The sequence below is a fragment of the Triticum aestivum genome, chromosome 6A, assembly GCF_018294505.1.
Source record: "Triticum aestivum cultivar Chinese Spring chromosome 6A, IWGSC CS RefSeq v2.1, whole genome shotgun sequence".
NCBI classification, from domain to species: domain Eukaryota; kingdom Viridiplantae; phylum Streptophyta; class Magnoliopsida; order Poales; family Poaceae; genus Triticum; species Triticum aestivum.
The window spans coordinates 24293082-24365170 of NC_057809.1; the positions used below are offsets into that span (position 1 = coordinate 24293082).

Here is a 72089-nt window from a genome sequence, read left to right on the forward strand (position 1 = left end):
TTGTCAGTTGGTGCAGTTCTAAACAAAGCGTCGTAGCGGGATCTACATGTGAAGCGGAGTACATAGCTGCTTCGGAAGCAGCAAATGAAGGAGTCTGGATGAAGGAGTTCATATCCGATCTAGGTGTCATACCTAGTGCATCGGGTCCAATGGAAATCTTCTGTGACAATACTGGTGCAATTGCCTTGGCAAAGGAATCCAGATTTCACAAAAGAACCAAACACATCAAGAGACGCTTCAACTCCATCCGGGATTTAGTCCAGGTGGGAGACATAGAGATTTGCAAGATACATACGGATCTGAATGTTGCAGACCCGTTGACTAAGCCTCTTCCACGAGCAAAACATGATCAGCACCAAGGCTCCATGGGTGTTAGAATCATTACTGTGTAATCTAGATTATTGACTCTAGTGCAAGTGGGAGACTGAAGGAAATATGCCCTAGAGGCAATAATAAAGTTATTATTTATTTCCTTATATCATGATAAATGTTTATTATTCATGCTAGAATTGTATTAACCGGAAACATAATACATGTGTGAATACATAGACCAACAGAGTGTCACTAGTATGCCTCTACTTGACTAGCTCGTTAATCAAAGATGGTTATGTTTCCTAACCATGAACAAAGAGTTGTTATTTGATTAACGAGGTCACATCATTAGTTGAATGATCTGATTGACATGACCCATTCCATTAGCTTAGCACCCGATCGTTTAGTATGTTGCTATTGCTTTCTTCATGACTTATACATGTTCCTATAACTATGAGATTATGCAACTCCCGTTTACCGGAGGAACACTTTGGGTACTACCAAACGTCACAACGTAACTGGGTGATTATAAAGGAGTATTACAGGTGTCTCCAATGGTAGATGTTGGGTTGGCGTATTTCGAGATTAGGGTTTGTCACTCCGATTGTCGGAGAGGTATCTCTGGGCCCTCTCGGTAATGCACATCACATAAGCCTTGCAAGCACTGCAATTAAGAAGTTAGTTGCGAGATGATGTATTACGGAACGAGTAAAGAGACTTGCCAGTAACGAGATTGAACTAGGTATTGGATACCGACGATCGAATCTCGGGCAAGTAACATACCGATGACAAAGGGAACAACATATGTTGTTATGCGGTCTGACCGATAAAGATCTTCGTAGAATATGTAGGAGCCAATATGGGCATCCAGGTCCCGCTATTGGTTATTGACCGGAGACGTGTCTCGGTCATGTCTACATTGTTCTCGAACCGTAGGGTCCGCACGCTTAACGTTACGATGACAGTTATTATGAGTTTATGCATTTGATGTACCGAAGGTTGTTCGGAGTCCCGGATGAGATCACGGACATGACGAGGAGTCTCGAAATGGTCGAGACGTAAAGATTGATATATTGGAAGCCTATGTTTGGACACCGGAAGTGTTCCGGGTGAAATCGGGATTTTACCGGATTACCGGGAGGGTTACCGGAACCCCCCGAGAGGCAAATGGGCCTATTGGGCCTTAGTGGAAAAGAGAGAAGGGGCAGCCCACAGGCTAGCCGGCCGAACCCCCCTTCCCTAGTCCTATTAGGACTAGGAGAAGGGGCCGGCCCCCCTCTCTTCTCTTTCTCCCGAAGAGTCCTATTAGGAATAGGATTTGGGGGAAGGAGTCCTACTCCCGGTAGGAGTGGGACTCCTCCCTGCGCCTCCCTCCTAGCCGGCCGACCCCTTGCCCCTGTTCCTTTATATACGGGGGCAGGGGGCACCCCATAGACACACAACTTGATCCTTGAGATCGTTCCTTAGCCGTGTGCGGTGCCCCCTGCCACCAAATTCCACCTCGATCATACCGTTGTAGTGCTTAGGCGAAGCCCTGCGTCGGTAGTACATCAAGATCGTCACCACGCCGTCGTGCTGACGGAACTCCTCCCCGAAGCTTTGCTGGATCGGAGCCCGGGGATCGTCATCGAGCTGAACGTGTGCTAAGAACTCGGAGGTGCCGGAGTAACGGTGCTTGGATCGGTCGGATCGGAAGAAGACGTACGACTACTTCCACTGTGTTGTGTGATCGCTTCCGCAGTCGGTCTGCGTTGGTACGTAGACAACACTCTCCCCTCTCGTTGCTGTGCATCACCATGATCTTGCGTGTGCGTAGGAAAATTTTTGAAATTACTTCGTTCCCCAACAGGTATATGGTGGGTTTATGGTACCGACGAAAGTTGTGCGGTACTAGAGAGGCTAGCAATGGTGGAAGGGTGAGAGTGCGTATAATCCATGGACTCAACATTAGTCATAAAGAACTCACATACTTATTGCAAAAGTCTATTAGCTATCGAAACAAAGTACTACGCGCATGCTCCTAGGGGGATAGATTGGTAGGAAAAGACCATCGCTCGTCCCCGACCACCACTCATAAGGAAGACAATCAATAAATAAATCATGCTCCGACTTCGTTACATAACGGTTCACTATATGTGCATGCTACGGGAATCACAAACCTCAACACAAGTATTTCTACTAATCCACAACTACCCACTAGCATGACTCTAATATCACCATATTTATATCGCAAAACTATCGCAAGGAATCAAACATATCATATTCAGTGATCTACAAGTTTTATGTAGGATTTTATGACTAACCATGTGAATGACCAGTTCCTGTCATCCCTCTAAATAGATATAAGTGAAGCAAGAGAGTTTAATTCTTTCTACAAAAGATATGCCCATGCTCTAACAAATATAAGTGAAGCAAAAGAGCATTCTGCAAATGGCGGTTTTCTATATAAAGAGAAACAGGCAATCCAAACTTCAAATGATATAAGTGAATCACATGAAGCATTCTATAAAGCCATACTCAAAAGATATAAGTGAAGTGCATAGAGGATTATATAAATCAACCAAGGACTATCTCATACCAGCATGGTGCATAAAAGAAAAATGAAAACTAAATGCAAAAGATGCTCCAAGATTGCACATATCGCATGAACGAAACGAATCCGAAAACATACCGTTACTTGTTGAAGAAAGAGGGGATGCCTTCCGGGGCATCCCCAAGCTTAGATGCTTGAGTCTCCTTGAATATTTACTTGGGGTGCCTCGGGCATCCCCAAGCTTGAGCTCTTGCCTCTCTTCCTTCTTCTCACATCGAAACCTTCTCGATCATCGAATACTTCATCCACACAAAACTTCAACAGAAAACTCGGTAAGATCCGTTAGTATAATAAAGCAAATCACTACTCTAAGTACTGTTGCAAATCAATTCATACTTTGTTTTTGCATTGTTTCTACTATAGTATAACTTTTTCATGACTTAATCCACTGATATAAATTGATAGTTTCATCAAAACGAGCAAACTATGCATCAAAAACAGAATCTGTCTAAAACAGAACAGTCTGTAATAATCTGAACATTCACCATACTTCTGATACTTGAAAAATTCTGCCAAAATTAGAAAAAATATAACATTTGTATAGAAAGACAGTGCAAAAATAATCAGAACCATTTGACGTTCCAGCAAACAATGTAAAATCGCGCACTACAGCCAAAGTTTCTGTCCTGCACCATACAAACCAACAAGCAAAGTAAACATCCTAAAGGCAAACCTTGGCACATTATTTTTATAATACAATGGAATTGTACAAGGGGATAATTATTTTTGTTGAAAAGTTTCTGTAATCAAGATTCACAAAGTTGTCGTGAGCATGAACAAAGTTCAAGGAGCTCTCCCACTTCAACAATGCTTGTCTTTCTCACTTTCACTTTCCTTTTTGAAAAAGTTTTGGGTTCCCCTCTTTATTTTATTTTGTTTTTAAACTATATAAAAGCACTCAAAAGAAATAAATGACTCTCTAAAAATTCCGGGTTGTCTCCCTGGCAGCGCTTTCTTTAAAGCCATTAAGCTAGGCATATAGTGCTCAAGTAGTGAATCCACCCGGATCCCAAGGGATATCAAACCCAATTTTAATTAGCAATGATTTGTAATTTAGTAGTCATCACAAAGTAACATGTATCATGTAACAACGAAGTCTAACTCTCTTCCTATGCATCGGCATGTCATAAAAGAACAATTCATGCACACATAGTAAAGGCCAATGCATAGTATAAACAGTTTCTTACAATTTTATCATGTGGGAAACATAGAGAGGTGGAGATATAGTTCCTCTCTCATAATAATTGCAAGTAGGAGCAGCAAGCACATGCATATTATATTCATCAAAATCATCATGTGCAACGGTATAAGGCAACCCATCAATATAATCCTTAATAAGGGTAAACTTCTCCGATATAGTGTAGTTGGGAGAATTCAAAAAGATAATAGGACTATCATGCATGGGTGCAATAGCAACAATTTCATGTTTAACATAAGGAACTATAGCAAGTTCATCTCCATAAGCATACTTCATATTGGCATCTTGGCCACAAGCATAGCAAGCATCATCAAAAAGGGATATTTCAAAAGAATCAACGGGATCATAGCAAATATCATAGCATTCATCCTTCGATAAGCACGAAGGGAAATTAAACAATGTATGACTTGAAGAGTTACTCTCATTAGAAGGTGGGCACGGGTGATAAATCCACTCTTCCTCCTTTTGTTCTTCGCTCTCCTCCTCATCTTTTTCATCCAATGAGCTCACAGTTTCATCAACTTCTTCTTCCATAGATTCCTGCAAAATATTAGTCTCTTCTTGGACAGCGGAGACTTTCTCAATAAGTGCATTAATATCGGAATTGTATTCATAATTCTCATAGCAATATTTAATGATAGCTAAATTTTCAGGTCTATAAACTGAATCATCAAAATCTTCAAACTCTTTAAACATAGATTCAATTTCATAAGCACCCATAAAAGCAAAAAATTCTTCTATTTGTTCCACATCATAGTAATCATATATACCATTAGTATAAGAAGCTAAGGTTTTATTATCATTAAATTCACATGAAAAGGGAAGGTGTGGAGTCTTCATCCTAGAGCAACAAGTATAATCATATCTCAAGCATAGTTGCCTAGCATACCAATACAATATATGAATTTGATCCCATAATAGTTTCCCTTTTTGTGTCAAGCGGTAATCCCTAAAGTATTCACATTGATCCAACGTTACTCCCATTACATAATTGAATGGGGTTTTCTTAGGATTATTAAAGTAGTACATAATATCTTTCACATAACCAGCATCGAGGGTTTTAGGAGGTTCCCCATCTCCATGAGTAGCAAGTACACCTAATTTTTTTGGTATTTCGTGTTCCATATCCATAACTAAAGATAAAGAACAACTAAGAACAGCAAATAAAAATTACTTAGTTATAAAGCAAACAAGCACATGCAAGAATATTCACCCCACGCTATTGCTCCCCGGCAGCGGCGCCAGAAAAAGGTCTTGATAACCCACAAGTATAGGGGATCGCAACAGTTTTCGATAAGTAAGAGTGTGAAACCAACGAGGAGCTAAAGGCAGAACAAATATTCCCTCAAGTTCTATCGACCACCGATACAACTCTACGCACGCTTGACGTTCGCTTTACCTAGAACAAGCATGAAACTAGAAGTACTTTGTAGGTGTTTTTGGATAGGTTTGCAAGATAATAAAGATTGCGTACATAAAAAGTAGGGGTTGTTTAGATAAAGACACAACTAAGTTAGTTTAGTAAAGAGCTTTTTGTTACGAGAAAGTTATTTATCCCTAGGCAATTGATAACTAGACCAGTAATCATTATTGCAATTTTATGTATGCCATGCTGTGTACCCTATGCCCCGACCACGACAGAAGATAGAGAAAAGATGAGTGTCGTCCCCTATGCCTCGGCCATAGGGTCTATTATGTATGCCATGCTGTGTACCAGACCTGATGTAAACCTTGCCGTAAGTTTGGTAGGAAGGTACCAAAGTAATCCCGACATGGAACACTGGACATCGGTCAAGAATATCCTGAAGTACCTGAAAAGGACTAAGGATATGTTTCTCGTTTATGGAGGTGACGAAGAGCTCGTCGTAAAGGGTTACGTCGATGCTAGTTTTGCCACAGATCTGGATGACTCCAAGTCACAAACCGGATATGTGTATATTTTGAATGGTGGGGCAGTCAGCTGGTGCAGTTGCAAGCAAAGTGTCGTGGCGGGATCTACATGTGAAGCGGAGTACATGGCAGCCTCGGAGGCAGCACATGAAGCAATCTGGATGAAAGAGTTCATTACCGACCTAGGAATTACTCCCAATGCGTCGGGCCCGATGACTCTCTTCTGTGACAACACTGGAGCTATTGCCCTTGCCAACGAGCCCAGGTTTCACAAGAATACCAGGCATATCAAGCGTCGCTTCAACTCCATTCGTGAAAATGTTCAAGATGGAGACATAGAGATTTGTAAAGTGCATACGGACCTGAATGTCGCAGATCCGTTGACTAAACCTCTTCCACGTGCAAAACATGATCAACACCAGAACTCTAGGGGTGTTCGATTCATCACAATGTAACTAGGTTATTGACTCTAGTGCAAGTGGGAGATTGTTGGAAATATGCCCTAGAGGCAATAATAAAATGGTTATTATTATATTTCCTTGTTCATGATAATTGTCTATTGTTCATGCTATAATTGTGTTATCCGGAAATCGTAATACATGTGTGAATACATAGAACACAACATGTCCCTAGTGAGCCTCTAGTTTACTAGCTCGTTGATCAATAGATGGTTACGGTTTCCTAAACATGGGCATTGGATGTCATTGATAACGGGATCACATCATTAGGAGAATGATGTGATGGACAAGACCCAATCCTAAGCATAGCACAAGATCGTGTAGTTCGTCTGCTAAAGCTTTTCTAATGTCAAGTATCTTTTTCCTTAGACCATGAGATTGTGCAACCCCCGGATACCGTAGGAGTACTTTGGGTGTGCCAAACGTCACAATGTAACTGGGTGGCTATAAAGGTACACTGCGGGTATCCCCGAAAGTATCTGTTGGGTTGGCACGAATCGAGACTGGGATTTGTCACTCCGTATGACGGAGAGGTATCTCTGGGCCCACTCAGTAGGACATCATCATAATGAGCTCAATGTGATCAAGGAGTTGATCACATGATGATGTGTTACGGAACGAGTAAAGAGACTTGCCGTAACGAGATTGAACAAGGTATCGGTATACCGACGATCGAATCTCAGGCAAGTGCTATACCGGTAGACAAAGGGAATCGTATACGGGATTGATTGAATCCTTGACATCGTGGTTCATCCAATGAGATCATCATGGAGCATGTGGGAGCCAACATGGGTATCCAGATCCCGCTATTGGCTATTGACCGGAGAGATGTCTCAGTCATGTCTGCATGCCTCCCGAACCTGTAGGGTCTGCGCACTTAAGGTTCGATGATGCTAGGGTTATAGGGAATAGATGTATGTGGTTACCGAATATTGTTCGGAGTCCCGGATGAGATCCCGGACGTCACGAGGAGTTCCGAAATGATCCGGAGGTAATGATTTATATATGGGAAGTCCAGTTTCAGTCACCGGAAAGGTTTCGGGGTTTATCGGTATTGTACCGGGACCACCGAAGGGGTTCCGGGGGTCCACCTTCCCCGAAGGACCTAATGGGTTGTAGTTTCGTGGGAACCAGCCCCTTAGTGGGCTGGTGCGCCCCCCAAGGGCCCAAGGCGCCTAGGGATGGAAACCCTAGGGGGTCGCTGCCCCCCGGGGGGCGGGCGCCCCCCTAGTTGGAAACCCTAAGGGGGCCTGTGCCCCCCAGGGCCCCCCTCTAGATGGATCTAGGGGGCTGACCCCCTCTCCCCTTCCCCCTATAAATAGTGGGGGGGGGGGTGGGAGGGAAACCGCACCCCTTCTCCTGGCGCAACCCTATCGTCTCTCGCAGTGCTTGGCGAAGCCCTGCTGGAGTGCCACGCTCCTCCACCACCACCACGTCGTCGTGCTGCAGCTGGACGGAGTCTTCCCCAACCTCTTCCTCTCTCCTTGCTGGATCAAGGCGCGGGAGACATCACCGGGCTGCACGTGTATTGAACGCGGAGGCACCGTTGTTCGGTGCTTAGATCGGAATCGGCCGCGATCTGAATTGCTTCGTGTACGACTCCACCGACCGCGTTCTTGCAACGCTTCCGCATCGCGATCTTCAAAGGTATGAAGATGCACTCCCCTCTCGTTGCTAGTAAACTCCATAGATTGATCTTGGTGATGCGTAGAAATTTTTTAATTTCCACAACGATCCCCAACACTTTTTATACTATTTTTGGGACTAACATATTGATCCAGTGCCCAGTGCCAGGTCCTGTTTGTTGCATGTTTTTTGTTTTGCAGAATATCCATATCAAACGGAGACCAAACGGGATAAAAACTGACGGAGATTTTTTTGGAATATCTTTGATTTTTGGAAAGAAAAATCCACGCGAGACGATTGCCGAAGGGGCCACGAGGCAGTGGGCGCGCCCCTGATCCTCGTGGCCACCCCGTAAGGCGGTTGATGCCCTTCTTTCACCGCAAGAAAGCTAATATCCGGATAGAGATCGTGTTAAAATTTCAGCCCGATCGGAGTTACGGATCTCCGGGAATATAAGAAACGGTGAAAGGGAAGAATCTGAGAACGCAGAAACAGAGAGAGACAAAGAGACAGATCCAATCTCGGATGGGCTCTCACCCCTCCCACGCCATGGAGGCCAAGGACCAGAGGGGAAACCCTTCTCCCATCTAGGGAGGAGGTCAAGGAAGAAGAAGACGAAGGGGCCCCCCTCTTCCCTTCTCTTCCGGTGGCGCCAGAACGCTGCCGTGGCCATCATCATCACCGCAATCTTCACCAACAACTTGACCGCCATCATCACCAACTCTTCCCCCCTCTATGCAGCGGTGTAACATCTCTTTTACCCGCTGTAATCTCTATTTAAACATCGTGCTCAACGCTATATATTATTTCCCAATGATGTATGGCTATCATATGATGTTTGAGTAGATCCGTTTTGTCCTATGGGCTATTTGATGATCAAGATTGGTTTGAGTTGCATGTTTTATTATTGGTGCTGTCCTGTAGTGCTCTCCGTGTCGCCCAAGCGTGAGAGATCCCTGCTGTAGGGTGTTGCAATGCGTTCATGATTCGCTTATAGTAGGTTGCGTGAGTGACTGAAACACAAACCCGAGTAAGGGGGTTGTTGCGTATGGCATAAAGAGGACTTGATGCTTTAATGCTATTGTTGGATTTTACCTTAATGATCTTTAGTAGTTGCGGATGCTTGCTAGAGTTCCAATCATAAGTGCATATGATCCAAGTAGAGAAAGTATGTTAGCTTATGCCTCTCCCTCAAATAAAATTGCAATAATGATTACCGGTCTAGTTATCGATTGCCTAGGGACAAATAACTTTCTCGTAACAAAAAGCTCTTTACTAAAACTAACTTAGTTGTGTCTTTATCTAAATAGCCCCTAGTTTTTATTTACGCATTATCTTGCAAACCTATCCAAAAACACCTACAAAGTACTTCTAGTTTCATACTTATTCTAGGTAAAGCGAATGTCAAGCGTGCGTAGAGTTGTATCGGTGGTCGATAGAACTTGAGGGAATATTTGTTCTGCCTTTAGCTCCTCGTTGGGTTCGACACTCTTACTTGTCAAAAACTGTTGCGATCCCCTATACTTGTGGGTTATCAGTCTACATTGTCGATACTATTGTGATAAATATATATGCAACACAAGCACAAAACGCCGTGACACAAACCCATGAACCTGAGAAACTTGATTAACTAATAGAAGGACCGCCCTTACCATGCAAAACAAAGACTGCCCCTAAACAATAAAAAAGGGGAAATTAGCATGTGACAGTCAGTTGGCAGTTCTCATCGAAGACAGTGTCGACGGGGTTCGTAGCGACCTGGTTCATGGTCGTGTCGCCGATGAGCCATGGCGTCGGTGAAGGTGACGCAGGGCGGACTGGTCGTTGGTCGCGATATCCGTGGTGGCCAAGATCCTGATCCTTGGCGAGGTGTTTGCAGCCGTGGCGGATCTGGCCGCCGCCATGGTCGGCGCCTGACCTGGTCGATCTCCCTCTTCTCTTCTCTTCTGATGAGGTAGGAGCAGAGGGTGGGAGATGAGGTCGGTGGCTTTGGGAGAGATGATAGGAGGGGCGGAGGCCGGTGTCAAGGTGGTGTGAGGGCGCATGACGGGAGGGGTAGCGTGTAAGGTAGCGGCGGCAGCGTACCTAGGTTTCCCGAGAGTAGTTGCTCGCCCTTTTCTCTCATGTAAATTTCTTCGTGGGCTTTCTAGGGCGGCTAGGCCCAATGAACCAGAGTGCTCAAAAATTGCCACCGGAGTAGCTGCCTAGCCCACTTAGCGAGAAAACATCGAATAAAACAGCGAATTCGACGGCCAAAAATGACTAAAAGTGGCGATCTAACGATTAGAAATGCTGATGGTCTGAGAGGGCCGGGAGGATGCTCAGTTTTAATATATCTAAATGGTATCAATCTTGAATGTTTTATAAGCAATCATATGTCATTTTTGGGACAAACCTATTAACTTAATGCCAAGTGTCAGTTGCTATTTTTTTGCTTGTTTTTTGTTTTCCAGGAATTCAGTACCAAACGAAGTCTAGAAATGCGCGCCCAAGTGCCTTGTGGGCCCCTCGTTCCTCCTTTTAACCTAATTCCGACTCTATAAATTCTCTAAAATCGGGAAACCAACACAGGGCCACCCAAAATACTTTTTCTGCAGCCACAAGTTCCTGTTCTCGCGAGATCCCATCTGGAGGCCTTTTCCGGCACCCTGCCGGAGGGGGAATCGATCACGGAGGGTTTCTACATCAACCTTGTTGCCCCTCGATATGTGTGAGTAGTTTACCATAGACCTACGGGTCCATAGCTAGTAGCTAGATGATTTCTTCTCTCTTTTTGATCTTCAATACAATGTTCTCGTCGATGTTCTTGGAGACCTATTCGATCTAATCCTTTTTTGCGGTGTATTTGTTGGGATCCGATGAATTATAGGTTTATGATCAGATTATCTATGAATATTTTTTGAGTCTTCTCTAGACTCTTTTATGCATGATTATTATAGCTTTGTATTTTCTCTCTGATCTATCCATTTGATTTGGCCAACTAGATTGATTTATCTTGCAATGGGAGAGGTGCTTTGTGATAGATTCGATTTTGCAGTGCTTAATCCCAGTGACACAAAGGAATATGACACGTATTTGCATCGTTGCCATTAAGAATAAAACAATGGTGTTTATTCATATTGATTGGATTTACTTTGTCTACATCACGTCATCTTTCTTAAGGCGTTACTCCGTTCTTTATGAACTTAATACTCTAGATGCATGCTAGATAGCGGTCGATGTCGAGTAATAGTAGTAGATGCAGGCAGGAGTCGGTCTACCTGTCTTGGACGTGATGTCTATATACATGATCATTGCCTTGAATATCGTCATAATTATTCGCTTTTCTATCAATTGCCCAACAGTAATTTTGTTACCCACCTTATGCTTTATGTTCAAGAGAGAAGTCTCTAGTGAAAACTATGGGCCCCGGGTCTATCTTTATCATATATTAAAATCTAAAAATACCTTGCTGCAATTTATTTATTTTATTTGTCTTTTTATTTATCTAATTATCACTACGAGATTTGACCCTTGCAATTAACCGTCAAGGGATTGACAACCCCTTGCTTGCGTTGGGTACACGTATTTGTTACTTTGTGTGTAGAGTTATAATATAAGTCATGTACCCCTTTGTATTTATCCCGTTGTATAAGGGGTTTCCTGCATATGTTCCACATCTGTACATGTATATATATCGGCCTATGGCCTCATGGGAATACAAGTTGCATATTTCCTAACATGGTATTAGAGCCCTAGGGTTTTTTTTTCGCACGCCGCAACTCGTGCTCCATCCCGTCGTGCACGGCCATTTCCGTTTCCTTCTCTCCGGACGGCCGCTGCTGCTTCCTCTCCTATTCTGCTCCAGTGGAATCTTACCCATCCATCCACGCCAGGTCCTGATCCGCCGCCCCGGCCTAAAGCATCCACGCCCGACGGCCTCCTCAACACGCGCTGGGGCGCTTCTTCTTCTTCTGGACGCCACAGCCGCCACGTGGTCTGCAAGGTCGGGCAGACTAATCCGGCCGCTCGCTGTTGGCCCGTGACGGCCCGCCTGAACCTGACGTGTGCATGTACAAGTCTCATCCCAATGTGTGCTTGTCCACATGCGGCTGCTGCACCATCTTCCTCCCGTGAAGGCCCTTGACGTGGTGCACTAGCCTCCCCCACTTGATTCTGCTCCGCCGCCGCCTACTGATTCCGATCTGATTTGCTCGGCCGCTGTGTTGGCTGTTTGACTGGTTGCCTTCCGATAAAAAAAAGAAAAAAAGGAAAAAAAGGAAGCATAATGTCGTCGGGTACAATTTCCTCTCCACACTGTCCGCTGATTTTGGAAGGCGTACCCCACTGATCCTGTCTCGCATATGCGCTTTTCCTCGGTGCTTGGTGCTCGTCAGCCTGTCGTCCGCTACGGTATCTTCCGCCTGTTGTGTTGGTCACTCCTCAGCGACTCTTCTCCTGACCTCTGCACATGGTGACCGTCGCTCTACGTCGACTCCTCTCGCGACTTTCATTGGTAGTGCTGGTGCATATGGTTCGGTCGACTCCACCTCGCACAGGCGTCTTCCATTGACGCTTGGCGCTTGTCTACATACGGCCTCGTCTCCTCCACCGTCCTGTGTGGATACTACTGGTCATGCTACACCGCCACATCTAGCGGCTTCCACAGGTGGTGGTGGCCGCTTCTCTCCCGGTGCTCCGGTGCTACTGTGTCGACTACTTCAGCTGTGTACTTCACTGAGGAGGAGATTGCGCGACTTCGCGCCCTGCTGGTTGCCTCAAACTCTCTATTGTCGGGCGCATCTACGTCGACCTCTTCAGTTGCGCCCCTGACCGAGCAAGAGATTGTGCGAGTTCGATGCCTGCTAGCTCCATCCTCCGGTTCTCCATCGACAGGTTCTGCTGCTGACTCTTCTGGCATTGTGAGACCACCTTCTACACAAGCAGGTACATCTCCGTGGATTCTTGATACTGGAGCATCTTTTCATATGACTCATGATTCATCCACTCTGTCCTCTACTCGACCTCTCGATTCTCCTGTTCATGTTCTTACTGCTGATGGTACCTCTCTCCCGGTTATTGGCCGAGGCATTCTTAGCACTTCTTCTTTTCATGTTCCTGATGTTGCTCATGTTCCCCGACTTATCATGCAGCTCATTTCTGGTGGACAAATTGTTGACTCTGGTTGTCGTGTCATTCTCGACCTTGACTCTTGTTCCGTTCTGGACCGCCATACTGGTACTCTCCTTGGTGCCGGTCCTCGACATCATGACTCTCAGGGTCTCTGGGAGCTTGACTGGCTTCATCTTCCGTCCGCTGCTGCTGCCGCCAGTCTCTCCTCCTCTGTTGCCTTGTCTACCAGCTCTTTTCAGCAGTGGCATCATCGCCTTGGTCACTTATGTGGCTCTCGTCTCTCATCCTTAGTTCGACGTGGTCTTCTTGGATCCGTCTTCGGCGGTGTGTCTTTAGACTGTCAGGGCGGTCGGCTTGGTAAACAGGTCCAGTTACCTTATCCTCACAGTGACACTGTGTCTCAGCGTCCTTTTGACCTTGTTCACTCTGATGTCTGGGGTCCAGCTCCCTTTGCCTCGAAGGGAGGTCATCGCTACTATATTATCTTCATAGATGATTTCTCTCGGCACACATGGATATATTTTATGTCTTCTCATAGTGAGGTCTTATCTATCTATAAGCATTTTGCTGCCATGGTCCACACTCAGTTCTCTATGCCTATACGTGTGTTCCGTGCTGACTCTGCTGGAGAGTATATCTCCAAGATGTTGCGTGGAGTTCTTGCCGAGCAAGGTACTCTTGCTCAGTTCTCTTGTCCTGGTGCTCATGCTCAGAATGGCGTGGCTGAGCGCAAGCATCGTCACCTTCTTGAGACAGCTCGTGCGTTGATGATCGCCGCCTCTCTTCCACCTCACTTTTTGGCCGAGGCTGTTTCCACTTCCACCTATCTCATCAACCTTCAGCCTTCCACTGCTTTGCAGGGTGGCGTTCCTTTCGAGCGTCTCTTTGATCGTTCTCCTGATTACTCGGCGCTTCGTTTGTTTGGTTGTGTTTGCTATGTTCTTCTAGCCCCTCGTGAACGCACCAAACTGTCCGCTCAGTCTGTTGAGTGTGTCTTCTTAGGCTATAGTGATGAGCATAAGGGCTATCGTTGTTGGGATCCTACCGGTCGTCGGATGTGTATTTCTCGGGATGTAACTTTTGATGAGTCTCGTCCTTTCTACCCGCGTCCATCTTCCTCAACCTTTTCAGTGGAGGATATCTCTTTCCTCACTTTTCCTGACACACCTCCCTCTCTGCCCAGTATTCCTATTCCTCGTCCTGCTGTTGCAGATCCGACGCCATCCTCTCCTACAGATTCTTCTCCACCTTCATCACCGCCACATTCCCCATCTCCACCTTCATCACCGATACCTTCCCCTTCTCCACCTTCGTCCTCGCTACATTCCCCGTCTCCACCTCTAGTGATTCCACCTCTTCCCTCCTTTCCTTTTCATTATACTCGTCGTCCACGTGTTCTAGATAAATCCACTGACGTGCCATCTACTTCTGGTGCATCGTCCTCCTCATCACAGCCGCCTTATGGTCTTCGGGCTCGGCCTCGCCCTCCCCCTGACCGCTATTCTCCTAGTCGATATGCTCTTTCGGCTATACTCGAGCCTACGTCTTATCGCGATGCTCTTGTTCATCCTGAATGGCAGTTTGCGATGGCAGAGGAGCTTGCTGCTCTTGAGCGCACCGGCACGTGGGATCTTGTTTCTCTTCCTCCCGGTGTTCGTCCCATCACTTGTAAGTGGGTCTACAAGGTTAAGACTCGCTCTGATGGTTCTCTTGAGTGTTACAAAGCTCGTCTTGTGGCTCGTGGTTTTCAACAGGAGCATGGTCGTGATTACGACGAGACATTTGCTCCTGTGGCCCATATGACCACTATCCGCACACTTCTCGCTGTGGCCTCTATTCGTCATTGGTCTGTTTCTCAGCTTGATGTTAAGAATGCCTTTCTTAATGGTGAGCTGCGTGAGGAGGTATACATGCAGCCCCCACCTGGGTATTCTGTTCCTGATGGCATGGTCTGTCGTCTTCGTCGCTCTCTATATGGCCTTAAGCAAGCCCCTCGCGCCTGGTTTGAGCGTTTTACCTTTGTGGTGACTGCCGCTGGTTTTTCAGCGAGTGATCATGATCCAGCGTTGTTTGTCCACATTTCCACTCGTGGTCGGACTCTTCTTCTTCTCTATGTTGATGACATGATCATCACCGGCGACGACCCTGAGTATATTGCCTTTGTAAAGGCTCGTCTTAGTGAGCAGTTTCTTATGTCTGATCTTGGACCTCTTCGCTACTTTCTTGGGATTGAAGTCTCTTCTACCTCTGATGGCTTTTTTATATCCCAGGAAAAGTATATCCAGGATCTTCTTGCTCGTGCTGCTCTTACTGACGAGCGCATTGTTGAGACTCCTATGGAGCTCAATCTTCACCTCCGTGCTACTGATGGTGATCCTCTCCCTGACCCGACGCGTTATCGTCATCTTGTTGGCAGTCTTGTCTATCTAGCTGTCACTCGTCCGGACATCTCTTATCCGGTTCATATTCTGAGTCAGTTCGTCTCTGCTCCCACATCGGTTCACTATAGTCATCTCCTTCGTGTTCTTCGATATCTTCGGGGCACGATCTCTCACCGTATATTCTTTCCTCGCTCTAGTTCTTTACAGCTTCAGGCCTATTCGGATGCTATGTGGGCTAGTGATCCTTCAGATCGCCGTTCACTTTCTGCTTACTGTGTTTTTCTTCGTGGTTCTCTCATTGCCTGGAAGACGAAGAAACAGATTGCAGTTTCCCGTTCGAGTGCCGAGGCTGAGTCGCGAGCAATGGCTCTTTTGACGGCAGAGGTGACTTGGTTACGGTGGTTACTTCAGGATTTTGGTGTTTCTGTCACTACACCGACTCTGCTCTTATCTGACAGTACAGATGCTATTAGCATTGCGCGCGATCCTGTGAAGCATGAGCTCACCAAGCATATTGGTGTTGATGCTTTCTATGTGCGCGCTGGTGTGCAGGATCAGGTTATTGCTCTTCAATATGTGCCTTCTGAGTTACAGTTGGCGGATTTCCTGACGAAGGCCCAGACTAGAGCACAACATGGCTTTTATCTCTCCAAACTCAGTGTTGTTCATCCACCATGAGTTTGAGGGGGGGGGGGGTGCTAGAGTTATAATATAAGTCATGTACCCCTTTGTATTTATCCCGTTGTATAAGGGGTTTCCTGCATATGTTCCACACCTGTACATGTATATATATCGGCCTATGGCCTCATGGGAATACAAGTTGCATATTTCCTAACACGGCTAACGAGGTGTTGTGTGGTTCTTCCTACTGGATTGATAACCTTTGTTCTTAACTGAGGGAAATACTTATCTCTACTGTACTGCATCATCCTCTCCTCTTCGGGGAAATCTCAACGCAGCTCACAAGTAGCATCCCACATCGCTACGCGCCAAAGCATGATCGCGTGGCCTAGTCAAAAGACCCGACCGCGATAGGAGACCAGCCCTCCATGGGTGGATGCCATAAAGTGAGCCCCCGGCTGGAGCTCGACAACTCTTTGCCAACAACCACACTCCACGTAGGCTCCTTTGGCCCCATGGCCCCACTATGGTGGAGGAGCAGTCTCCTTTGGCCCCATGGCTCAAGGAGGTTCCTATCCCGTCTTTACGTCGTTCTCTATTATCTATTCTTGTTCTGGGTTAATCCTTGTCTTTATGGTGTGCAAATCACAAAGTGCATTGTTTGTTCTTTTCAGTTTACAATAGCGGTCTCTGCTCTTTACAAAGTGTAGTGTAGTCTAATGAACATCGGAGTAGCGATGGTCCGGCGGGGCGTCACTGCAGTGCAGAGGATGATGGTGTTGAAGGCAGAGGAGGGAAGTGGGGTGTGGTGAGTAGCAGGAGATATAGGTGGTGCTAGCGTCAGTGTGGATCAAGGGTTGTGGCCATGGAACACTAGATAGCGCTGGGAACGGGAAGATGAGCGTGTGGCTGGGTTGAGCGGGTGCACTCACGGGTTGAACCCATGGTGTCGTCTAAACCAATTTTCTCATTCATCCTCAACCCGCACCAACTCAATCCAACTCGTTCTCTGCTACACCCACACCACCCCAGCCCAATTAGCCTTTTCTGCCCATTTAGCCCAACCAAAGGAAACCAATCAACAACCGACACTAAAATTCCCAATTAAAACCGCCCCATTCCTAGGTTAACACACGTGTGAATATGCAAAACCGTGTGCGTAGTCGGTGGTACTAAATGTAGTTAATTATATCCAAATTCTGACCACCCTAATCCCTCTAATGCGCCTATATAATATGCTAATCATCGATTCAATTGTCATTCCTTCCTTCTTCATCCCCGCGCTCTCACACACTCTCTCTTGCAATCTCTCCCATCGCAGCCATGGCCTCCCGGAAAGGGCCATGGAACCAGTACTCCTCCAGTGACGACGACATCTGCAGTCCTGATGTAAGTGAGGATTCATTGGGACCGCAATCCACACCACCCTCTAGCCTCTACAGCTCTGACGACCTCAAATATATTGAGTTCATGGAAGGGCCAAAGGAGCCATCAGAGACCGACTCGGAGGAGGAGCACCCGGAGAACCATGAAGAAGAAGATGATGATGAGGAGGAGGACGACAACGAGGATGTCGATGGAAGTGATGGCGGCGATGACGACTTTGATGACAGTGATAATGACGATGACGGCGACAAGAAGCCGACAATAAGCGGTAAGAAGTATCCTCACCAAGACAATGGCGCGAAAGCGACATCCAAGAAGAAGAAGGAGTAGAGTAGTATATCTTTGTTGTTGAGTTTGCTTATATATATACTCCATATATGTTGATACTTTCCTCCCTAGCTATTAGTTGATGTAATTAATGGAGTCTTATTAATGGTTATCCAGAGTCGTTTATATTTTTGTTTACCTTCTTGGTATGTGCATATGGAAGGTTTACTCTTCTGGCTCTAGGTTTCGTCGATCTTATATCTTCAGGTAGTTCTAGATCTCACACAATCCATATGATAAAATTGTGAGTGATTGTTCTCACTATCGCACATAGTTCCATTAATTCAATTGTGTGGCTAGTAGAGCACACAATTCTCACCACACAATTGTATGCACTCTCATGAATTATCACACAAGAGTTACCTGGAGAAAATATTACGCAACGCATGTGATGCTCCAAGTCATCACACACAATTCATTTTAAGTGTTTGCTAGACAACGCACAAGATTATGAAATTTCAATCTTGTGCATTATCACGACTTATCACACACGCTTCTTGGGGTGTTCACCGTTCCCGGCCGGGGGCTGGTGGCCAAGTTGGGTTTGCTCGGGCCTAGACCTTCACCCAGCCATGGGGCTAGGGGACCTTCATTCGTGGCACCCACATGCTGGTGGTACCTTGAGGGATGTGAGAAGCTTCCAGGTAGGCGACGACCGTCAATTTTGGTGACCACTCCAGCTTGCAGTGGAGGCCTCACTGAGTATTGTGGTGGCCATTGGAAGGTCTTCTTCAGATTTCGTGGATGCTTTTGGCAGTGATATGCAATCTACGGATGACGGTTTTAGCTGGTCTGGTTGTCTAGCGACGGTGGTCCATTTTCTAGCCAAAGCATGTATCTGTTGGGATCACATAAAAGTGGTACTGACAACATATGATTGACTTTGACAAACTCTGGGATGAGAGCCTTGGTCTGGCCTAAGTTTGTTATACCTGGCAATAGTGATGTTTTTGTGCCGTTATCTTGTTGAAGGCATTGCTCAGATATGCTTAGACTGCTTGCTCAAGATAAAAGCCTAGGATATGGCCTTTGGTGGTCAAATCCAATGATGTCGGTGCTTGAGTGGCGCTTGAAGTCAGATTTTTAGTCTACCGGTATGTGAATGCCTATGCTTTTCTAAAAAAGTGCTACAGTACCTTTTTTTTTGGGGTGTGTGTGTGGGGGGGGGGGGGGGTAGTATGCTGCAGTACCCTCGCGTGGTCAGGACGGCCGACGGTGTCCATGTTGGACGTGAGCCTCATCCAGATGGATTGCTATTAAATTCGGCAATATTCTTGTAATCCAAAATATCATACCTTAGAATGCAATTAAACCCTGCTAATAATTTTCATTATCTTTTGAAGAGGATTTTATAATAATTTTCATTATTACTATAAAAGATTGCGCCGAATAAAAAATAGGCGATGGTGATGATACGATCACGAGATCAATGGCCATGGCAAGGATCACCGGCCGTATCCAGGTTGGACAATGCGCCAGCGGCCAGATGGATTTCAAATGGACTCGGCCGGGTACCAACTTTGCTTTGGCAGGCGCCTAAAAACGCGCGCCCAAACAACAGACAGTGCAAATTATGAAGCGCGCGCAATCCGGCACCCAAAATATGTTGCGCGTGATAGCGTTTTTCAGGGCGCGTCCAAAAACTTTTAGCGCTACAGCTTCTGCTGGAGCTAGGGCTGGACACGAGCCGAGCCGAGCCGAGCCGAGCCGAGCTTGATCCGAGCCTGCCTTTGACTCGCCATGAACGAGCTAAGCTCGGCTCGGCTCGCTAGTTGAACGAGCCTGCTTTTGGAGACTTGGCTCGTCTTGCATCTGGCTCGGTTCAGACCGAGCGGCTCGTGGGTGCCCTACTGTATGTGTGCGCGCCGATGCAATGTGCCAGTGCTGCAGTGCATGCGTGCATGAGTCAGCTAGTGCTAGTGCATGCCTGAAGTGTGCGTGCTAGCCGTCGGTGGGAGTGCGTGCGCGCCGCCGAAAGGAGCCATGGAAGTCATACCTACTTGTGCTTGGGGCGGAGGACACTAGGGACTGCGGCGAGCTTGGTGATGAACCTCGGGAGCGACGAAGACGACGTCCGCCGCGGCGCCGAACGGGCGCGTCTGCCGGCGGTGCCGAGAGAGAGAGAGAGCGCCATCCAACATCGGGTACGGCAAGGAGGACGACGACTTCGTCAGGTCATGGTGAGAGCGGCGGCGCACCGGGGAAAGTCAGGGGTGCCGACATATCGTCCACGCACTCGCTAGGGTTAGTCAGCTTCGTAGTGGGCTTGGGCTGTTCCGTAGGCTCCTTAGTGTATACACTGAGCTGCAAATTTCTTAAAAAAAACTAGGCTGCTAAACGGGCCATCCGAGCTTGACCAAGTGGAAATAGGCTCCGCTCGGTCGCCGAACGAGTCGAATTTCACAGCTCGGCTCGGCCTATATCCACGCCGGGCCGAGCTGAGTCGGGCCGAGCTGGAGCGAGTTTCGGGTCGAGCTAAAAAGCTCGCTCGAGCATCCAGCCCTAGCTGGAGCTGCACAGCGCCAAAAAAATAAACTTTTAATGCGCGAAGCTTTTTTTTTTACGCCTGTCTGTGGGTCGGGCTCTCCTGCTGGGATCCCTGCACGCACTATCGTGCAGGGTCAACCAGCGGCCAACACGTGGCTTGGTGGACCCATCACTCAAACAACCCACCAGATCGTATATCTCTAATTACAGAAAATCAGCAAAACTGCCTTTCTTTCTTCCGCGTATCAACAGCCTGCCGCCAAAATCTCCAACACCCTTTCTTCTATCTATCTACTCCATTGTGGATGAGACGAGAATAGATCAGGATCGATAGAGAATTGCCCTCTCACGTGGACGAGCATCTACGGTGTTCTTCGGCATGGAAGGAGCTCCCGCGACTTCTTCATCCATAGGTTTGTTGTTGTGCCTTGAATCTGCAAATTATCAACACTCTCGTCATATGGAGGAGACAAGATTAAACAGAAACAAACTAAGAGCTTAATCTATGACATGCAGATTAATCTTTTAGACTTAGCTCCTCGTACTTCATCTTCCATTGGTCTGTTTGTGTCTTTTTGCCAATTGTAATGATAGAGAATATTGTATCTAAGAAAAAAGTCAATTTTTTGGTAATGCTCCTATGAATACAGTGCGATATTTGGCAAAATATGTTGTTGAATCTTCAAGTGTTGTTCAGGTTTCACTACAAGAGGACTGAACATCGTGTGGTTTTTTTTACAAAAATGGTTCGCCCATGAACTAATTAGTATATGATATTCTTTTTATGTTGTGTAGATCAGGAGACCACAAATGTGGGAGAGGCAAGTCAAAACACAGATGATTATTACAACAAAAGTTTAAAGCCAGAGATAGGAATGGAATTTGAGAATGAGGATATAGCATATGAGTTTTATAATGCATATGCAGGACATGCAGGTTTCAGTGTCAGGAAGTTTTGGCATGATAAATCCTCAACGAATGTTATTCGAACAAAGAAATTTGTATGCTCAAAGGCAGGTTTCAAGGACAAGAGCAAGGAACAATGCCAGCGGAAACGAGCAGATACAAGAGTTGGGTGTCTGGCAGAGATGACCATTAAAATAAGTGCTAACGGAAAATATGTTGTAAGCAGCTTTGAGGATACCCATAATCATGAACTGGTAACTCCAAGCAAAGCCCATCTACTGCGATCCCAAAGAAGAATTACAGAAGCTCAGAAGGCCCAGATTGACATTTTGAATGATTCAGGTATTAGACCAAAATCTGGTCATGAAGTGATGAGTAGGCAAGCAGGAGGGCGACAAAGTCTTTGCTTCGGTCACAAAGATTATAAAAATTATCTCCGATGGAAGCGTATGCAATCAATCCAAGAAGGAGATACAGGTGCCATTCTTCAATATCTACAGGAGAAGCAAATGGAAAATCCTTCCTTTTTTTATGCAATACAAGTAGATGAAGAGGATATGATGACTAACATATTCTGGGCAGATGCAAGATCAATATTAGATTATCACTACTTTGGTGATGTGGTATGTTTTGACACAACCTTTAAGACAAATAGTTATGGCAGGCCATTTGCCCCTTTTGTTGGTGTCAACCATCATAAACAAACAGTGGTTTTTGGAGCTGCATTATTGTATGATGAAACAGCCGATACGTTTGAATGGTTATTTGAAACATTCAAAAGGGCCATGTCAGGAAAGGAACCAAAAACAATATTGACCGACCAATGTCCTGCCATTATTAGTGCCATTGACAAGGTTTTTACTAATTCAATACATCGTCTATGTGTGTGGCACATGTATCAGAATGCTGCAAAACATTTGAGTCATGTTTTCCAAGGTTCAAAGACATTTAAGAAAGATTTTGCCAAGTGTGTTTATGATTTTGAGGAAGTTGATGAATTCTTAGCAGGTTGGAATGATATGCTAGTTAAATATAATTTGGAAGACAATGACTGGCTACATAGATTATTCCAGAACAAGGAGAAGTGGGCTTTGGTTTACGGTCGACAGACCTTTTGTGCGGATATGAAATCTACACAAAGAAGTGAGAGTATGAATGCATTATTGAAGCGGTACTTGCATGTTCGTCTTGATTTATTAGATTTCTTCAAGCACTATGAGAGGGCCGTGGATGATAGAAGGTATGCTGAAGTGGAAAGTGATTTCTATGCGAGTCAAACATCACCAAAAGTGCCACATGTGCAGATGCTGATTCAAACTTCCAAAGTATATACACCTGCTATGTTTGAGATATTTAAAGGAGAATTTGACATGGTAATGGGATATTGTGTGTATGAAAGTGGTCAAATTTCATGCGCACTATGACCACTTTCATAGCAGGTGTACATGTGGCACCTTTGGTGATGTTTGACTCGCATAGAAATCACTTTCCACTTCAGCATACCTTCTATCATCCACGGCCCTCTCATAGTGCTTGAAGAAATCTAATAAATCAAGACGAACATGCAAGTACCGCTTCAATAATGCATTCATACTCTCACTTCTTTGTGTAGATTTCATATCCGCACAAAAGGTCTGTCGACCGTAAACCAAAGCCCACTTCTCCTTGTTCTGGAATAATCTATGTAGCCAGTCATTGTCTTCCAAATTATATTTAACTAGCATATCATTCCAACCTGCTAAGAATTCATCAACTTCCTCAAAATCATAAACACACTTGGCAAAATCTTTCTTAAATGTCTTTGAACCTTGGAAAACATGACTCAAATGTTTTGCAGCATTCTGATACATGTGCCACACACATAGACGATGTATTGAATTAGTAAAAACCTTGTCAATGGCACTAATAATGGCAGGACATTGGTCGGTCAATATTGTTTTTGGTTCCTTTCCTGACATGGCCCTTTTGAATGTTTCAAATAACCATTCAAACGTATCGGCTGTTTCATCATACAATAATGCAGCTCCAAAAACCACTGTTTGTTTATGATGGTTGACACCAACAAAAGGGGCAAATGGCCTGCCATAACTATTTGTCTTAAAGGTTGTGTCAAAACATACCACATCACCAAAGTAGTGATAATCTAATATTGATCTTGCATCTGCCCAGAATATGTTAGTCATCATATCCTCTTCATCTACTTGTATTGCATAAAAAAAGGAAGGATTTTCCATTTGCTTCTCCTGTAGATATTGAAGAATGGCACCTGTATCTCCTTCTTGGATTGATTGCATACGCTTCGATCGGAGATAATTTTTATAATCTTTGTGACCGAAGCAAAGACTTTGTCGCCCTCCTGCTTGCCTACTCATCACTTCATGACCAGATTTTGGTGTAATACCTGAATCATTCAAAATGTCAATCTGGGCCTTCTGAGCTTCTGTAATTCTTCTTTGGGATCGCAGTAGATGGGCTTTGCTTGGAGTTACCAGTTCATGATTATGGGTATCCTCAAAGCTGCTTACAACATATTTTCCGTTAGCACTTATTTTAATGGTCATCTCTGCCAGACACCCAACTCTTGTATCTGCTCGTTTCCGCTGGCATTGTTCCTTGCTCTTGTCCTTGAAACCTGCCTTTGAGCATACAAATTTCTTTGTTCGAATAACATTCGTTGAGGATTTATCATGCCAAAACTTCCTGACACTGAAACCTGCATGTCCTGCATATGCATTATAAAACTCATATGCTATATCCTCATTCTCAAATTCCATTCCTATCTCTGGCTTTAACCTTTTGCTGTAATAATCATCTGTGTTTTGACTTGCCTCTCCCACATTTGTGGTCTCCTGATCTACACAACATAAAAAGAATATCATATACTAATTAGTTCATGGGCGAACCATTTTTGTAAAAAAAACCACACGATGTTCAGTCCTCTTGTAGTGAAACCTGAACAACACTTGAAGATTCAACAACATATTTTGCCAAATATCGCACTGTATTCATAGGAGCATTACCAAAAAATTGACTTTTTTCTTAGATACAATATTCTCTATCATTACAATTGGCAAAAAGACACAAACAGACCAATGGAAGATGAAGTACGAGGAGCTAAGTCTAAAAGATTAATCTGCATGTCATAGATTAAGCTCTTAGTTTGTTTCTGTTTAATCTTGTCTCCTCCATATGACGAGAGTGTTGATAATTTGCAGATTCAAGGCACAACAACAAACCTATGGATGAAGAAGTCGCGGGAGCTCCTTCCATGCCGAAGAACACCGTAGATGCTCGTCCACGTGAGAGGGCAATTCTCTATCGATCCTGATCTATTCTCGTCTCATCCACAATGGAGTAGATAGATAGAAGAAAGGGTGTTGGAGATTTTGGCGGCAGGCTGTTGATACGCGGAAGAAAGAAAGGCAGTTTTGCTGATTTTCTGTAATTAGAGATATACGATCTGGTGGGTTGTTTGAGTGATGGGTCCACCAAGCCACGTGTTGGCCGCTGGTTGACCCTGCACGATAGTGCGTGCAGGGATCCCAGCAGGAGAGCCCGACCCCATGCATTCATGTGACCCGATCTCCACCTCACTCCACCACCAGTCCACAGCCCCAACCGCTTCGCTATAATTGCCTGCCGCGGCCGACCCTGCTCGCAGCACAGCACACAGCTGAAAGCCGCCCACACCTCATCTCCATGGCCGGCATGCTCTGCGTCGCCCTCGTCCTCACGTCCCTGATCTGGTCAGCCGCGCCCACGGCTGGCTCAGCCCGAGATGGCCGCCGGCAGCAGCTCACCGTGCTGCCGCCGAGGGGCTGGAACTCGTACGACTCCTTCTCGTGGATCATTGACGAGGCTGCGTTCCTCGACAACGCGCGGATCATGGCCAACAGGCTGCTCCCGCATGGATACCAGGTAGGTGACAATCCGGTCCATAGTTTCATAGATCATAAGACTTTTTTTTTCTCTGTTGCGGCGTGACATGACATGGGATGATGCACCGTGCACACAGTACGCGGTGATAGACTTCCTGTGGTACCGGAGGATTGCCGCCGGTTCGGGGGTGGGCGCATACGGCTTCGACAGCATGGACCAGTGGGGGCGCCCGTACCCTGACCCCCGGAGGTTCCCGTCGGGCCGAGGCGGCGGAGGGTTCAGGCCGATCGCTGATAAGGTCCATGCCATGGGCTTGAAGTTTGGCATCCACCTCATGAATGGGATCAGCACCCAGGCCGTCAACGCCAACACGCCCATCCTCGACGCCCGCACGGTACTCCTCTCCATCTTGATTCCTTTTTTCTTTTCTTTTATTGTTACTTCTGGAGTAGTAGCTGTTTTTATCTTTAGGTTTGAATTGCTTACCACATGTTTCACGTGGTCTTCTGGAATAGCTGAACTTTGCTTCGTCTTGAAGTTTTTTGTAGTTATCATTTTGCAGTATCTTGATACAATCTTTAACGCCCAAAAATATATGAATATTTTCGTATGTTGCTATCTATCTATTCTCTAATTCTATAGATCACCATTCTTTCTAATTCTAGTATAAAAGAGCGAATTTTGGAGATCCAACGGATCTCACCCGCTCATCCATGTCCATCTAACAACCTATGTTGATTTGATGTTTAGTGCTAAACATGCTTAGCATGCTCAATATTACATTTACTTCCCCCCAAAAATATTATAATTACTTAGTATTATTACTATCCAATTATTATTGTTCGGTAATTATTACTATCCATCTCCTTACGTCTTAGAAAGTAAGATCGAGCATCGTCTTGAAATTTCTCATCATGACAGTAGTAGTTGCTTAAGCGGAGTAAGTTACCTTGTTAGAACCATAAAAGAAAGAGATCTTAGTGGGTTTTTTGCAATTTTTATTTAGGGAAAAGCCTATGTAGAGAATGGCCGACAATGGAGGACACGTGACATAGGCCTCACCCACAGGACATGTGCGTGGATGCCGAAAGGATTTATGAGTGTAAATACGTACCTTGGAGCTGGACGAGCATTCCTAAGGTCTCTCTACCGACAGTATGCCGACTGGGGCGTCGATTTCGGTAAACAAAACATCATACTAAATTTCAGCTATTATTCTGAATTTCAGAAGCGAATTGTAGTATAGAACTGAAAATCTCAGCAAATGGTAACATAATTCACAAAACTGTTCTGCTTGCAGTGAAGCTAGATTGCATCTTTGGCACGGATTATAGCCCGAAAGAGATTGTGACCCTCCATTCTAGAATTAGCTACATCAGAATTGGCGATCTATTGAGATCAATTAATGGGAAATACTACACATTGCGTTTTGCAGATCCTGAAAGAGCTTGAGAGACCAGTCGTCCTATCCATCTCCCCCGGAACCGCTGTCACTCCAGCATTAGCTGAGAATATCACACAACATGTTGACATGTACAGGGTAACAGGAGATGACTGGGACAGCTGGAAAGATGTTCGCCCACATTTCGATGTCGCCAGGTAGATTCCATTTAAACAGATTGTATCGATGGTGAAACTCCATTGCGTGTCAAATTTCCTGAGCTTTACAACATCTGTAACGATCAAGGGATTACGGTCGCTAAGTTTAAGATGATAACTTTTTTCGAAGGCGCCTCCATCCTCCTTTGCTGGAGCAGTGGAGGAATATGAGTAATGTGGTATCCCTATGGCCGATCTCTGACGAACCTGACCAAATTGTGTGGTCCTTGGGGAGAAAGAACAAATTCTCTACCAAATCCATATATGAATACCTGGAACGAAACTTGGCTGGGTGTAACTGCAAATGAATTTGGCAAGCCAAAATCCCGCTTAAGATTCAAATTTTCTTGTGGCAACTTTTTCAAGATTCTATTCTGACCAGGGATGTGATGAGGAGGCGAAATTGGCTGGGGAATCCCTCCTGTTCCTTTTGTGATAACAGAGAGACATCCCGACATCTCTTCTTCACATGCCCGGTTGCTAGGGTCATGTGGAGGACTGTGGGATGCGTGTTGGGCACAGACTGCTGTCCGAATAACATTTGGCAATATTTTTCCTGGTGCTATAGCTTCCTTCCAGAGGGAGAGAAGTTCTATACTTTTGGCTTAGCTGCACTTTGCTGGGCTATGTGGAATTGCCGAAACAGAACCACGTTTGAATTCAAGAAGTTGGGATCCCCTTTTAACGTGATTTATGTTGCTTGTGGTTATATCACATATTGGGCAGGTCTGATGAGGGGCGAAGATCGTGAAGCAATGGAGTGTGGAGCTAAGATGCTGAGGATCAACGCCTCGAACATGATGCGTATCTGCGCGGCTCCAGGGGGAGGATGCAACTGAAAGATGCGGATGGCAGAAGAGAAGCTCCGCTACATCCCGTTTCCTCCTGATCGCGGTTCATCTGTCTCGGATTTACCTTTTGGGGTCCTGGTGTCTGGTGGTGTGTGTGGTATTCAGCTCTTGCGTGATCATAAAACTTTGATCAGCTTGTTGCTTTTATGTGCGTGTAGTGGTTATGTTGGTGTCACTGGGTTTTCCCCCGCGGTGAACTGCCCGATGACGGGTGTTCATCGTGGGTTTCCCAGGGATGCTTGAACTCGCGTTCCCCTTTCTTTGGTCTCCTGGGTAGTTGTTGAACTGTTGTATTTGCGTTATGAAAGTAATGGAAAGGGGTTACGCCCGGTTAAAAAAAACAATTCTAGATATATTATAATTGTAATTTCTAGTAAAATTTGGTTTATTTTATCTTCTTTTTAACCCCGGATCATATAATACATAGATCATTTGCTGCTGCGAATAAGATTGGAGCCCCCGGATTGCGAGGGAGGTCTTGGCCAGACTTAGACATGCTTCCATTTGGCTGGCTTACTGATGCAGGTGAACATCCATATCATAACTTCGTGGCACTTTCCTTTTGTAATGCACGACTCGGTTCTACTTTTCATGTGCATCGGTGTGACTAATTGCTCGAAAATGTTTGATCTTTCTCTCATACAGGTGCTAATCAGGGCCCTCACAGAACCACTAGCCTTACATTTGACGAACAAACAACACAGGTTTGCAGTTGAAGCAACTTCTTTGTTTCCAAGTTGGAACCCAAAGGCTGAAACCTTTGGACACATTTTTGCAGATGGTACTTTGGTCAATGGCTAAATCACCACTCATGTATGAAGGCAGAGGCGGAGCCAAAATTTCTCGAAGCCTAGGGCTAAAGCTAAACCACTATAAATAATGCCAAATATCACAACCTAAAGAAAATAAAAGCCAAATACTCTACGTACCAATGCATGTTAGAAGTACTCCACCACACATTCAGATTAAGAATAGAATATGAATTTCTTATTACCATAAGAGCAAATTTAATAAATATCTCATCAATATAACAAAGTGCATCATTACAAACAGTCGTACCAAATTAATGAAGGCTTGTCTCATTTGAGGCCATCGTTTCTTCACAAGCAATAATAGGACCCGAAGCTGTAACATAAAGTTGAGTATTTAAAATCAAGAACTAGACATAGGCAAGTCATTGCTCATATGAAATTTTGGGAAGCAAGAAAATAATATACCATGATCATAAAAAACTGTCCGGGTCCTCTCCATCTTGGATTTCTATTTTCCCCCTGTTAACAAAGAACGACGGAATAAAATTGAGTAAGCAATACAATTTAACATCACCAATTCATTGATTTCAGCTGATAAAAAGGAACTAGGGGGAAATATTAGATGATACGACAAACCTAGGTATTTAGCATTATCTTTTCAATCGGGTGTGGATCACAGGTGATGAGGCATGGAGAGTGCTTTATTCAAACGACGCGATAGATCCGCGGTTCCGAGCGCCGGCCGCCTGGGCGAGCGTCTGCTGGACTCAAACAGTCGAGAGAGTTGGCGGCGCATCGTGAGACTTTTCAGTCGATCTACCCAGACGAAGCGTGAGGATCGGAGCGATCTTGCGTCGTGGCTGCTGGCGATTTTTGGAGCGACCTGGGTAAGGCGCTAGCAATTTTTGGAGCGATCGTCCAAACTGGAGAGCTCGGTGGGCTGAGGCCTGGGGCTGGGCCTCTACAAGTGTACTAATATATGGGAAAATTCCTGCTGGGTAGCCTACTACATGGGCCACGCCTGGGGCTATAGCCCCATTTGCCCCAGGCCCAGTTCCGCCCCTGTATGAAGGGGACTTGAGGCATCTTGATGATCGCACATTCAATCTAATTACCCACCCTACTCTACTGAAGATAAATCACCACACTAGAAACAACATGGAGGTGAACTAAATATTAGTTGGAGTCCTGAGATTCCTGCTGCAACAGATACTGAACAACGAGCTAACCTGTGGGTATTTTTTTTCAGTTTGGTTATATTCATAGTGAGAGGGCTTCAAAGCCAGATGAACAATCCGGTCGCTCAAAGTCCGGCTATCCGATGGACGTGACAAACAATGGTGGAACTGTTCTTGGTCTCGGTACATGCAGTGATAGGAGCGCCAGTGGATGGTACAGTATCTCAAAAGATCACATTTGCAGAAGCTATGGAATCCAGAACGGCAATGCATCATTCTGCATATCCAAAGCGAAACTTCTGCCAACATCGTAAGTGCCCAGCGACAAAGTAATTCATGAAAGTAAGCAGTACTAATGTTTTGACTTGTATGTATGACCCACACATATTATGTTATACAGAGATGGAGTTACCATGAGCAATGGGGAAGACCTAGCAAAGTTTCATTTGGCAGGTATTGACAATGAGGATAATTGCTTGGATGCATCTGTCAGTCCATGGCGAACAAGCTCAGGGAGCCAAACTCCCATGTTCTCGGCCTGCGAACGGCATACAAAGCAGGTAAGTTCAGCCCACACATTGATATCCTGGTAAGAGAAACGGGATCCATGTAGAGTGAGGCTGAAATGCAGAAATTTGTGGAGCATTTTGTGTCATGAAATTGCTATTTAGCTGCCATAATAACCAAAAAATGGACATTTGATCATTTAACTTTGGAAATGAACTTAAGTCATGGTTGATCATTTTTTGCCGATAACAATGGCAGGCCTGGGAGCTAACAGAGAATGGACAGCTTGTAAGCAGTTACTCAGGATTGTGTGCTACAATGCGGTCCAGCAAGGAAGGAGGTACAAGTTACTCTACACCGATTCACCATAAATTAATCGCTATTTTTACCTAAGTAACACTTTTGTTTGATGCAACAGAGAATGAAACTACCGGAGCACGAGCATGGACAGCAATTGGAGACAAAGGTACATTTATCTGAGCAGCATGCTTCTTTGCCAATGTTAACACGTTGTATACCTGTGTATGTACATGTATTTGTATTCCTAAAGAATAGGATCATGGATCACGCCCGGGCCTGCGTGCCACTTCCATCAGGCTGTTTGTTGTAACTTCCCGTGTATATCTTATGACCGTGTGGGTGAATGAAACTCATACAGTGCAGTTCTATCGTCCAGCTTGGTATCAGCGACCAGGTCCCTTCCATGGCTCCGGACTCCACCTCCTCCGCCACTTCTCCGGCCACCTCGCCGGGCTCCCTTTCCTCGACCACCAGCCTGGCCGTCGATGGCGGCTCCACGTCCGCCGCCACCTCCCCTGCCCCTTTCGTCTTCGGGACCTCTCCGGCTCCCAACAGCAGCTCTCCGGCTCCCCCTCCCACCACCCAATTCGCCCCTATCTTCTCCTCTTCGGCGCCGACCCCTCCCCCTGCCCGCAACCCCATCTTCAACGACAGTATCCACAACCACATCAAGTTCCTTCTTAACCCCGACGAGCACAACTACCATAAGTGGAAGTCGTTCTTCCTGCTGGTTCTGCTCCGCTACGGCTTCACCCAATTCATTGAGCACCCCCTTCCGGCCACCGCCACCCCCCAACAGCGTGAGCTCGATGCCCATCTCGTGCTCTGGATCTATGCCACTCTCGCCGACAACCTCGTCGATCATGTCGTCGGCGCCACCACCACCTATGATCTCTGGCATCGCATCCGGGATTATTTCCTCGCGAACAGGGCTGCTCGGTACATGATACTCAACACGCAGTACCGCAACCTCAAGCAGGGGGACCTTTCTGTTGCCGAGTACGCCCGCCGCATGAAGCTGCTCACCGCCGGCCTCGCCGACATCGACCACGCCGTCACCGAGGTGGACCTCACCACCCAGTTTCTCCACGGCATCGACAAACGCCTCGACACCATCCGCGTCGTCCTCGGGGACACCGTTCCTCTGCCACCGTTTGAAACGGTGTTCTCTCGTCTGAAGCTTGCCGAGGAGAACCTCGCCCAGCGCGAGGCCGCTGAGCCGGTCACCATCCTCGCCGTCACCGGGAACGGCGGCCCTGCTGGCCACCCTTCTGGCCCTGGCGGCTCCTCCAGCACTCGCGCCGGTGACCGGGGCCCTGATCGCGGCAACGGCTCCCAGGCTCACGGATCTGGCAACCGCACCGAGGGCGGTGACCGCGGCGACCGCGGCGGTCGCGGTCGTGGGCGCGGGCGCGGCCGCGGGCGTGGTGATCAAGGCGGTCGCGGCCATCCGCCGCCCATGTCCTCCAACCCATACATGGGCTTCTTCGCACCCTACGGCATGGCGCTGCCGAACCCGCGCCCCGGCTGGGTGCCTCCCAACAGCGCCGGCGTGCTCGGCCCGCGCCCCGGGTCGCATGCCCAGGCGTACCAGATGCAACTCTCGGGCTACCCCACGCCGTCGCCGCCCCAGCCTCCTTCCTGGGATCACCTCGCCATGCTCTAGGCTGCCTACAGCGCCCAAGGCTACCCCAACAGCAGCTCCGCACCTCATGAGTGGTACCTCGACAGCGGCGCCTCCTCCCACGTCACCGGCAACTCTGGTAATCTTGACCTCTCGAATTCTTCTTTAAAGCCTCGTTTCTCTAGCATTGTAGTTGGCAACGGCACTCACCTCCCCATCCATGCCTCTGGCTCCGTCACCCTCCCCCCTCACAATTTTCAGCTTAGGGACGTTTTATTCTCCCCTCATGTAGTCACCAGCCTTATCTCCGTACGCCAATTCACCAAAGATAATTTATGCTCCATTGAATTTTACCCATATGGCTTTGTTGTGAAGGATCTTCGCACCAGGAGGGTCATCATGATCTCCGCTAGCTCCGGCGACCTCTATCCGTTTTTCGGCAATAACAAGACTTGGCGCTCCGCATTCTCCACCACCACCTCCGACGGCGACGTGTGGCACCGCCGGCTAGGTCACCCGAGTCCTCAAATAACATCTTCACTAGCTGCCCAAGATTTTCTTCCCTCATGTAATAAACCGCCACACACCCCATGTAATGCTTGCCAATTAGGCCGGCAGCCGCGTCTCCCCTTCCCTTCTTCTTCTAGTCGCACGTTTGCTCCTTTTGAGTTGATCCATTGTGATCTCTGGACTAGCCCCATTGTAAGCTTCTCTGGTTTCAAATATTATTTGATTGTGCTTGATGATTACACACACTTCTCCTGGTCCTTTCCTCTTCGCACTAAATCGGACACATCCATCACTCTCCAACGCTTTTTCTCGTTTGTTTGCACTCAATACAATGTAATCATCAAAGCCCTTCAATGTGACAACGGCGGCGAGTTCATCAACTCCTCCCTACGTGCTTTCTTCTCCACGAATGGCATTGTTTACCGTTTTTTGTGCCCCCACACATCCCCTCAAAATGGCAAAGCCGAGCGTCTCATTCGCACCACCAATGACACTGTACGCACTCTACTCCTACAAGCCACTCTTCCCCCACCCTTTTGGGTCGAAGCCTTGCACACAGCCACGTATCTCCTCAACAGACGCCCTTCCCGTGCCATCCACAGTCACACCCCTTACTACATGCTCCACGGCATTCATCCCACCTACGACCATTTACGCGTTTTCGGGTGTCTTTGTTACCCCAACCTATATGCCACCTCTCCCCACAAGCTCTCCCCACGCTCTACCCGCTGCATATTTCTTGGTTATCCACTCGAGCATAAGGGCTACCGGTGCTACGATCTTACCCAGCATCGCGTTATTGTTTCTCGTCACGTCACCTTCAATGAGACGATTTTTCCCTATGTGCTACCTTCTCCATCGCCTTCCCCACCGCCAGCCACAGCGAATCCCACCAGCCCGGTACAGCAAGCCGCAGAAAATCCCCCCTCCACCTCATACCAGGCCCCACCAGATCCTCCCGATGGGACGCCCCCATGCACACCCAATCAGGATCGCCAACCCACCCAGACCGCGTTGCACTCCTCCACGTGCCACCCGTCCGTTGGCTCGCCTCGGTCCACCAACCCCACCTCCCCACTACCGACAACCCCACGCGCTTCCTCGGGCTCATCGCCCCCCCGCACCCACCGCGTCTGTTTCCTCGGATCGCGCCACAGATTCGCCTGCCACCCAATCGTCCTCGGATCCAGCGCCATCAGCTCCTGTACCCGACCCCACGCTATCTTCCTCTCATTCCGCGCCCTCCACTCCTATCCAGCCACGTCTCCCAGCACGTGCACAGCCAATCAACCCCCCCATAACTCCCATAAAATGCAAACTCGCGCCAAGTCCGGCTTCTGCCAACCGAAACGCCTCTTCCTCGCCAACACCACTACCTCTCCTATCTCACCCATACCCCCAACATACCGTTCCGCACTTAAAGATCCCAATTGGAGTCGTGCAATGCTTGATGAATATGATGCTTTAATTAAGAATTCCACTTGGTCTTTGGTTCCAAAGCCTGCAGGTGTCAACGTGGTGACCGGCAAGTGGATCTTTCGCCACAAGTTCAACACTGATGGCACATTGGCGCGGTACAAGGCACGTTGGGTGGTCCGTGGATTCACTCAAAAGGAGGGTGTTGATTATGACGAGACGTTCAGTCCGGTGGTCAAGCCAGCAACTATTCGAGTTGTACTCAGCATTGCCACATCCAGCTCGTGGCCCATCCATCAACTCGACGTCAAGAATGCCTTTCTTCACGGCGACCTCAAGGAAACAGTGTATTGTGCTCAACCGGCCGGGTTCGTGGACTCCTCACGGCCGGACCACGCGTGTCTTCTTCATAAGTCTCTCTATGGCTTGAAGCAAGCCCCTCGTACGTGGTTCAACCGTTTTCGGTCCTTCCTTTTGTCACTTGGTTTCTTGGCCTCCAAAAGTGACTCCTCACTATTCATTCTCCACCCGGGCAATTCTATTGCCTATCTTCTAGTGTATGTTGATGATATCATCCTCACCGCTAGCACACCCCACACCCTACACCATATCATCTCCTCTCTCAAGCACGAATTCTCCATGACTGATCTCGGTGAGCTTCATCACTTTCTAGGCATTAACGTGACACCCACCACCACCAGCTTGTTCTTGTGTCAACAACAATATGCCCTAGAAATTCTTGATCGTGCCAAGATGCTCAATTGCAAACCCGTCTCTACCCCAGTTGACACACAATCCAAAATGTCCGCCCATGCTGGTCACCTTCTTGACAATCCCACCCTCTATCGCAGCCTTGCCGGCGCTCTACAATACCTCACTCTCACTCGGCCTGACCTTGCATATGCGGTTCAACAAGTTTGTCTCTTCATGCATGCGCCCCATGACACTCACATGCAACTCATCAAACGGATCCTTCGGTATCTTCGTGGCACCACCCACTACGGTTTGTAGCTCTACAAGTCCTCCTCACATGACCTTGTTGCTTACACCGATGCCGATTGGGCAGGCTGCCCGGACACCCGCAAGTCCACCTCCGGGTTTTGCGTTTTCCTCGGCCACAACTTGCTGTCATGGTCCTCTAAACGGCAAGCCACAGTGTCCCGATCCAGCGCTGAGGCCGAATATCGTGGTGTTGCGAATTGTGTCGCCGAGTCTTGTTGGTTGCGCCAACTTTTGCATGAACTTCGCCATCCACCCACTCAGGCCACTATAGTATATTGTGACAACATCTCTGCCTCATATATTGCTTCTAATCCCGTCCAACACCAAAGGACCAAGCATATTGAGATCGATCTTCATTTTGTCCGCGACCGGGTGGCTCTCGCTGAAGTTCGAGTCTTGCATGTTCCATCTAGTTTGCAATTCGCAGATTTGTTCACAAAGGGCTTGCCATCACAGGTTTTTCACGAGTTCCGCAGCAGCCTCAACATCCATCCCCATGGAGTTCCGGCTGAGGGGGGGTGTTAACACGTTGTATACCTGTGTATGTACATGTATTTGTATTCCTAGAGAATAGGATCATGGATCACGCCCGGGCCTGCGTGCCACTTCCATCAGGCTGTTTGTTGTAACTTCCCGTGTATATCTTGTGACCATGTGGGTGAATGAAACTCATACAGTGCAGTTCTATCGTCCAGCTGCCAATGCACACTTGGCGAATAAGCGTCCCTTTTCTTTGGCTGATTCTTCTTCTTGCATGGAAGCAGGAGAGATCTACATGGCCATCTTCAACCTCGACAGTGCGAGGAGGAAGATCACTGTAAGCGTGCCAGATCTAGAAAAGGTTGTCGGGAGAAAGTTGGCAAGGTGCACCTGCACTGACGTCTGGAGTAGAAAGAGATGGAGTGTGATGAAGGGGGGCATCTCAACGGTGGTGGCCTCACATGGCTCCATGTTGTTTGAAATCCAGTGTTGAGGTCTCTCTAATAATGTTCACCAGTTCAACTTGGAAGCATAGAATGATTGGGGTGTAAATTCTCTAGTTGTTTGTAGATCCTTTGAAGAACATACTTCTAATAAGGTAAGCATTTTAATTGATATTAGCAATGTGTTTGTGTAGTGCCTGTATTGACAAAGTAGACAAATGAAAGTATTCTAGACGTATAATTTCCGTAAACACCTTTTCAAAAAATATTTTCCGTAAACTGGGCATGCATAGTTGAAAATTTTATCCATTGAACCCACTAATAAACAAAACAAATTGTCATATGAACCTTGAAAGCAAGCCCATCAAATATCCATCTTCCAATTTCAGTTCAAAGCAATATAGAGATATTGGTAAAAATTGTGACTATAGTATCCAAGAAAGCACAAAAGCAAATCTAAAAATCACAACAAAAATGTATCACATGCGGCGCTAAATTTTAGACCATTACGACCAATCAAGCTGGACACAACCCAGATCACATCTATTCAAGGTATTACCTGCAGCATAACAAGCTCAGAGTTCTAAAAACACTACCAAACTGATGTAACTTCACAAACCAGCATAACAAGCTCACAGCCAATGTTCTAGAAACACTACCAAAGTGATGTAACTTTACAAGTCAGCATAACAGTGTCACAGCCTATGATCTAAAAACACTACCAAAGTGATGTCACTTCACAAGTCCGCATAACAAGCTCCCAGCCTATGTTCTAAGAGCATCTCCAGCCGTTGGCCCACCAGGGGGCGCCTAAAATCATCGCCTGGGGGCTAGCCGGCGCAAAAAAAGGGCCTGGGGCGAGTTGGTCCCCAGTCGTCGGCCTCAGGGCCGTCCCCAGAGGCGTCTAATTTTTTCAAAAAAAAACGTTCGCGAAGTTCGGTTAAACACGACTAAATTTTGGCAAACTTTGGCATATATTAGACATGTTTGCGACACGCTACATAGCAAATATAACTAAAAAAAGAAATCGCTGAACGCCGAGTAGTCACCGTCGTTGCCGCCATCCTCGCCGCCGCCGCCGTCGGCCTTCTCCTCCTTGACGCAGTCGTCCCTGCTGGACCCCTGCCCGGCGTCACCATGGCGGACTGGTGGCGATAGCGGTGGCGCGTCGTCATCGCCGCTGTCGTCGAGGACGACGACTCCTCCTTTGTCGCGGCCCCAGCGGCGCTGCTCGAAGCGCCACAGGGCGGCGCACTGGCGTTCCCTCTCCATCTTCAGGAAGTCCTCGCGCGCCCATTTCAGGGCCGCCTCGTCATCGAGCTCCACGTCGCCGTGCTCCGTCTTCACGGCGGGGAGCCCCGGCTCCGTTTTCACCGGCGTGAGCCCCGGCTCCGTCTTTGGCTTGACGAAGCACGGAGGAGCCGACGAGGAGGTGCGCCGGCCGCCCTCGTTGATGACGATGCCGGCGCTGTGAGTGCGCCGGCCGAGCGGCGTCTCCGCCGGGGGCTCGGCCTTGACGCCGAGAAGCGCCGGAGAGCCGGAGGAGTGGGAAGAAGACCGTGAGGAGGAGTGCGAGGAGGAGCCGAACCTCCTGGACATCCATTGCCCGATGCGTCGGCGGTGGGCGGGGGCGACCGCCGGGGGAGGGTATGCAAGCGGCGGGTTGTTGCCGCCCTCAAGGTGCGTCAGCACGCCCTCGAGCGTGCGGCCGGGGACGCCCCACCACACGTGGCGCCCCTCGCTGTTCTTTGTGCCGTCCATCACCCGCGCCCTGTTGGTGGACGCCAGCCTTTGCTCCTGACGGCGCTCGAAGTACGCCGCCCACGCCGCGTGGTTGTCGACGGCGTACTGGGGGAGGGCGAGCTGCTTGTCGGTGAGGGAGGCACGCACGAGCTCTACCTCGGCGGCGAAGTAGGGGGTGCGCGCCACGGCGTCGGGCAGGGGGGGATGGGCACTCCCCCGTTGCTGAGCCTCCACCCCGTCGGCCTGGCGCGCATGTCCGGCGGCGTCAGGATGGTGGCCTCGAACAGCAGCCACGACTCCTGTTCGCGGAGCGAGCGGCGGCCGAAGCCGTTGGTCGCCGCCTCGTCGCCGGGGAAATGCTCGGCCATCGCCGGGGCTGTCGGAGTGCTCGGAGGCGGCGCACGAGAGAGGGAGAGCTCGGCGGGCTAGGGCTGGTGTGGCCAGAGGCGAGGGAGCCAACCAGCTTATATAGCCGCGCCCGTGTGTACGCGTGCGCGGGAGGGGAGGCGTCGCCGCGCCGCCCCTTGACACGCCGCCCGTGAGGAATCAATGGCAAGGCTGACCGGCGGCGGCAGCGCGGCAGCCTTGGCATTGATTCCCGCGAGAACCGAGGCGATGAGGACGACGAAGTGCCGGTCTTGCTGACTCGGCGGGCCCGTAGCTGCTTCGCGCCAAAGCAACTCGCCCCGGCGCCCCCCAGCGCGCCGGGTTCGGTCTGGATCCGTCGGCGCTGATTTCGGCCTAGGTCTGTGAAAATCGGGCACCTGGGACCGCGACTGGGCCGTTTTTTCGACGCCGGCGCGAAAAAATCGCCTGAGGAGGTCTTTCTGAGAACGCGGCTGGAGATGCTCTAAAACGCTTACCAAAGTGATGTAACTTCACAAGTAAATCGAACGGGCCTAAAAGGAAAATGTAACTTAGTGCCTAAGCAGGCTCCTTCACGGATGGCGAACCAGGTGAATACTACAGCCAATCTTTCGTATAAAAAATGCCTCCATGATTTCAGATTGCAGTGAGCTATGGTAGCCGTCAAACTTCCTGGTGCGTGTTTCAGCAGAGAATATAGAGCTGTTGCTGTCACTGTTGCTACTGACAACGACAAAACATTGGGATAGCCAAGACACATCCTGGGGCATCATTGAGAGCATTGGGTACTCGACAAATTTTGATGTGCATGGGATTATGGTTTATTCCAAATGTTGATCTAGCCCATAACAAACTGTTAAACATGTGACACCGTTTCTCTGAAGACAGCCAAGATTGTCACATGTTACAACAGTTATAGCAAGACCACTGATGAAGCAAAACTGATAATGTGATTTTATAACACAACTATGAAATTTAGAAGCCACCCTTGCCAAAGTACAGACAAAAGAAGGGTATCTTGGAAGTTGAATGGGGTGAGATGACTCCAGTACCATATGGTTCAATGGTTTTTGGTGAATTTACATGAGAAATATTCCTAAAATTTCAACCCCAACATCTAGGATGGTTCGAATTCAAGCAACCAATTACATGGATGGCCTTTTCCTAGGATATCACATGGTACAAGCAACTGAAACACATTCTACTATGAAGCAGTTCAGAACGGAGTACCCTACCAAGAATCTACCTATCAGAAGCTTAACTCTGGCTTACTTGACGTAGCTGTTTCTGAATTGCTTTGTGTGTTTGGCTTGCTTGCGAAGTTTGAATTGGGTAATATCCTTTGTCCTCAGAAGTGCCAACTTCTTCCAAAGCTCGTAACGTCGGCTTGCTTGAACAAGCCATTTCTGAAATGCTTGCAGAATTTCTACTTGACTCTCTTGCAGAGTTTGAGGTTTGGCGGAGGATACAAATACTTCCAGAGCATCAAGGAAAAATCTTTTTATTCAGAATAATACCTTGCATATTCATTCGCTGGAACAACTTCAGGACAAACATCTTATCATTCGCCCTGGTGTATGCCTTGTAATGCAACCTATGTGGAAGCATTGGGCACTACACCAGCCGATCTGCTTCCAGAGGCAAGCGGTTCATGCACTAGGCATCAAGCATTATTAGCAATCACAATACCGTACATATTGATGAGACACTCTTTGGCACGTAATTTGGTTTGAATCCTGATTCGTCCAGCTTCTCAAGTACAGACTCAACTTTATCTCTAAGACTTGCTTTCCCATAGTTTGTTATCATGGAATTAAACGTCAAGTGGGTAGGCCTCTCCTTGGATCGCAATAAACTCTTGGACACACTACTTGCTTCCATACACACCAATACGGGTTGTACGTCACAATATTCAGCTGGCATATCTCCATTCCCTCAAGAGGATGTTGTACGTCACAATATTCGGCAAGTATCTCTCCAAGTCTCCATGCCCTTCATCTTGTCAAAATAGCTGAGAGCTTTCATGAAAGCATTACTCTTGTCTAGTGAATGCATATGAGCAGTTGAGCACCGACTAGGGAATTGTATACCAAAGTGTCCGGCTTGCACCCGCTGTTGCACATCTCAAAGAAGAGCCACATGACCATCCGTATCTGCCCCTCTTTTTCCATCACATATATCTGCTTAGAATAGATGTTGTTATCCGCAACTTACGACCGCTGCTTCTGCATCCACCTGAAAATCTAGCTGAGCACAAAGCATCAGAGAAATGAGCAGAAATATGTGACCAACAGCAACTCCACAAATCATCAATTGCACACGGGGACATCTGAAAATGATAGGTGGTTCAGAAATTAGCTATGTCCCCATGTACAACATAAGGCCCGGCCCCACCTCCTTAAAATTAGGGGAGAGATGATTAGGTTAGAAAGAAAAAAGAGAAAAAGACAGCCGTATGATGGAGTGGGAGCATGGATGGAAGAATGGGGAGGGAGCAGGCAAGCCGGATCCGCTGAGAAGCGGCCGAGTCCATTTGGAATCCATATGGCCGCTGACGCATTGTCCAACGTGGATACGGCCGGTGGTCCTTGCCATGGGCCATGGCCATTGATCTCGCGATGGTATCATCATCATCGCCAATTTTTTATTCGGCGCAATCTTTTGTACTTAGTAATAATGAAATTATTACAAAATCGTCTTCAAAAGATAATGAAAATTATTAGCATGGTTTAATTGCGTTTTAAGGTACGAACTATTTTTATTCGTGTCAATCTTTTGGATTACAAAAAGAATGCGGAATTTAATAGCAATTCATCTGGATGAGGCTCACGCCCAACATGGATACCAACGGCCGTCCTGACCACGCGAGGGTACTGCAGCATACCACATCCCCCCCCCCCCCCCCCCCCCCCCCCCCCCCAACACACACAATCTATTTTTATTCGTCTCAATTGTTTGTATTACAAAAAGATTGCGAAATTTAATAGCAATCCATCTGGATGAGGCTCACGCCCAACATGAATACCGCCGGCCGTGCTAACCACGCGAGGGTACTGCAGCATACCCCCCCCCCCCCCCCCCCCCCAAAAAAAAGAAGGTACTATAGCACTTTTTTTAGAAAAGCATAGGCATTCACATACCGGTAGAATAAAAATCTGACAAAAAATATCAGCTTTTTTTATTCTATCTTCATTTACCTCAAGTTTAGTTTGTTACCGTTGAGTTCCTTTTTTGAGAGAGAGAGAGAGAGAGTCATTATGTCTGAACCTTGTTACACAAATCACCATCACTCAAGGTGTTCTAACACAAGACATGTGTTTTCCCAAAAAAAAACACAGGATAGGTAATTATGCCCTTGCAATCTTTAGAGAAAAGATATTAGAGGGAGGTGAGTGTCTTCAGTTTTTTCGTCCATTATCAAAATAACCCTCGAAGTTAATATTATTTACCCCTGTTGCCACCGATAATAAAAAATGGTTCGTCTTCGTTGTCGGGCTCATTGCTCCTTAATTTCAGCCTCGGGCCGCGGCCCCCTCGCGTTGTTGACCGATTTCAATACTAATACAACTCGGAGCAGAGCAAAGGGAGATTGAATTGAATTAATGGAACTATGTGCGATAATGAGAACCATCGCTCACAATTTTAGCATATGGATTGTGTGAGATCTAGAGCTACCTGAAGATATAAGATCGACGAAACCTAGAGCCAGAAGAGTAAACCTGCCATATGCACATACCAAGAAGGTAAAAAAAAATATAAACGACTCTGGATAACCATTAATAAGACTCCATTAATTACGTCAACTAATAGCTAGGGAGGAAAGTATCAACATATATGGAGTATATATATAAGCAAACTCAACAACAAAGATATACTAGTCTACTCCTTCTTCTTGGATGCCACTTTTGCGCCATTGTATTGGCGAGGATACTTCTTGCCGCTTACTGTCGGCTTCTTGGGGCCGCCGTCGTCATTATCACTGTCATCAAAGTCGTCATCGTCGCCATCACTGTCATCGACATCCTCGTCGTCCTCCTCATCATCATCATCTTCTTCATGGTTCTCCGAGTGCTCCTCCTCCGAGTCGGTCTCTGATGGCTCCTTTGGCCCTTCCATGAACTCAATATATTCGAGGTCATCAGAGCTGTAGAGGCTAGAGGGTGGTGTGGATTGCGGTCCCCATGAATTGTCACTTACATCAGGACTGCAGATGTCGTCGTCACTCGAGGAGTACTGGTTCCATGGCCCTTTCCAAGAGGCCATGGCTGCGATGGGAGAGATTGCAAGAGAGAGTGTGTGAGAGCACGGGGATGAAGAAGGAATGCCAATTGAATCGATGATTAGCATATTATATAGGCGCATTAGAGGGTGGTCAGAATTTGGATATAATTAACTACATTTAGTACCACCGACTACGCACACGGTTTTGCATATTCACACGTGTGTTAATCTAGGAATGGGGCGGTTTTAATTGGGAATTTTAGTGTTGGTTGTTGATTGGTTTCCTTTGGTTGGGCTATAATGGGCAGAAAAGGCTAACTGGGCTGGGGCGGTGTGGGTGTAGCTGAGAACGAGTTGGATTGAGTTGGTGCGGGTTGAGGATGAATGAGAAAATTGGGTTAGATGACACCATGGGTCAACCCGTGAGTGCACCCGCTCAACCTAGCCACACACTCCTCTTCCCGTTCCCCAGCGCTCTCTAGTGTTCCATGGCCACAACCCTGATACGTCCATTTTGCATCATGCTTTTATATCGATATTTATTGCATTATGGGCTGTTATTACAGATTATGTCACAATATTTATGCCTATTCTCTCTTATTTTACAAGATTTATATGAAGAGGGGGAATGCCGGCAGCTGAAATTCTGGGCTGGAAAAGGAGCAAATATTATAGACCTATTCTGCACATCTCCAAAAGTCCTGAAACTCTACAGGAATTATTTTCAGAATATATAAAAAATATTGGGCCAAAGAAGTACCTGAGGGGGGCCACCCACCGTCCACGAGGGTGGGGGGCACACCTACCCCCTGGGCGCGCCCCCTGCCTCGTGGCCCCCCTGGTGGCCCTCTGATGCCCATCTTTGACTATATGGAGTCTTTCATCGAGAAAAAAAATCATAAGCAAGCTTACGGGACGAAACTCCGCCGCCACGAGGCGGAACCAATCTAGGGCTCCGGCGGAGCTGTTCTGCCGGGGAAACTTCCCTCCGGGAGGGGGAAATCATCACCAACGATCCTCTCATCAGGAGGGGGTCAATCTCCATCAACATGTTCACCAGCACCATCTCATCTCAAACCCTAGTTCATCTCTTGTATCCAAACCTCAGATTGGTACCCGTGGGTTGCTAGTAGTGTTGATTACTCCTTGTAGTTGATGCTAGTTGGTTTACTTGGTGGAAGATCATATGTTCAAATCCATTATGCATATTAATACCCCTCTGATTATGAACATGAATATGCTTTGTGAGTAGTTACGTTTGTTCCTGAGGACATGGGAGAAGTCTTGCTATAAGTAGTCATGTGAATTTGGTATTCGTTCGATATTTTGTTGAGATGTATGTTGTCATCCCTCTAGTGGTGTTATGTGAATGTAGAGTACATGACACTTCACCATTATTTGGGCATAGAGAGAGGCATTGGGAAGTAATAAGTAGATGATGGGTTGCTAGAGTGACAGAAGTTTAAACCCTGGTTTATGTGTTGTTTCATAAGGGGCTGATTTGGATCCATATGTTTCATGCTATGGTTAGGTTTACCTTAATACTTCTGTTGTAGTTGCGGATGCTTGCAATAGGGGTTAATCATAAGTGGGATGCTTGTCCAAGTAAGGGCAGTACCCAAGCACCGGTCCACCCACATATCGAATTATCAAAGTACCGAACACGAATCATATGAACGTGATGAAAACTAGCTTAACGATAATTTCCATGTGTCCTCGGGAGCGCTTAATTTTATATAAGAGTTTGTCCAGGCTTGTCTTTGCTACAAAAGGATTGGGCCATCTTGCTGCACCTTATTTACTTTTACTATTTATCACCCGTTACCAATTACCTTATTACAAAACTATCTTTTACCGATAATTTCAGTGCTTGCAGAAAATACCTTGCTGAAAACCATTTATCATTTCCTTCTGCTCCTCACTGGGTTCGAGACTCTTACTTATCGAAAAGGCTACGATAATCCCCTACATGTGTGGGTCATCAGGACTCTTTTCTGGCGCCGTTGCCGGGGAGTAAAGCACCTTTGGTAGGTGGAATTTGGTAAGGAAAAATTTATATAGTGTGCTGAAATTTACTATCACTTGTTACTATGGAACATAATCCTTTGAGGGGCTTGTTCGGGGTATGTTCACCCCGACCAGTAGAGCAAAGAGTTGCTCCTCAACCTACTGAACCTACTGAAAATGTTTACTTTGAAATTTCTTCGGGTATGATAGAGAAACTGCTAGCTAATCCTTTCACAGGTGATGGAACATTACATCCCAACTTGCACCTAATCTATGTGGATGAAGTTTGTGGATTATTTAAGCTTGCAGGTATGCCCGAGGATGTTATCAAGAAGAAGGTATTCCCTTTATCTTTAAGGGAGATGCATTGACATGGTTGAGGCTATGTGATGATATTGGATCATGGAACTACCAATGATTGAAATTGTAATTTCATCAGAAGTTTTATCCTATGCATCTTGTTCATCGTGATTGTAATTATATATATAATTTTTGGCCTCGCGAAGGAGAAAGCATCGCTCAAGCTTGGGGGAGGCTTAAGTCAATGTTATATTCATGCCCCAATCATGAGCTCTAAAAATGATTATTCAAAAATTTTATGCTCGGCTTTCTCTCAGTAATCGCTCCATGCTTGATACTTCTTGTACTGGATCTTTTATGATGAAGACTATTGAATTCAAATGGGATTTATTGGAAAGAATTAAATGCAACTCTTAAGATTGGGACCTTGACGAAGATAAGGAGTCAGGTATAACACCTAAGTTTGATTGTGTTAAATCTTTTATGGATACCGATGCTTTTTGTGAATTTAGCACTAAATATGGACTTGACTCTGAGATAGTAGCTTCTTTCTGTGAATCCTTTGCGACTCATGTTGAGCTCCCTAAGGAGAAGTGGTTTAAATATAATCCTCCCATTCACTAGTAGAAAATAGGGCTTTCGTTCGGCCAGAAAATAGCATTAATCCCAGTTGCGTTACGAACCGGGACTAATGTGAGCATTAGTCCCGGTTCGAGCGGCGAGGGCACCGTACAGGCATTACTCCCGGTTCAAATGGGATGTTTAGTCCCGGTTGGTGCCATGAACCAGTACTAAAGGGTGCGATGCCCATTACTACCGGTTCGTGGCACGAACCGGTACTAAAGGTCTAACCTTTAGTACCGGTTCGTGCCACGAACCGGTACTAATGGGGTTGAGACCTTTATTACCGGTTCATGCCACGAACCGGTACTAATGGTGCAATTTTCAAATCCTACCACCCCCCCCCCCCGTGTATCGCCTTTTTAGTTTTGTAAAAAGCAAAAGAAAATGATAAAGACTTCAAAAGTTAAAATCCTTTGAGATGTTGTTATGTTACCACATCTACTAGTTAGGAAAATTTAAAAACATAAATTTGGACATGTTTTGCAAAAAATGTAGGGAAAATGTAAAACGGCTATAACTTTTGCATACGATGTCAGGAAAAACGTATAATATATCAAAATGTTCAGAACAAAAATCCGCATCTGGTCTGTTTGCAAATTTTTAGAATCCTGAAATTCCAAAAGGAAAAAAAGATATGCTCAAATTTCAGTTTTTTTGAATTTTGGTTAAATCTGGTCAAACTATGGTCAAACTACTTATTCAAAAAGTATTAGTGTTATAATTATTCAAGAATATTAGTGTTACTAAATAATTATTTCAATTTTTTTGAATGTTGGTCAAATCTGGTCAAACTGTGGTCAAACAGCGGTCAAACTATGGTCAAACTACTTATTCAAGAAAGATTAGTGTTACTAAATAATTATTCAAGAATATTAGTGTTACTAAATAATTATTTCAATTTTTTTGAATTTTGGTCAAATCTGGTGAAACTATGGTCAAACAGGGGTCAAATTATGGTCAAACTACTTATTCAAGAAATATTAGTGTTACTTAATAATTATTCAAGAATATTAGTGTTACTAAATAATTATTTCAGTTTTTTTGAATTTTGGTCAAATCTGGTCAAACTATGGTCAAACAATGGCCAAACTACTTATTCAAGAAATATTAGTGTTACTAGATAATTATTTCAGTTTTTTTTGTATTTTGGTCAAATCTGGTGAAACATTGGTCAAACTGTGGTCAAACTATGGTCAAACTAATTATTCAAGAAATATTAGTGTTACTACATAATTATTGTTTTTTAGAACAATAGTTTCAAACTCAAACAGTGAAATGTGTGACTTCATGCTCAAGCTAAATTCCTGAGGGTTAATAGGATTGACATCTTACTAGTGTCAGGAAAACAACAAGTGGAGACTTGGAAACGAGGGAGAATAGAACCCGGAAGTTAAGCATGCTCAGGCTGGAGTAGTGAGAGGATGGGTGACCATCCGGGAAGTTAGATGATTTGGAATGATGAGAGGTGATTAGAGATTAGAGGTTAAAATAATTCAGAAATTTAAAAATAAAAAAATTCAAAAAAATAATTTTAAAAAAAAATCATAATATTTCCTTTAGTACCGGTTGGTGTTACCAACCGGGACTAAAGGTGGACCTCCAGGCAACGGCCACGTGGAGGGCCTTTAGTCCCGGGACTAAAGGCCTCTTTTCTACTAGTGATTGAAGTAAAAGTAGGTGCACCTATTAAAGTTGAAGAAAAGACTATCACTTATAATGATCATGTTGTTCCTACTGCTTATATTGAGAAACCACCTTTCCCTGTTAGAATAAAGGATCATGCTAAAGCTTCAACTGTGGTCAACAAAAGTAATATTAAGGCACCCAAACCCCCTGAGCAAATTAAGGTTGAACCTAGTGTTTCTATGGTTAAAGATCTCTTGGCCGATAATATTGATGGGCAGGTTAGTTACTTCTGCAATGAATCTGCTAGAATTGCTAGACCCGATACTAAAAATAAACATAGACCTGTTGTAGGCATGCCTGTTATTTCTGTTAAAATAGGAGATCATTGCTATCATGGCTTATGTGATATGCGTGCTAGTGCAAGTGCAATACCTCATTCCTTATACAAAGGAATTATGCATGATATTACACCTGCTGAGATAGAAGAGAATGATGTTACAATTAAGCTTGCAAATAGAGATACTATTTCACTAGTTGGGATTGTTAGATATGTTGAAGTCTTGTGTGGGGAAGTCAAATATCGTGCTGATTTTCTTGTTCTTGGTTCCCCAAAAGATGACTTTTGTCCCATTATATTTGGTAGACCCTTCTTGAATACTGTTAATGCTAAGATAGACTGCAATAAGGATATTGTTTCTGCTGGTTTAGGGGATATGTCTCATGAGTTTAATTTTGCTAAATTTCGTAGACAACCCCATGATAAAGAATTACCTAGTAAAGATGAAATTATTGGTCTTGCTTCTATTGTCGTGTCTCCTACTGATCCTTTAGAACAATATTTGCTAGACCATGAAAATGATATGTTTATGAATGAAAGAAGGGAAATAGATGAAGTATTCTTTAAACAGGGACCTATTTTGAAGCACAACTTGCCTGTTGAAACTCTAGGGGATTCTCCTCCACCCAAGGGTGATCCTGTGTTTGAGCTTAGACCTTTACCTGATACTCTCAAATATGCTTATCTTGATGAGAAAGAGATATATCCTGTTATTATTAGTGCTAACCTTTCAGAGCATGAAGAAAAGAAATTATTGAAAACTCTGAAGAAGCACCGTGCTGCTATTAGATTTACTCTTGATGATCTTAAGGACATTAGTCCCACTCTATGCCAGCACAAAATAAAATTGGAGAAGGATGCTAAACCGGTTGTTGATCACCAACGACGGTTAAATCCTAAGATGAAAGAAGTGGTAAGAAAAGAAATACTAAAGCTTCTAGAGGCAGGCATAATTTATCCCGTTGCTGATAGTCAGTGGGTAAGTCCTGTCCATTGTGTCCCTAAGAAGGGAAGTATTACTGTTGTTCCTCATGATAAAGATGAATTGATCCCACAAAGAATTGTTACAGGTTATGGAATGGTAATAGATTTCTGTAAATTAAATAAAGCTACTAAAAAGGATCATTACCCTTTATCTTTTATTGATCAAATGCTAGAAAGATTATCGAAGCATACACATGTTTGCTTTCTAGATGGTTATTCTGGTTTCTCTCAAATACCTGTGTCAAAAGAGGATCAAGAAAAGACAACTTTTACTTGCCCTTTCGGTACCTTTGCTTATAGACGTATGCCTTTTGGTTTATGTAATGCACCTGCTACCTTTCAAAGATGTATGACTGTTATATTCTCTGACTTTTGTGAAAAGATTGTTGAGGTATTCATGGATGATTTCTCCGTTTACGGAACTTCTTTTGATGATTTCTTAAGCAACCTTGATCGAGTTTTGCAGAGACGTGAAGAAACTAATCTTGTCTTGAATTAGAAGAAGTGCCACTTTATGGTTAATGAAGGTATTGTCTTGGGGCATAAAATTTCTGAAAGAGTTATTGAAGTTGATAAAGTCAAAGTTGATGCTATTGAAAAGATGCCGTGTCCCAAGGACATTAAAGGTATAAGAAGTTTCCTTGGTCATGCCGGTTTTTATAGGAGCTTCATTAAGGACTTTTCTAAAAATTTCTCAGCCTCTGACTAATCTCTTATAAAAAGATGTTCCTTTTGTCTTTGATGATGATTGTGTAGAAGCATTTGAAATACTTAAGAAAGCTTTGGTTTCTACACCTATTGTTCAACCTCCTGATTGGAATTTACCCTTTGAAATTATGTGTGATGCTACTGATTATGCTGTAGGGGTTGTTCTAGGACAAAGAGTTGATAAGAAATTAAATGTTATTCAATATGCTAGTAAAACTCTAGACAGTGCCCAAAGAAAATTATGCTACTACTGAAAAAGAATTTTTAGCAGTTGTATTTGCTTGCGATAAGTTCAGACCTTATATTGTTGAATCTAAAGTAACTGTTCACACTGATCATGCTGCTATTAAATATTTTATGGAAAAGAGAGATGCTAAACCTAGACTTATTAGAAGGGTTCTCTTGCTACAAGAATTTGATTTGCATATTATTGATAGAAAGGGAGCTGAGAACCCCGTTGCAGACAACTTGTCTAGGTTAGAGAATGTTCTTAATGACCCACTACCTATTGATGATAGCTTTCCTGATGAACAATTAGCTGTCATAAATGCTTCTCATACCTCTCCATGGTATGCTGATTATGCTAATTACATTGTTGCTAAATTTATACCACCTAGTTTCACATACCAACAAAAGAAAAAGTTATTTTATGATTTAAGACATTATTTCTGGGATGACCCAAATCTTTATAAAGGAGTAGATGGTGTTATTAGACGTAGTGTACCCGAGCATGAACAGGAACAGATCTACGCAAGTGTCACTCCGAGGCTTATGGAGGACACCATGCTGGAGACAAAACTGCACATAAGGTATTGCAATCCTTTTTTATTGGTGTACTCTCTTCAAGGATGCCCGTAGATTTGTCTTGTCTTGTGATGAATGTCAAAGAATTGGTAATATTAGTAGACGCGTCAAGAAATGCGTATGAACTATTAACTAATTATTGAACCATTTGATGTTTGAGGCTTTGATTATATGGGACATTTTCCTTTCTCTAATGGGTATACTCATATTTTAGTTGCTGTTGATTACGTTACTAAGTGGGTAGAAGCTATTCCAACTAGTAGTGCTGATCATAACACCTCTATTAAGATGCTTAAAAAGTTATTTTTTTCGAGGTTTGGAGTCCCTAGATACTTAATGACTGATGGTGGTTCACATTTTATTCATGATGCTTTTCGTAAAATGCTTACTAAATATGATGTTAATCATAGAATTGCATCTCCATATCATCCACAGTCTAGTGGTCAAGTAGAACTTAGCAATAGAGAGCTTAAATTAATTTTGCAAAAGACTGTTAATAGATCTAGAAAGAATTGGTCCAAGAAACTTGATGATGCAGTATGGGCTTATAGAATTGCATACAAAAATCTATGGGTATGTCTCCATATAAAATGGTTTATGGTAAAGCATGCCACTTACCTCTTGAACTAGATGCTTTTTGAAATTCACAATTTTTTGATTTGATGTTTCTTAAAATGCATTATCATATTTTGAATCAGCAAACGTTTTATGAATCAACAAACTATTTTGCAAGTTACGAATAGTTTTTTGAATTTTTAGGATATTTTCAAATCATGAATATTTTTTTGACTTGACCAAAGTTTCTTTAATTTCATTAACATTTTTAATACATTTAAAAAATCATGAACATTTTTTGATTCCGAACATTTGTTTCCAAAATGGCGAACATTTTTTGATTACGCGAACATTTTTTGAAATCCACAAACATTTACGAATTGCTAAACATTTTATCTCAAAATTATTTTCTTAATTTTTGGAACTTTTTTTGAATTCCCAAATTATTTAATGTACAAAAACGAAGATGGAAAAGCAAAACGAAATTTAAAAAATAGGCTGCCAAGACATGGGCCGGCCCAAACAGCGTGTTGTGTCTTCTCCTAGCGCATAGAGCGCAGTTTAGACTGTTCCTATTACATGGGCCGGGCTGGGATTCCGCTGTGTGAATTTTTTCACTTATATGTGACACTGGTGGATAATATTTTGCAAATTTGAGTGCGATTTCGGTGACGTGCCGCCAGAAGCAATAGCTCCTTTATTATTAGGGGTATAGATATATAAATTGATTTCATGTGCACGTAAGTTAGAGCAACTCCAACGCCTCTCTTGAAAAACCTTCTACTCCCTCCGTTCCTAACTATAAGTCCTTTCAAAGATTTCAATATGAACTATATACGGAGCACGATAAGTGAATCTACACTCTAAAAAATATCTATATACATTTATATGTAGTCCGTATTGAAATCTCTAAAAAGTGTTATATTTAGAAACAGAGGAAGTATAAAACTAGTTTTACGAGATGTTTGTAAATAAATAACAGTGCAAGTTTTCTAAGAGCTACTTTTGTCAGATTCTGTAAACTTATTTCATTCTTCTATTTTTCATTAAACAAAAATGCAAATTACACATGCATATGCCTAAATATCATCGTAATAACTACAACAATGTTAGACCGGACTGCACAACATCATTCCCGAGGGATAGCTATATAGGCCCGTGGGGCTGAGCACCCCCATGTCTGTTCTGCTCCTAGTTCACTTCCGTGCCTTCTTGCGTACATTGCTTAGTGAGCTCTTGTAACCCCATGCTGTAAAACTCTTCTCCTATCAATGCAGAGATACGCATCCTCTGTGTATTCGCCACAAAAGATCAAACTCACATATAATTGATAATAATTCAAACATAATAAATTCGAAGTAGGCTTAATCAAATGGTTCAAACATGAAGATGAAACATGCGATATATGGCTCATGAAAAGAAGGACATAAACAAAAGAAAATGATAAATATGAAGATCAGTTGTAGATCATCACGATTGACTTCCACCACCGTTGCTAGTCCCAAAACCCTGTCCACATCCAGCTTTGATGCTAAAATTTGTGAGTTCATGATCTGTAGATATTGCATCGCTTCTGGCTCAAGTCCGCAACATGATCTTGTACTCTTGCTCCATCTTTTTTGTCTGCACTTCCTCTTGAAAGGCTCTTAGTTTCTCTTCTTCGATTGTCACTTTGTGCTCCTCCATTACCTTCAGCTCTGTCCCACCTCATGGCCTTCTCCAATTTCGGCGAAAGGATGCTGGCTATCACACATGTCGGCGAAAGGAAATATAATTGTTGTTGATGACCTAAGTACGAGCAAAGAACCATGCAGCATACTCTAGTTTTCCACTTGAGTACTAGTACGACGGAGGAGTATGAAACACGGCAGCCCGGTGAACTAGCATGCAATATGGCAATAAAAAATAATGTATACTACAGTCCAGCCTTTAGCATGTAAAAATACGCCACCACTTCCTCCTCTACCCGTCTATCCATATATCTTCCACAATACACCTGAACACACCTGCATCGTCTTCATTCTTTCGTTTATTTTTCTCTCCTCTCCTTCCAGGTGGCCTTTTTGCTTGGATGACGGGAGTAGTAGGGGTATTTGCCACTTCTTCCATATCATCATCATCATCATCGCTATCTTGTGAATTTTATTTATCCTTCTTGGGATTTAGCTGCACAATCTTCCTGTTTTTTCACTTCTCATTGCTCTTCAGCAACGCCCAACAGTGGTACAACAAAAATGACCTATTTTTGGGATCCCTCTGCTTGTACATGCCGTTTGACTATCTTATTTGAGAAGTTAGCAATGTCATATTAGAATTTTGGATAAATAATTCAAAGAATAATATGCACAAAAAATACTCACCAACATGTCCTTTGTCATTCCACTTGGTTTCGCAAGATGAACATTACTCTTTTTTACCAAGTGGAATGACAAAGGACAAGTGGATTACTAACACAACCTGTGCAATGACTACAATATTCCTGTGCAATGACAAAGGACAAGTGGAGTACTAACACAACTTCTGCAATGACTGCAATATTCCTGAATGAAGCCCCATCGACCCTGGAATGACTTTAATGATATTGGGATTGGGCTAGTGACATTGTGATCATAATGATTTGATATGCGCTTCCAGTAGGTTCTCATGCTTTCATCAGTGACTACTATTGGATCAAGACTAACACTCTCCCACACGAGGACCAATGCTTTGTCCTCGTCGTTGTTGAAGTTGCTTTGTCTTTTCTTTGGTACGGAACTCAATTCTTTGTCACCCTCAGCAGGAGTGGAGAATGACATGTCATCTATGCCTACCACATTGTTCATCAACTCCATATATAAATGATGACTACAATATCGTAATTTTGAATGGTTGGGCATATGCGGTTGTGTAGCCTAACGACCCGAGTTCAATTCCTAGAATTGACAGGTGATGCACAAGGGTTTTCCCCCATTTATTAATGATCAAGTTTGGTGTGTGGTGGAACCACTCATCAAAAAAGTATCTTGATACTCATTTAAAAAATTTTGAGGACCATGTTTATATTGGTACTCATACTAAAATGGCCACATGCATCCCTAGTTGGTGCAGAGGCCGGGGAAGTGAAATATTCCCCCATTTTTAACTGCAAAGAGAGCCTTGGCTCAGTGGTTGGGCATGCGGTTGTGGAGCCTAACGACCCGAGTTTAATTCCAAGAATTGACAGGTGATGCACAGGGGTTTCCCCCATTTACTAAGGATCAACTTTGGTGTATAGTGAAACCACTCACCAAAAATATCTTGATACTCATTTAAAAAATTCTGAGGACCATGTTTATCTTGGTACTCATACTAAAATGGCCATATGCATCCCTAGTTGGTGCAGAGGCCGGGGAAGTGAAATTCTCCCTAATTTTATAGACAGAAGTCCAAAGCATCGTTTAGATACCCCCGCGTCGTCCTCCCCCTAGGGCGACTCGGGCGGCTAGAAACCTAGCCGCAGCCGCCGCAAACTCCCTCCTCCTCTCCCTCCTCCGTCGCCAGAAGACGTCGCTGGGCTAAGCCCGGGGGCCGACGGCGGTGGCGGGGGATCTCCTCTCTCGCGCGTCTCCGGGGTGGGGCAAACCCCAAGGCATGTGGTGGTGCGACCGATCTGGGATCTGCGGCGCGACGGATGGCTGTAGGCGGCGGGAGGCCGGCCCGTCCTCGGACGGCGACGGCTTGGCGCGGCGGCGGCTGGGGTCGGCGGCGGCCGGCTTGGCTGCGGTGGTGTACATGTTGCCTTCAGATCGGCAACGGCGGCGTGGAGGGCATGATGGTCTCGTCGGCGGCACCTCCGCTCAGATCTGTTCTGACCGGTGCAGCCGGCGGTGGTGGTCATCTCTTCCGTCAGAGGTGGTCGGCCTGAGGTTGGGTGTTTGGATCTCGGGATCCGTCATCTAGCACCAGCTGCGAGTCGGGGAGACGTAGTTGCCGGTGAAAACCGAGCCAATGGCGGGCGATGGCGGCGTTCCACGTCGTTACCTTGATGAAGGCATCGTCATGTGACAACCGTCGACCCACTCATATTGCTCCAGGGGAAACCCTAGGATCTGGTGTTCCAGACCGGACAATGGCGGCACTGCAGTGTCGTTTCTCTCTTGGAAGCACCGCTTTGTGGAGCAGGCTGGAAGTCAGAGGCAGGAGGTGGAGCGGCTTCGTCTTGCACGGAGCTTCGGTGGAGATGTCAAGTCATGCCTGACCGACAGGTGCTACACTTGGTCATGACTGGTCGGCAGGTGCTACGCACGACAGATCCTCCAAGGGCTTTAAGCTGTGTCGGCTAGTGGTACTTGGCAGCATGGCGCTGAGGTTTATCAGTGGCGACCGCGACGTGTTCAGCTGTTTGCGCATAGGTAGGAGGTGCCGTTGGGCGCCGTGGTGGCGTCGACGATAGCTGGACCAAGCAAGGTTGATGCATCAGTACAGTTCTGAAGATGGAGCGGTGGCAGTTGGCGGCGACGGCCTCTGAGAGCACGTCGGACCAGTGTGTGCCAGACCCGGCAAGTGGCTAGGTTGGGGTCTCAGGTCTTAGATGTTAGGCTTGGCTGCGATATCTGTTTGGTATTAGGCCCACGCTATCTGCGCCCCTTCATCAACTGGATAGGTGTAGCGACAGTTCGTTGCTTAGACGATGGCTTTAGTTTTACTGTTGCATGACTTTGTAAGGTCTTGTGAGAATAATTAATAAAGTGGTCGTATGCATCGTCCAGATGCAGAGGCCGGGGGTCATCCTCCTTTTCTAAAAAAACAAATAAGCACTATAACAAATCACGTGTACAATGATCATGTGAAGTACACAATATATTTACCTATCAAATCATCATCGTAGACATCGTTGGCGTTCGACCAAGTAATCATCCTCGTTTGTGTAGGGCGATGGCATGTTTGTGTACGTCACCGTACATATTTGCGGCGAAGACGATGACAACATGATGTGAAGTACACAATATATTTACCTATCAAATCATCATCGTAGACATCGTTGGCGTTCGACCAAGTAATTATCCTCGTTTTTGTAGGGCGATGGCATGTTTGTGTACGTCACCGTACATATTTGCGGCGAAGACGATGACAACATGATGTGAAGTACACAATATATAATCATCATCGTAGACATCGTTGGTGTTCGACCAAGTAATCATCCTCGTTTGTGTAGGGCGATGTCATGTTTGTGTACGTCACCGTATATATTTGCGGCGAAGACGATGACAACATGAAGGGGAGCTGGCCGATACAACACCGCTCTTCGTCTTCCTCAGAGCATGAGGCTTCTTCGGCGCGGTCGAAGATACGTGGCAGGAGACGGCAGGGGGCGATCTTGATCGACGACTGCCACAGACTTGCGGCTCCTCTTGGCTGCGCCCTCTTGCCCGACGACAATGGCGGCCAGCGATGGAAGCAGCGGGGCCGCATTGGCACTTGGAGGCGAAGGAAAGGAGGCCGTGGCGGCGTCTGACACTCATGCGGCAGCAGCGGTGATCTATGAGGAAGACACTCTTCTTTTTCGCAATGGTACCTTTCAATTATTTGAGAAGGGCCCGTTCATAGAAGCATCGATGTTAGAAGGCATGACTAGGTACTTTTCAATTCAGAATTCATTATGAACTTTTAGTATATCTTTAACTTCTTGACGGATAAGATTAGGGCAACTCTTGCTTAAGAAAATAGAAGATTAATTTGGTGTGGGTGCGTTGTTCGGAACCTGGTATAAAGAGTAAGAGCAACTCCAACCGGGCGATCGAAAAGAGGTACCCTTTGTCCGCATTTTGTTCGTTTGGGTCGACCCTGCGGACATTCATATCCGCTTCCGCTTTGGGATGGCGCTTGCGTCCAATGCTGGCCCGACACATTTTTAAGGTCGCGGATGAAAAAGTCAATAACACAAATATTGTGAAATTAAAAATGTAATTAAACATAAATGCTGACCACAAAGGCTGGCGAGAGTCCACACATCCACATTTTACATTAATTAAAAACATTTAATAAAACTAAAAACGAGGAAGAGGCGCACTGCCTTAGGAGTCCTCGTCGTCGGTGTCGGGGCCGGTGAGGTTGGCGAGCATCGGCGCCGGGCCAGCCCAGGGGAACGCCGCCTTGCAGGCTGTGGCGACGTCCTGCAGCGCAGGCGTGACCGCCGCTGGCTGGGCTGCACGGGCCCGACGCTCCTCCTCCTCCGCCTCCGTCACTTCTCCCCCGTGTCACGCTCCCACTGCTCAAGGCGCTCGCCCTAGGTGCCCCTCATATCCCCTCCATCAGCCAACGCTTTCGCCATCAGCCAGCGCTTTCGCCATTACTCAAGGCATATCTCGATGGGCACAGATAAAGGGGATATGAGGGGCACCTAGGTGCTTCATGGGACGCGCGCGTTGCTGCGATGGAGGCGTTGGGGACGGGGACGGGGCCGGAGCCTTGAGTGTCGCTGCCATAGCCCGCATGTTTCATGGGTAAATCCTAGGATACATCAGGCGATCTGCTCACTAGTATTGCAACATAACCGCTGTTGCAGAAACTTAGTCGGTGTTGTAGAAACATAGTTGCTTCAAAAACATCCCTCGTGCTTCAACAAGAACGACGGAGCAGTGGGAGCGTTGCGAGGACGAGCGCCTTGAGCAGTGGGAGCGTGACACGGGGGAGAAGTGACGCGAGGCGGAGGAGGAGGAGCGTCGGGCCCGCGCAGCCCAGCCAGCGGCGGTCACGCCTGCGCTGCAGGACGTTGCCACAGCCTGCAAGACGGCGTTCCCCTGGGCTGGCCCGGCGCCGATGCTCGTCAACCTCACCGGCCCCGACACTGGCGAGGAGGACTCCTAAGGCAGTGCGCCTCTTCCTTGTTTTTAGTTTTATTAAATGTTTTTAATTAATGTAAAATGTGGATGCGTGGACTCTTGCCAGCCTTTGTGGTCAGCATTTATGTTTAATTACATTTTTAATTTCGCAATATTTGTGTTAATGACTTTTTCATCTGCGACCTTGAAAATGTGTCGGGCCAGCATTGGACGCAAGCGCCGTCCCAAAGCGGAAGCGGATATGAATGTCCGCTGGGCCGACCCAAACGAACAAAATGCAGACAAAGGGTGCCTCTGTTTCTATCGCCCGGTTGGAGTTGCTCTTACTCTTTATACCAGGTCCGAACAACGCACCCACACCAAACTAATCTTCTATTTCTTAAGCAAGAGTTGCCCTAATCTTATCCGTCAAGAAGTTAAAGATATACTAAAAGTTCTCAATGAATTCTGAATTGAAAAGTACCTAGTCATGCCTTCTAACATCGATGCTTCTATGAACGGGCCCTTCTCAAATAACTGAAAGGTACCATTGCGAAAAAGGAGAGTGTCTTCCTGATAGATCACCGCTGCTGCCGCATGAGTGTCAGACGCCGCCATGGCCTCCTTTCCTCCGCCTCCAAATGCCAATGCGGCCCCCGCTGCTTCCATCGCTGGTCGCCGTTGTCGTCGGGCAAGAGGGCGCAGCCAAGAGGAGCTGCAAGTCTGTGGCAGTCGTCGATCAAGATCGTCCCCCTGCCGTCTCCCGCCACGTATCTTCGACCGCGTCGAAGAAACCTCATGCTCTGAGGAAGACGAAGAATGGTGTTGCATCGGCCAGCTCCCCTTCATGTTGTCATGGTCTTCGCCGTAAATATATACGGGGACGTACACAAACGTGCCATCGCCCTACACAAACGAGGATGATTACTTGGCCGAACGCCAATGATGTCTACGATGATGATTTGATAGGTAAATATATTGTGTACTTCACATCATGTTGTCATCGTCTTCGCCGCAAATATGTACGGTGACGTACAAAAACATGCCATCGCCCTACACAAACGAGGATGATTACTTGGTCGAACGCCAACGATGTCTATGATGGTGATTTGATAGGTAAATATATTGTGTACTTCACATCATGTTGTCATCGTCTTCGCGGCAAATATGTACGGTGACATACACAAACATGCCATCGCCCTACACAAACGAGGATGATTACTTGGTCGAACGCCAATGATGTCTACGATGATGATTTGATAGGTAAATATATTGTGTACTTCACACGATCATTGTACACATGATTAGTTATAGTGCTTATTTGTTTTTTTAGAAAAGGAGGATGACCCCTGGTCTCTGCATCTGGTCGATGCATACGGCCACTTTATTAATTATTCTCACAAGACTTTACAAAGTCATGCAACAGTAAAACTAAAGCCGCCGTCTAAGCAACAAACTATCGCTACACCTATCCAGTTGATGAAGGGGTGCAGATAGCCTGGGCCTAATACTAAACAGACATCGCAGCCAAGCCTAACATCTAAGACCTGAGACCCCAACCTAGCCACTTGCCGGGTCTGGCACACACTGGTCCGGCATGCTCTTAGAGGCCGCCGCCGTCAACTGCCACCGCTCCATCTTCAGAATTGTACTGATGCATCAACGTTGCTCGGTCCAGCTACGTCGACACCACCACGGCGCCAAACGACACCTCCTCCCTACACGCAAATAGCTGAACACGTCGCGGTCGCCATTGGTACACCTCAGCGCCATGCTGCCAAGTACCACCAGCCGACACAGCTTGAAGCCCTTGGAGGATCTGTCATACATAGCACCTGCCGACCAGGCATGACCAAGTGTAGCACCTGTCGGTCAGGCATGACTTGACATCTTCACCGAAGCTCCGTGCAAGACGAAGCTGCTCTACCTCCTGCCTCTGACTTCCAGCCTGCTCCACAAAATAATGCTCCCAAGAGAAAAACGACACCGCAATGCCGCCATCGTCCAGTCTGGAACACCAGATCCTAGGGTTTCCCCCGGAGCAATACGAGTGGGTCGACGGTAGTCACATGACGACGCCTTCATCAAGGTAACGACGTGGAACGCCGCCATCGCCCGCCGTTGGCTCGGTTTTCACCAGCAACTACATCTCCCCGACTCGCAGCTGGTGCTAGATGACGGATCCCGAGATCTGAACACCCAGCCTCAGGCCGACCACCTCTGACGGAAGAGATGACCACCACCGCCGGCTGCACCAGTCAGAACAGATATGACCGGAGGTGCCGCCGACGAGACCATCATGCCCTCCACGCCGCCGTCGCCGATCTGAAGGCAGCATGCACGCCACCCCTACTACTCCCGTCATCCAAGCAAAAAGGCCACCTGGAAGGAGAGGATAGAAAAATAAACGAAAGAATGAAGACGATGCAGGTGTGTTCAAGTGTATTGTGGAAGATATATGGATAGACGGGTAGAGGAGGAAGTGGTGGCGTATTTTTACATCTAAAGGCTGGACTGTAGTATACATTACTTTTTATCGCCATATTGCATGCTAGTTCACCGGGCTGCCGTGTTTCACACTCCTCCGTCGCACTAGTACTCAAGTGGAAAACTAGAGTATGCTGCATGGTTCTTTGCTCCTACTTAGGTCATCAACAACAATTATATTTCCTTTCACCGACATGTGCGATAGTCAGCATCCTTTCGCCGAAATTGGAGAAGGTCATGAGGTGGGACAGAGCTGAAGGTAATGGAGGAGCACAAAGTGACAATCGAAGAAGAGAAACTGAGAGCCTTTCAAGAGGAAGTGCAGACAAAAAAGATGGAGCAAGTGTACAAGATCATGTTGCGGACTTGACCCAGAAGCGATGCAATATCTACAGATCATGAACTCACAAATTTTAGCATCAAAGCTGGATTTTGACAGGGTTTTGGGACTAGCAACGGTGGTGGAAGTCAATCGTGATGATCTACGACTGATCTTCATATTTATCATTTTCTTTTGTTTATGTCCTTCTTTTCATGAACCATATATCGCATGTTTCATCTTCATGTTTGAACCATTTGATTAAGCCTATTTCGGATTTATTATGTTTGAATTATTATCAACTATACGCGAGTTTGATCTTTTTTGGCGAATACGCAGAGGATGTGTATCTCTGCATTGATAGGAGAAGACTTTTACAGCATGGGGTTACAAGAGCTCACTAAGCCATGTCCGCAAGAAGGCACAGAAGTTAACTAGGAGCAGAACAAACATGGGGGTGCTCAGCCCCACCAGCCTACATAGCTATCCCTCGGGAATGATGTTGTGCAGTCCGGTCTACCATTGTTTTAGTTATTACGATCATATTTAGGCATATGCATGTGTAATTTGCATTTTTGTTTAATGAAAAATAGAAGAACGAAATAAGTTTACAGAATCTGACAAAAGTAGCTCTCAGAAAACTTGCACTGTTATTTATTTACAAACATCTCGTAAAACCAGTTTTATACTCCCTCTGTTTCTAAATATAACACTTTTTAGAGATTTCAATACGGACTACATATAAATGTATATAGACATTTTTTAAAGTGTAGATTCACTTATCTTGCTCCGTATATAGTTCATATTGAAATCTTTGAAAGGACTTATAGTTAGGAACAGAGGGAGTACAAGGTTTTTCAAGAGAGGCGTTGGAGTTGCTCTAACTTACGTGCACATGAAATCAATTTATATATCTATACCCCTTAATAATAAAGGAGCTATTGCTTCTGGCGGTACGTCATCGAAATCGCACTCAAATTTGCAAAATATTATTCACCAGTGTCACCTATAAGTGAAAAATATATATTTCACACAGCGGAATCCCAGCCCGGCCCATGTAATAGGAACAGTCTAAACTGCGCTCTGTGCGCTAGGAGAAGACACAACACGCTGTTTGGGCCGGCCCATGCCTTGGCAGCCTATTTTTTAAATTTCGTTTTGATTTTCCATCTTTGCTTTTTCTACATTAAATAATATGGAAATTAAAAAAATTCCAAAAATTAAGAAAATGAGAATTTTGAGATAAAATGTTTAGCAATTCGTAAATGTTTGTGGATTTCAAAAAATGTTCGCGTAATCAAAAAATGTTCGCCATTTTGAAAACAAATGTTCGGAATCAAAAAATGTTCATAATTTTTTAAATGTTTAAAAATGTTAATGAAATTAAAGAAACTTTGGTCAAGTCAAAACAATATTCATGAATTGAAAATATCCTTAAAATTCGAAAAACTATTCGTAACTTGCAAAATAGTTTGTTGATGCATAAAACGTTTGCTAATTCAAAATATGATCATGCATTTAAAAAACATCAAATCAAAAAATTGTGAATTTCAAAAAACATCTAGTTCAAGAGGTAAGTGACATGTTTTACCATAAACCATTTTATATGGAGACATACCATAGGATTTTTGTATGCAGTTCTATAAGCCCATAATGCATCATCAAGTTTCTTGGACCAATTCTTTCTAGATCTATTAACAGTCTTTTGCAAAATTAATTTAAGCTCTCTATTGCTAAGTTCTACTTGACCACTAGACTGTGGATGATATGGACGTGCAATTCTATGATTAACATCATACTTAGCAAGCATTTTACAAAAAGCACCATGAATAAAATATGAACCACCATCAGTCATTAAGTATCTAGGGATTCCAAACCTTGAAAAAATAACTTCTTTAAGCATCTTAATAGAGGTGTTATGATCAGCACTACTAGTTGGAATAGCTTCTACCCACTTAGTAACGTAATCAACAATAACTAAAATATGAGTATACCCATTAGAGGAAGGAAAAGGTCCCATATAATCAAAGCCCCAAACATCAAATGGTTCAATAATAAGTGAATAGTTCATAGGCATTTCTTGACGTCTACTAATATTACCAATTCTTTGACATTCATCACAAGACAAGACAAACTTACGGGCATCCTTGAAGAGAGTAGGCCAATAAAAACCGGATTGCAATACCTTATGTGCAGTTCTGTCTCCAGCATGGTGTCCTCCATAAGCCTCGGAGTGACACTTGCGTAGGATATGTTCCTGTTCATGCTCGGGTACACAACGTCTAATAACACCATCTACTCCTTTATAAAGATGTGGGTCATTCCAGAAGTAATGTCTTAAATCATAGACTAACTTTTTCTTTTGTTGGTATGTGAAACTAGGTGGTATAAATTTAGCAACAATGTAATTAGCATAATCAGCATACCATGGAGAGGTACGAGAAGCATTTATGACAGCTAATTGTTCATCAGGAAAGCTATCATCAATAGGTAGTGGGTCATCAAGAACATTCTCTAACCTAGACAAGTTGTCTGCAACGGGGTTCTCAGCTCCCTTTCTATCAATATATGCAAATCAAATTCTTGTAGCAAGAGAACCCATCTAATAAGTCTAGGTTTAGCATCTTTCTTTTCCATAAGATATTTAATAGCAGCATGATCAGTGTGAACGGTTACTTTAAAATCAACAATATAAGGTCTGAACTTATCTCAAGCAAATACAACTGCTAAAAATTCTTTTTCAGTAGTAGCATAATTTCTTTGGGCAGTGTCTAGAGTTTTACTAGCATATTGAATAACATTTAATTTCTTATCAACTCTTTGTCCTAGAACAGCCCCTACAGCATAATCACTAGCATCACACATAATTTCAAAGGGTAAATTCCAATCAGGAGGTTGAACAATAGGTGTAGAAATCAAAGCTTTCTTAAGTATTTCAAATGCTTCTACACAATCATCATCAAAGACAAAAGGAACATCTTTTTGTAGGAGATTAGTCACAGGCTGAGAAATTTTAGAAAAGTCCTTAATGAACCTCCTATAAAAACCGGCATGACCAAGGAAACTTCTTATACCTTTAATGTCCTTGGGACACGGCATCTTTTCAATAGCATCAACTTTAGCTTTATCAAATTCAATACCTCTTTCAGAAATTTCAATTCAAGACAAGATTAGTTTCTTTACATCTCTGCAAAACTCGATCAAGGTTGCTTAAGAAATCATCAAAAGAAGTTCCGCAAACGGAGAAATCATCCATGAATATCTCAGCAATCTTTTCACAAAAGTCAGAGAATATAACAGTCATACATCTTTGAAAGGTAGCAGGTGCATTACATAAACCAAAAGGCATACGTCTATAAGCAAAGGTACCGAAAGGGCAAGTAAAAGTTGTCTTTTCTTGATCCTCTTTTGACACAGGTATTTGAGAGAAACCAGAATAACCATCTAGAAAGCAAAAATGTGTATGCTTGGATAATCTTTCTAGCATTTGATCAATAAAAGGTAAAGGGTAATGATCCTTTTTAGTGGCTTTATTTAATTTACGGAAATCTATTACCATTCCATAACCTGTAACAATTCTTTGTGGGATCAATTCATCTTTATCATTAGGAACAACAGTAATACCTCCCTTCTTAGGGAAACAATGGACAGGACTTACCCACTGACTATCAGCAACGGGATAAATTATACCTGCCTCCAGAAGCTTTAGTATTTCTTTTCTTACCACTTCTTTCATCTTAGGATTTAACCGTCGTTGGTGATCAACAACCGGTTTAGCATCCTTCTCCAATTTCATTTTGTGCTGGCATAGAGTGGGACTAATGCCCTTAAGATCATCAAGAGTATATCTAATAGCAGCACGGTGCTTCTTCAGAGTTTTCAATAACTTCTTTTCTTCATGCTCTGAAAGGTTAGCACTAATAATAACAGAATATATCTCTTTCTCATCAAGATAAGCATATTTGAGTGTATCAGGTAAAGGTTTAAGCTCAAACACAGGATCACCCTTGGGTGGAGGAGGATCCCCTAGAATTTCAACAGGAAAGTTGTGCTTCAAAATAGGTCCCTGTTTAAAGAATACTTCATCTATTTCTCTTCTTCCATTCATAAACATATCATTTTCATGGTCTAGCAAATATTGTTCTAAAGGATCAACAGGAGGCATGGCAATGGAAGCAAGACCAATAATTTCATCTTTACTAGGCAATTCTTTATCATGGGGTTTTCTATGAAATTTAGCAAAATTAAACTCATGAGACATATCCCCTAAACCAACAGAAACAATATCCTTATTGCAGTCTATCTTAGCATTAACAGTATTCAAGAAGGGTCTACCAAATATAATGAGACAAAATTCATCTTTTGGGGAACCAAGAACAAGAAAATTAGCAGGATATTTGACTTCCCCACACAAGACTTCAACATCTAACAATCCCAACCGGTGAAATAGTATCTCTATTTGCAAGCTTAATTGTAACATCAATCTCTTCTATCTCAGTAGGTGCAATATCATGCATAATTTCTTTGTATAAGGAATGAGGTATTGCACTTGCACTAGCACCCATATCACATAAGCCATGATAGTAATGATCTCCTATTTTAACAGAAATAGCAGACATGCCTACAACAGGTCTATGTTTATTTTTAGTATCAGGTCTAGCAATTCTAGCAGATTCATTGCAGAAGTAAATAACCTGCCCATCAATATTATCGGCCAAGAGATCTTTAACCATAGCAACACTAGGTTCAACCTTAATTTGCTCAGGAGGTTTGGGTGCCTTAATATTACTTTTGTTGACCACAGTTGAAGCTTTAGCATGATCCTTTATTCTAACAGGGAAAGGTGGTTTCTCAATATAAGCAGTAGGAACAACAGGATCATTATAAGTGATAGTCTTTTCTTCAACTTTAATAGGTGCAACTACTTTTACTTCAATGGGAGGATTATATTTAAACCACTTCTCCTTAGGGAGATCAACATGAGTAGCAAAGGATTCACAGAAAGAAGCTACTATCTCAGAGTCAAGTCCATATTTAGTGCTAAATTCACGAAAAGCGTCGGTATCCATAAAAGATTTAACACAATCAAACTTAGGTGTTATACCTGACTCCTTACCTTCGTCGAGGTCCCAATCTTCAGAGTTGCGTTTAATTCTTTCCAATAAATCCCATTTGAATTCAATAGTCTTCATCATAAAAGATCTAGTACAAGAAGTATCGAGCATGAAGCGATTACTGAGAGAAAGCCGAGCATAAATTTTTTGAATAATCATTTCTTTTGAGAGCTCATGATTGGGGCATGAATATAACATTGACTTAAGCCTCCCCATGCTTGAGCGATGCTTTCTCCTTCGTGAGGCCAAAAATTATATATATAATTACGATCACGATGAACAAGATGCATAGGATAAAACTTCTGATGAAATTACAATTTCAATCGTTGGCAGTTCCATGATCCAATATCATCACATAGCTTCAACCATGTCAATGCATCTCCCTTCAAAGATAAAGGCAATACCTTCTTCTTGATAACATCCTCGGGCATACCTACAAGCTTAAATAATCCACAAACTTGATCCACATAGATTAGGTGCAAATCGGGATGTAATGTTCCATCACCTGTTAAAGTATTAGCTAGCAGTTTCTCTATCATACCCGAAGGAATTTCAAAGTAAACATTTTCAGTAGGTTCAGTAGGTTGAGGACCAACTCTTTGCTCTACTGGTTGGGGTGAAGATACCCCGAACAAGCCCTTCAAAGGATTATGTTCCATAGTAACAAGTGACTGTAAATTTCAGCACACTATATAAATTTTTCCTTACCAAATTCCACCTACCAAAGGCGCTTCACTCCCCGGCAACGGCGCCAGAAAAGAGTCTTGATGACCCATACGTGTAGGGGATTATCGTAGCCTTTTCGATAAGTAAGAGTGTCGAACCCAACGAGGAGCAGAAGGAAATGATAAACGGTTTTCGGCTAGGTATTTTCTGCAAGCACTGAAATTATCGGTAAAAAATAGTTTTGTGATAAGGTAATTGGTAATGGGTAACAAATAGTAAAAGTAAATAAGGTGCAACAAGATGGCCCAATCATTTTTGTAGAAAAGGACAAGCCTGGACAAACTCTTATATAAAGTAAAGCACTCCCGAGGACACATGGAAATTATCGTCAAACTAGTTTTCATCACGTTCATATGATTCGTGTTCGGTACTTTGATAATTCGATATGTGGGTGGACCGGTGCTTGGGTACTGCCCTTACTTGGACAAGCATCCCACTTATGATTAACCCCTATTGCAAGCATCCGCAACTACAACAGAAGTATTAAGGTAAACCTAACCATAGCATGAAACATATGGATCCAAATCAGCCCCTTACGAAGCAACGCATAAACCAGGGTTTAAGCTTTTATCACTCTAGCAACCCATCATCTAATTATTACTTCCCGATGCCTCTCTCTATGCCCAAATATGAAGGAAATTTGCCCTAGAGGCAATAATAAAGTTATTATTTATTTCCTTATTTCATGATAAATGTTTATTATTCATGCTAGAATTGTATTAACCGGAAACATAATACATGTGTGAATACATAGACAAACAGAGTGTCACTAGTATGCCTCTACTTGACTAGCTCGTTGATCAAAGATGGTTAAGTTTCCTAACCATAGACATGAGTTGTCATTTTATTAATGGTATCACATCATTAGGAGAATGATGTGATTGACTTGACCCATTCCGTTAGCTTAGCACTTGATCGTTTAGTTTGTTGCTATTGCTTTCTTCATGACTTATACATGTTCCTATGACTATGAGATTATGCAACTCCCATTTACCGTAGGAACACTTTGTGTGCCACCAAACGTCACAACATAACTAGGTGATTATAAAGGTGCTCTACAGGTGTCTCCAAAGGTACTTGTTGGGTTGGTGTATTTCGAGATTAGGATTTGTCACTCCGATTGTCGGAGAGGTATCTCTGGGCCCACTCGGTAATGCACATCACTATAAGCCTTGCAAGCATCGTAACTAATGAGTTAGTTGCGGGATGATGTATTATGGAATTAAAGAGACTTGCCGGTAACGAGATTGAACTAGGTATTGAGATACCGACGATCGAATCTCGGGCAAGTAACATACCGATGACAATGGGAACAACGTATGTTGTTATGCGGTCTGACCGATAAAGATCTTCGTAGAATATGTAGGAGCCAATATGGGCATCCAGGTCCCGCTATTGGTTATTGACCAGAGAGGTGTCTCGGTCATGTCTACATAGTCCTCGAACCCGTAGGGTCCGCACGCTTAACGTTCATTGACGATATAGTACTATATGAGTTATGTATGTTGATGACCGAATGTTGTTCGGAGTTCAGGATGAGATCACGGGCATGACGAGGAACTCCGGAATGGTCCAGAGATAAAGTTTGATATACGGGATAATAGTGTTTGGTCACCAGAAGGGTTCCGGAATTCACCGGAAGGGGTTCCGGATGTTTCCCGAAATGTTTGGGTACGAGAACACTTTATTTGGGCCAAAGGGGAAAGCCCACAAGGTTTTTGGAAAGCGCAAAAGGAAGTTTTGCGGAGTCCAGGGGCCAGACGCCCAGGTCCCTAGTGTCTGGGTCCAGACGCCGAGAAACCTTGCGTCTGGCCCTGGAGTCCGAGAAGGACTCTTGCATTTCGGGTGAAACCGACTTTGTGGAGGCTTTTACTCCAAGTTTCGACCCCAAGGCTCAACATAGAAATAGAGGGGTAGGGCTAGCACCCAAGACAGATCAAGAAACACCAAGCCGTGTGCCGGCAACCCCGTCCCCTCTAGTTTATCCTCCGTCCTAGTTTTCGTAGTGCTTAGGCGAAGCCCTGCAGAGATTGTTCTTCACCAACACCGTCACCACGCCGTCGTGCTGTCGGAACTCATCTACTACTTCGCCCCTCTTGCTGGATCGAGAAGGCGAGGACGTCACCGAGCCGAACGTGTGCAGAACTCGGAGGTGTCGTGCTTTCGGTACTTGGATCGGTCAGATCGTGAAGACGTACGACTACATCAACCGTGTTGATATAACGCTTCCGCGAACGGTCTACGAGGGTACATAGACAACACTCTCCCCTATCGTTGCTATGCATCACCATGATCTTGCATGTGCGTAGGAAATTTTGAAATTACTACGTTCCCAATAAAATAATGGTGAAGTGTCATGTAGTCGACATTCACATAACACCACTAGAGGGATGACAACATACATCTCATCAAAATATCGAACGAATACCAAATTCACATGACTACCACTACTTGGAAAAGGCCTACTAATGGCGCACCAGTTTTGCCTACTAATGGCGCATCACTGGTGCGCCATTAGTATCACGCCACTAGTATTTATTACTAATGGCGCACCACTGGTGCGTCATTAGTATCTGGTATACTAATGGTGCACCACCATGCGCCATTAGTATGCCTCCCGGGGGCGATATTTAACCATGTGCTTTGGCACACTAATGGCGCACTGCGGATGGATGCGCCATTAGTATACTTGGCATACTAATGACGCACTGTTTGGTGATGCGCCATTAGTATACTTTGGCATACTAATGGCGCACTCTGTAGTGATGCGCCATTAGTATGAATATTAGGTTTTTTTTACTTTTCTGATTTTTGCACAGGTTACAAAATATATTATTTGACAGAATATAGACAGTAGCACATAGCAACAGCAGATTCATCGAATACAATAGAAGATTAGTCTCCGAATACAATTCATCATATTAGTCTCTGAATTCAAAAGACCGAACAAAGATAAAACGTTACAAGTCTCGAGACCACGAGTATTGAGTTTTTCTTCACATTACAAGTCGATATCGATCATCTAAACTACCATCACATAGAAGAGAGTTGCGGTCATCATGATGAGCATCATCGTGATGAAACTGGTCTTCATCCGGTTCCTCCAACGCTCCCTCCTCTCTCCTGCTAGACAGCGGGCGTATCTAGATTCCGCCTCCGCCCTAGTGGTGTACCCTTTGTAAATGTTACCGCTGAAATGGTGAACCTGTCTCCGACACTCCTCCCAGTCGTCGTAGACTCCGGGAACCTTACCCTTGTACACGACATACGACGGCATCTCTATGCACAAGCCAAACAACATACAATACATACATAAGCAATATATAAGTATGCAACAAAAGGATCGGAAGAGAAAAGCAAGACATTAATAGCACGATTCATGGTCCTACTAATAAATAGCATCGATTACATCTAAGTTGAACGACTGTCCAAACCAAAGAGACATACAATTCATTAAAGTTTAATTACAACATGAGCCAATCAATGTTTCAGAACTACACATCGTTACTTTCGACTCGACTCATGGACAGGAGCGTGGATGAAGCCGCCGTCTGTCGTGATGGTCATGAAATCGCGGGCGTTTTCAGCCTGCATTTGTAGCATTCCGTCTATCTCAATGTTGGACGGTTGATATCTAAGGAAGAACTGCCCCGAGGTATGAAGGACATCTTGATGGATGATATCCGCAAACTCCGACTGGATGCGAAAGAATTCTTGTCTGATGTTCGCGTCCTGGATTGCCGACAAGCTCGCGGCCCAATCTTTGAGATTATTTGGTAGCAGAAGGTGATGATGGTCCCTTACGATCGCCTGCATGTGATGGAGGGCGTAGTAGGCATCCTTTTGACCGCCAGGCGGCTGCTTGACGCAGCAGAATGTCGTATTGTGGGCGAACACGTGCTTGCCGTACTTACGAACTGCCCTGGTGAAGGTGCCTCCAGATTTAGCGTAGCCGGGGAGAACATTATCAAGAACTTTCTTGATATTTGTGTAGTCTATCTTGGAGTTACAGTTCGGGTCGAAATACGTGGCCATGGAATATTTCGGGCTTAAGAGGATGAGTGTGCAATGTGTGTCACTGCACAGAACACGGAATGTTAGAAAAAAAGAACAATCGAAATCTAAGAAATCATATGTTACGGGGCGGTTAAGGGATGACTTACTCGGGAAAGTAAGCCACAAGGAAGTTATCCTTATCTGGGTTTGCCAGAATGACGTCTTCGAGGTGTGAACTCGCGACTTGGCGATCCCCAGCGCTGCTCAAGAGCTTGGCACGCATGTAGAAGGGGTCGACGATCACGATGTCCGGGGTCTTGTCTCTAATGATCCGCATCTCCATACTCAGCGAAAACAGCCGAACGAAGGTGTAGTGCAGCGGATGAAGGTTAAACATAGCAAAGATGTCATCAAACCGCAGGACGATCGTACCCCCGATGTCGCCATCCACAAAGCCCTTACCCTCTGGCACCTTGGCCACGAAAACCGGGTATGCCACATCATTCTCACTGAGACGCCGCTTCTCCAAAGAAAGAACACTGTCGTGAAGACTCCGCATAGCACCGGTTGCAGCATTGAGCATATTTGTCGGTAGCATCGCCCTACCCGCCACATGCACCCTCCTCGAGATATCCTTAGGTGAAGGTGGCCCGTCCTGAGCACGGATCATACTCGGTGCTGGCTGGCTCGCACTGGCGCCCTTTTTAGTCTGTCGTTTCCGGCCCTTCTTCTTGATCTGCTATAATGGGACCGAGTTCTGCTCACAGACCGCCTTCTTGAGCATGTTGGGGCTGATAATATTTGGCACCTCCGCTATCTGAGGCTCGGTGAAGGCGGCAGCTGGAGGCATCTCCTGAGAACTGAACGCCAGACGACGCCTGTTGCAATTGGGTTTCTCCGCCGTACCAGCTAGATCGGTGTCTTCCGCGGCGTCCTCATAGCGGTGAGGTTCTTCCTCCAACTCCTGGGACAGCTCCCAGAATTGCTTGCCACCCGAACCGCCGGCCTCATCGTTGTGGGCCATGTTTCGCTCTAAATAGGAAAAAAGTTTGGTCAAAAAGTTGGTTATTGTCAAGGAACAAGATCATGGTCTCATCATTTAGGGTTTGTCCACACCGAGGCATCCTAAAAGCTAAGCTTTTATCATTTAGGGTTTGTCGACGCTGAGGCACCCTAAAAGCCTAAGCGTACATCATTTAGGTTATCATCGACACCGAGGCACCCTATAGAAGTCAAGTTAAGTTTTCATCATTTAGGGTTTATCGATGCCGAGGCACCCTAGGTTGAGTGTAACACCCTCGATGCGACTATATCTCCCACGTGTCGAGGCATGACTTAGAGGCATAATCGCATTGAAGGCATATGTCGCAAGTGAGGCAATCTTCACACAACCCATGTACATATAATATAAAGGGGAAAATAATAATAATAGTTGGCTTACACTCACCACGTCACATCAAGGTACATAAATAGCATCCATCATACAAACACTCATGGCCCGACTACGGCGCCGAAATAGAAAAGACTCCCCAACATGCGACTAATCCCTGAATCGAACACCGAGCAGGCACCACTACTGATCATCAGGAAAAGAAACATAGTATCGCTGAGAGTCCTCGTCGTACTCCCACTTCAGCTCGAACGCGCCCTCCGGAGGAGTATCATCGGTCCCTGCATCTGGTGTAATAGTAATCTGTGAGCCACAAGGACTCAGCAATCTCGCACCCTCGCGATCAAGACTATTTAAGCTAAATAGGTAAGGAAGGGGTAAGGTGAGTGGAGCTGCAGCAAGCGACTAGCATATATGGTGGCTAACTTATACGCAAAAGAGAGCGAGAAGAGAAGGCAAGGCACGAGCGGAAACTAAATAGATCAGGCTACGCAAACATAACTCCAACGCCGTGTCCACTTCCCGGACTCCGCCGAGAAGAGGCCATCACGGCAACACACGCAGTTGATTCATTTTAATTAATTAGGTTCAAGTTTTCTACAACCGGACATTAACAAATTCCCATCTGCCCATAACCGCGGGCACGGCTTTCGAAAGATCAATCCCTGCAGGGGGGTCCCAACTTAGCCCATAACAAGCTCTCACGGTCAACAAAGGAATAGACCTCCACCCAGGACCCACCGATCAGACTCGGTATCCCGGTACAACAAGATGATTCGACAGGTCAAAACTAGTCCAGCAACACCGCCCGAATGCGCCGACAAATCCCGATAGGAGCTGCACATATCTCTTTCTCAGGGCACACTCAGATTGTCTAAACTTCCGGTAGGCCAGCCCAGAGTTGCCCCTGGTGGCCACCGGCGGCTGACGTTCCGGACCAACACTCAGAGGAGCACTGGCCCGTGGGGGGCTAAAATAAAGATGACCCTCGGGCTCCGGAAACCCAAGGGAAAGAAAAGGGTAGGTGGCAAATGGTAAAACCAATGTTGGGCATTGCTGGAAAAGCTTTAATCAAGGCGAACTATCAAGGGGTTCCCATTATAGCCCAACCGCGTAAGGGACGCAACAATCCGGAAACATAACACCGATATGACGGAAACTAGGG

The 72089-nt window shown here is 45.2% G+C and overlaps 1 protein-coding gene and 1 pseudogene across 1 annotated transcript; one reads left to right on the forward strand and one right to left on the reverse strand.

The window, feature by feature from the left end:
• The first annotated feature begins 24996 nt into the window (after window positions 1–24996).
• LOC123130087 (uncharacterized) lies at window positions 24997–35888 on the forward strand. The gene is made up of 14 exons (XM_044550042.1): window positions 24997–25215; window positions 25313–25705; window positions 26183–26357; window positions 26477–26528; window positions 26602–26775; window positions 28054–28151; window positions 28272–28330; window positions 28405–28447; window positions 29451–29542; window positions 29628–29866; window positions 29957–30116; window positions 30322–30403; window positions 30482–30529; window positions 35680–35888. Exons 1-14 carry the CDS (start codon window positions 24997–24999, stop codon window positions 35886–35888), a joined length of 2043 nt encoding a protein of 680 aa, XP_044405977.1.
• A 3308-nt stretch (window positions 35889–39196) lies between these two features.
• LOC123129347 (pentatricopeptide repeat-containing protein PPR5, chloroplastic-like) lies at window positions 39197–39828 on the reverse strand (annotated as a pseudogene).
• Between the last annotated feature and the right edge of the window lie 32261 nt (window positions 39829–72089).

Bases quoted from the DNA above. Each gene is read 5' to 3' on its own strand.
- LOC123130087 (XM_044550042.1), top strand. From the start codon at position 24,997: ATGGCCGGCATGCTCTGCGTCGCCCTCGTCCTCACGTCCCTGATCTGG. The intron at 26,776-28,053 runs GTAGATTCCATT...TATAATACATAG, and splicing joins CCACATTTCGATGTCGCCAG to ATCATTTGCTGCTGCGAATA. The intron at 28,152-28,271 runs GTGAACATCCAT...TCTCTCATACAG, and splicing joins TGGCTGGCTTACTGATGCAG to GTGCTAATCAGGGCCCTCAC.